At 37.5% G+C, this 55819-nt stretch overlaps 3 protein-coding genes across 7 annotated transcripts; 2 read left to right on the forward strand and 1 right to left on the reverse strand.

The window, feature by feature from the left end:
* Positions 1-6341: 6341 nt before the first annotated feature.
* On the reverse strand, positions 6342-8558 carry LOC132299086 (2-methylene-furan-3-one reductase-like). Its single transcript, XM_059795535.1, has 3 exons — positions 8156-8558; positions 7089-7575; positions 6342-6894 (listed from the first exon to the last, which is right to left on the reverse strand). The coding sequence occupies exons 1-3, from the start codon at positions 8327-8329 to the stop codon at positions 6521-6523; spliced, it is 1035 nt and encodes a 344-aa protein (XP_059651518.1). The 5' UTR covers positions 8330-8558; the 3' UTR covers positions 6342-6520.
* Positions 8559-24956: 16398 nt separating this feature from the next.
* LOC132299087 (uncharacterized) lies at positions 24957-50216 on the forward strand. 5 transcript variants are annotated; one of them, XM_059795538.1, is made up of 15 exons: positions 25425-25559; positions 25660-25895; positions 26227-26353; positions 26953-27044; positions 27150-27169; positions 28698-28929; positions 29037-29132; positions 29225-29340; positions 29451-29531; positions 46219-46342; positions 47008-47057; positions 47962-48052; positions 48642-48677; positions 48936-49033; positions 49830-50216. In XM_059795538.1, exons 3-15 carry the CDS (start codon positions 26319-26321, stop codon positions 49944-49946), a joined length of 1188 nt encoding a protein of 395 aa, XP_059651521.1. In that variant the 5' UTR covers positions 25425-25559; positions 25660-25895; positions 26227-26318; the 3' UTR covers positions 49947-50216. The 5 variants fall into 5 exon arrangements, 4 of the variants coding, with proteins under 4 accessions (XP_059651520.1, XP_059651519.1, XP_059651521.1 ...); XM_059795540.1 differs by lacking the exon at positions 25660-25895 and having other exon boundaries at positions 25458-25559; XM_059795537.1 differs by lacking the exons at positions 25660-25895; positions 26227-26353 and having other exon boundaries at positions 24964-25559; positions 28710-28929.
* Positions 50217-50323: 107 nt separating this feature from the next.
* On the forward strand, positions 50324-55376 carry LOC132299088 (serine/threonine-protein kinase Aurora-3-like). The gene is made up of 6 exons (XM_059795541.1): positions 50324-51396; positions 51508-51750; positions 52640-52735; positions 54316-54530; positions 54632-54704; positions 54812-55376. The coding sequence occupies exons 1-6, from the start codon at positions 51265-51267 to the stop codon at positions 54911-54913; spliced, it is 861 nt and encodes a 286-aa protein (XP_059651524.1). The 5' UTR covers positions 50324-51264; the 3' UTR covers positions 54914-55376.
* Positions 55377-55819: the final 443 nt, after the last annotated feature.

A 55819-nucleotide genomic window follows, 5' to 3' on the forward strand; every position in this document is an offset into this window, starting at 1 on the left:
GGCAGTGTCCTAAAGCAGGACAGGGACAGGGACAGAGACAGTATGTGCAGCAGGGACAGAGGGGGCCAGTGCCTTTACCAGCTCCACAGGTTCCACGGATTCAGGGACAGACACATCTGGCTTTACCGGCACCGCCACAAACTCAGGGACAGGCACCACAGCAGTTGCATTATGGCAGGGTGTATAACCCCAAGCCACAGGATGTTCAGGCACCTCAGACTATTGAGGGTAAGTTTCCTATTCATGGTTTACATGGACGTGTTTTATTTGATACGGGTGCTACACACTCATTTATAGCTAGGACTTTTGTTGCTTTATCTGGGATGAGGACGAGGGTATGCACTAGACCTCAGGGTATTTCTACACCATTGGGTGATACAACTATTATACATGAGAGTGATGGGCCTGTGACACTAGATATTGGCAGACTCAGATTTCTAGCCAATCTATTGGTCCTGGACATGCACACTTATGACGTGATACTTGGGATGGATTGGTTGTCTCACTACCATGCCCAAGTTGATTGTTTTGATAGATCTATTATTTTTACCATACCTGGTCAGGATATGTACGCAGTAGCTATGCCACGTTCTAAAGGAGGCGGTAGCACCTATTTGTTCCATGTGGAGGAGGAAAAGGATGAGGGGATTACTGTGTCATTGGATAACATACCAATTGTACAGGATTTCCCGGATGTATTTCAGGAGATTCCAGGGTTGCCACCTAGTCGCGAGATCGATTTTGTGATAGACTTAGCTCCAGGCACTGCGCCTATTGCTAAGGCACCCTATAGGATGGCACCGGTAGAGATAAGAGAGCTGAGGGATCAGATTCAGCAGTTACTCAGCCAGGGTTTTATTCGTAGGAGTACATCACCTTGGGGAGCACCGGTTCTATTTGTGAAGAAGAAGGATGGTTCGCTTCGTCTGTGTATAGATTACAGGGAGTTGAATAAGGTTACGATTCGTAACAAGTATCCTTTGCCCAGGATTGATGACTTGTTTGATCAGTTAAGGGGAGCCACATACTTCTCCAAGATTGATCTACGTTCTGGGTATCATCAGCTGAGGGTTAGGGAGCAGGATGTTCCTAAGACAGCGTTTCTCACGAGATATGGTTCTTATGAGTTTCGTGTTATGCCGTTTGGGACGACTAATGCACCTGCAGTGTTCATGGACTTAATGAATAGAGTCTTCCGGGCTTATTTGGATCAATTTGTTATTGTCTTTATTGATGACATCTTGATCTATTCTCGGTCGGAGGACGATCATGCTAGACATCTTCGCATAGTCTTGCAGACGCTTCGTGAACACCAGTTGTATGCCAAGTTCGAGAAGTGTGAATTTTGGCAGCGGGAGGTGAAATTTCTGGGTCACGTGGTGTCAGAAAAGGGGATCGCAGTGGATCCGGCCAAGATTTCGGCAGTGGTTGAGTGGGGACAGCCTACATCACCTACAGAGATTCGGAGTTTTCTCGGTCTGGCAGGATATTACAGGAGATTCATCCAGGGGTTCTCCAAGATAGCAGGACCACTCACTCATCTGACCAAGAAGGGTGTACAGTTCGTGTGGGATGAACACTGTCAGCGAGCTTTTGATGAGCTGAAAAGGAAGCTGACTTCTGCACCGGTTCTGGCTACTCCGCGGAGCGGGATAGAGTACCTTGTTTACACGGATGCATCGTTGCAGGGTCTTGGATGTGTATTGATGCAGGAGGAGCGACCGATTTCTTATGGATCTCGGAAACTTAAGCCTCATGAGCTTAATTATCCGACACATGATTTGGAATTGGCAGCAGTGGTCTTTGCCTTGCGTATTTGGAGGCATTATCTGTTGGGTGAGTCTTTCAGATTATTCAGTGATCACAAGAGTCTGCAGTACTTGTTCACTCAGCGGGAGCTGAATATGAGACAGCGCAGATGGTTGGAGTTTGTAAAAGACTATCATTTCTCTATACAATACCATCCAGGGAAAGCGAATGTAGTGGCGGATGCACTCAGTCGCCGACCTATTGGTGGTCTTTCTACCCTATTCACTACTGAGTGGAATGCTATGAAGAATGTAGATGAGTTGTCAGATGCTTTTATGGCTTGCATGGTGGTTACACCTTCCATCATTCGCAAGGTTTTACAGGCACAACTCACTGATCAGCAGTGTGTCGACAAGATCACAGAGATAGCTTCCGGAGAGGTTCCATTCTACTATGTTGGGGCTGATGGAGGTTTAAGGTACAAGGGACGGCTAGTGGTACCTTCTGCTGATAATTTGAGGAAGGATGTGATGATTGAGACTCATCACTCTGAGTTCTCTGTTCATCCGGGAGGCGATAAGATGTATCAAGATATGAAACGACAGTTTTGGTGGGCAGGTATGAAGAGGGATATTGCTCTTTTTGTTTCTCAGTGTAGTACTTGTCAGATGGTTAAGATTGATCATCAGAGGCCGCCAGGAGCTCTACAGTCACTACCAATTCCAGAGTGGAAATGGGAGAGTATATCTATGGATTTTGTGGAAGGGTTGCCAAATTCTTTCAAGGGGCATAATTCCATATGGGTCATTGTGGATAGGTTGACCAAGTCAGCTCATTTCTTGCCTATTTGCACTGACTACACTTCGGAGCAGTTGGCGAGGCTTTACATTTCAGAGATTGTGAAGCTACATGGCATTCCATTGTCTATTATATCGGATAGGGATTCGAGCTTTGTATCTGGATTTTGGAAGAGTTTTCAGCAGGCTTTAGGTACGGAGTTACACCTTAGTACTGCTTATCATCCTCAGACTGACGGACAGACTGAGAGGGTGAATCAGATTATGGAAGATATGCTTCGGTCGTGTGTTCTGGATTTCAAGGGCCACTGGGAGGAATATTTGCCACTTGTGGAGTTTGCTTATAACAATAGTTTCCAGAAGACTATTGGTAAGAGCGAATTCCGAGGACGGAATTCCTTTTGTTAGGGGGGAAGAATGTAATACCCCTAATTTTCAAAAGGATAGTCTCGGTATTTTGTTTAATCGTTTTCTGTTAATTAATTGTTTTCTGTTCATTATCTGTTCATTAATCGCTTTCTGTTAATTAATTGTTTTCTGTTCATTATCTGTTCATTACTTGTTTTTGAATTATGTTTAATTGACTTTTTAAGGATTTGACTTAATTGTGACTTGTTTGAATTATGGTGTTTTAATTTATTTAATTGATTAGTTAATTGTATTTTTGTATTTTAATTCTTTTAAATGCTTAATTGATTTACATTAGGGTTTAGTTAACGTTTACTTTAGGGTTTTGTTTTAGAAGTCAAGTCTTGGTAGCCGACGTAGATTTAATTAGGATTTTCTATGGGCCAGCTAGGTTCACTGTAGGGTTTGGATTGAATTTAGGTTTTATATAAACTTATAAATATACGTATTAAGTTCTGCCTAGGGTTTTTAGGAAACCCTATTCACGACAGTGGAGGCAGAGAAGGAACATAGGAGGATTACGGCCGTTTGCCGGAGAAATTTACGAAGACGACGTTGGGATTTTTAACCGAAATCTCAAAGGCAAGTTCTAATCCTAACTCTCTCCCTTAGGCTCGTGTTCTTTGCATCTCTAATACAATTCCAGGGATATATAAAGGTTTAAAATTAAACTGGGTTTGCATGTCTGAAATAGCTAAACCTAAATGTGTTGATAAGTTGGTTATTGTTTACTTTGAACTCTTTCTTGTGAAACCCATGTTTTACTCTATGTTTTAATTGATTTTAATTAAATAATTAAGGATTTAATCAACGCTGGAACACCTTGGGAAAATATTAAACTTAATCTGGTTCACATGGGTGATCACTTGAAACAGTATGGTCATGAGTGAGTAGTTGTTCCAGTTTAGGTCCTTCTTGCATAAGTTGTAGTCTAATTGATGTTGGTTGATGAATTAAGAGTTTAACTAATTCTGGAACACACTAGACCTAGTATTAGACACCTAGGAGCTTTAAGAATAGAGGGCAGACGAGCAAAATGTCAGAAAATAACCGGCGTCGGAGAAGACGGAGGCTGGGAGGAGTGGAGGCGGCTCCACCCTTCAATGGAGGCGGCTCCATTGAAGTGGAGCCGGCTCCATATGTTATTGGAGGCGGCTCCAATAGGGTGGAGGCGGCTCCACTTATTTTTGGAGCCGGCTCCAATGTGGTTTTTCCATTTTTTTAAAGTTTCAGCGAGAGTTTTGCTTAGGTACTTGGATTTTAACGGTTCCAGTTTAATTCAAAGCCTTAATGGAGGTTTTCATAGGTGTCTAAGAGCAAATTAAATCTCCCAAGAGCCTTGTTAATGCATAATTAATCACCTTGTATTATAGTTTGAACATTATAGAATTCTTGCACAAGTTAGTATACTGTTTAAATGTGAAGGTACAAAATTGTTCAACATGGTTTTAGCAATTTTGTCGAGAATGATTTTATAGATTTAAATCATGTTCCAGTGGGGAAATATAAGCATGTCAGATTACAGAATTATTATATGCTTATAGAGGATAAATTGATTTATACATGTATTATATATAATATCAATTCTTGGATAATTATGTAGCGGTATAAACTAAGCATGTCCAAATATATATTTTTATTATGATTAGCACGGATTAAAGGATGTCTATACTTATTCTCTATGCAATAAATTATGAGAGAATCATGCAACGGTGGTATAAGACAAGCATTTTAGTTTACAAAGTTATATTATGCCTTGTATGGAATTAATTAATGTAAACAGTTATTTAAATTTTGCCAGTTATTGTGGAACAATTGATGCCTATATGTAATATATTATTATCAATTGTGGAATTTATGGATTAGTTGGTATTTACATATATACTTGTATTGCCAACTACTGGATGGATGGATTGTATGCACCGGTATGGGACGGTGACATACTAGGGACGGATTAGTTTAAAAATACTACATCCTACCTACATGGAATAAAGGAATGGATTTCAAAATAAATCCTACTTATGCTCAAGTTAAAGAAGCTGCACAAGCTGAATGACTAACTAGATTACTTGTTATTTAAGTTAAGTCAAAGAAGCTGCACAAGCTGAATGACTAACTGGATTCTGGATGGATAGTTAGGATCGGACTTTATATATATTTTTATGGTATCGCGATATGAGCTTGAGTCTCTAAGTCGTCGGTTAGGGAGCGTATATGCAGTAGGATGCGTAGCTGGATATGGGAGGTTGTGGTGTACCCTGTTAGGTCTAGGTACTCATGCCCACCTATGGGTGCGTTTTCGCATGTTACCTTCTATTCAGGTTGAGACCTTCTCCATAGTCCAGTGAGAGTCCTGTAGTGTGATTATACATATGTATGGACTATTAGCTATTGTTGAATTGGTTAGAATGTACATGCGTATCGAGTCTCTGCTTGGATTGTAGTAGGATAGAACTTGTTCGTGGGCCTGACCCACTCCTATTTTTCAGGTGTACGTCAGTTCCAGGCTTGAGCTTGTTCGTGCTGTGCAGAGACGATCTTCCATTCTACCGACGATGTAGGATTTCTTTCCAGATCTTGGATTTGGGTTTTATCTTTCTTTTTACTTTCATTTAATGTGAGATTTTTATTAGGGGTCCACTAGAGATGGATTCCCGAGCTGTTCAAATTATGGATATTTGGTTTATCAACTTTAAGTATTTAATTATTTAAGGAGTATCTTTTAGTTTCTTTTCAGCTTTAAACTTTCATTTCGTAATTCATTTTGTATTCCATGTTCGCTATAACATATCAATTGTTTGATACTCCCTCGGGTTTGGGCCTGGGCCTGATCAACCCGTGTCTCGGATCCGAGGGGTATCACAGCCCCTCCCCAAACTGGCCCCATTGCCATCCCTAATCGCGACTGTGCTTACAATTCTTGTACTAAATGAGTAGTGCTAAAAAAAGGGGTACCACTTGAACCTGAAGAACCAATTTGGAGATCAAAAGAGAAACAAAACAAAGGTCATCAGTTCTGGTTTTCTCAAAGAGAACGGGTAAACCAAGTCTAAATGTCTCAAAAACATCTTTACAAAATGCAGGTGATGCATTTTTTTTTAAATATTTTAATTTTTTGCATAAATAATTCTAAAATGATACACAATGACTTAAAAATCAGTAACTAGAGTTTAAATTCCACAATATAATATGTTAAATTATGCTTAAATCACTATTTGTCTCAATCTACTACATAGAAATACAAAGAAACAAATTCAATATTTCTGATCCATGATTTTCCACCGCTATTGTTTATAAGATAACCACACAAGCAGACTCTTCTCTTTTGCACATTGATTCTCTTTTTCATACAATGTTTCATCCAAATATGTTCCACATTAGACTCTCTTAACCAAAATATGAACCTTGAATACCATAAACCTTTTGATAGATCATGTAGCTGTAATACAATATATTAGATAATTACAGTAACTTGTGTAATATATTTTACAAAAGGCTGAGTTCTAAGCTCATATTTTACACATTTTAACTACATTTACATAAAGGCTAGGTTCTAAACTCATATTTTACACATTTTCAGTACATAACTTGGTAAATGGACATTTCTGGGGAACCAAACTAGGTGTTACATCATTCTTGATATTGCAGGAAACAGGGCAAAGAGGCTGCTGTGAAGGGAAGTGAGAGATGACAACCTTTCCTCTGGCTCTTCCGGTTTCTAGATGTCGAAAAGCTTCAATGGCATCACAAAAATGGTATGGACCGGTAGGGTCAATCACTGCCTTGAGTTTTCCACTCTCCAAATATGGCCTAAGCTCCTCTAAGGTATCCCCGGAAACTGTCAAGCCTGAATAAACTGCTCTAGGGTTTGATGGAGGCCATGTTATGTCAATGATCCGCGCATCATCCTTAGCCACGACGTAGGAATTCATGGAATCACCTGAAGATGAAAATTCAATCTGATAAATAAATCTAAAAAAAATAGAAAATTATGCTCATCGGAGTAGTTGTAATGTGATTCTTTGTATGTTAGTGGCCTTTTTGTGACGAACAAATATTTTAACAGCAACTCACTTTACTATGAAGCATTTACCTAGGATGAAACTGATAAACATAGTCAGAGTAGAAGATTACCAATTGTATCATAGAGGAAATCATATTTCTCCTCTACTTCTACATATCTAGTCTTTGTGTAGTCAACAACTTTATCAGCACCCAAGCTCTTGACAAACTGCACCTTTGGGGTGCTAGTTGTTGCCACAACCTGAGAAGCTCCATAGAATTGCTTGGCCAGCTGAACAGCCAAAGTTCCAACACCACCGGCTCCACCAACAATGAAAACTGTCTGCCCCTCTTTGAAACTTGCAGTCTTGAAACCTTCCCTTGCTGTTTGAACTGCTAAAGGCAAGCTTGCAGCCTCCTCAAACGAAAGGTTTTTTGGCTTCGCTGCCACCAAATTCTCCTCCACTACGATGAACTCTGCTAGTGTCCCGAGCTGCTTTAATTTCCCATCCGCGTTGAAATTTTGGATGTTGCCATACACCTCATCACCTATGTCAAAATTTTCAGTGCCACTGCCTTTTGCTACCACAATTCCAGCCATATCACAGCCAGGGACCACCTGTAACAACATGTTGATGGTGTTGTTTATTACTATTGTGAAAAAAAGTATCCAAATATATCAGAAATTCAATAAATTGTATGCGAGTTCTTGATAGAACACTTGCAATTTTTTCACTCTGAAAAGAAAAACAATTAAACACTAGCTGCTGATGATTATCAATTACAACAGTTAGTGCTAATCAATTCAAGGAAGACAGTGTGACCTCTGACTCAAACTTAGTCCCTTGGCAGGCTTCCCTACCATATTCAGAACACAGTAATTTTTATTTATTTATTTATTTTTATTTATTTATTATTTTTTTTTTCTGATCTTTTAAATTCCAAATTAAATTGATTCACATAATAACAAGTGATCATTTGATTCAATCATATTCTTAATTTAATCCCCAAATTGTCAAATTCGTTGCACGCACCTTAATTCATCAATTATATCAGTCAATGAGTAAAAATAACCAAGTGATTGTAGCAAGTCAGTGCAAAATATGATAGAACGTCTTTGACATGCACAAGCACTCACTCACACACACACACACACACACACACACACTATTTCTGTTGTGTTCATAACCACAACTCACAGGTAAATCCAGACGAACATCGGGCTTCTGGCGCATCTTCGAATCAATAGGATTCAAAGCAGCAGCTCTAACTTGCACGAGTAGTTGGGTCGGTTGGGGAGTAGGAAACAAGTAGTCTCCTAACTTGAGGACTTCCTTAGGACCATACTTCTCATAAAACCAAGCCTTCTGCATCTTCTCTGTATTTTTTTTGCTCACACAAAGCTCACTCTCTCTTCTCTCTATATAAACTTCATAAAAACAATGAGTTTGTCTTTGTCAGTGAGTTGGAATTTGATATTTGAGGGGGTGGCCTTAAACAAGAAGAATTTTTTTTTTTTTTTTCAAGCTATCATAATAAATAAATAAATAAAACTTTAATATTCATTGATAATTTTATAAAGTATATTTACAATTGTCCTGAGTTTTCATATCTTGAAAACGTGGTATATAACAAAGTGTATCGTTTTCAACATATTTCATCAAACCATTATACTCATCCATAAGAAGTGGATGTGAGGCGTTGATGTTATCGTCTCCTTTTCAGAGGGTCATTTCATTTCTCTGAGAGGAGCAAGTGGGGTTGATATTGGCAATACTTTATACATGTTTGCATACAATAAATTGTTTTATGCACATATATTTGGTCCTTTCTGGCCATAGATTTTTTTTTTTTCCCCGATAAATAACTGGCCATAGATTGAAAATGGGATGATGAAGACTTTGGATAAAAGAAAAAGAACCACAACCAGCAATAGTTATGACTGTAACCATCATAATTAAGACTTTTGATACTAATTGGAACAAAAAAGTGGTTAAAGTGTCACAATTAAAACTAATGAATTGTGTTGGACTGGAGTGAAGGACATGATCAAAGCACATGACAATGGTCTCCACTCTCAACCAATGCCCAAAAAGTTTTGGTTAAATTATTCCAACTTCTTATCAGTGTGGGACAAACAATGAGCAGTGTCTTTTCTTGATTGAGAGCTTGTGCACCATTATCTTTGATAAATGCTAATCAACAATAATTATGACTGTAACCATCACCAACTTCGACAAAATAGACTCTGTTGTGACCCACACCATCTAACGAGTGATGGTTAAAAATGAACAATAAGATTGGATTAGATTATTGTTAGATAATAACAGCAACATAAATCCATGTCAAGAGTGAATTTCTTATTAGTTAGGTTATTTCTTATTGTAATACCCCCAATTTTAAAGAATATTTTTGGTATTTAATTTTTGATTTAATTATATTTTTATTTGATTAATTGTTAAATTATTTTATTGTGGTGATTAAATTGAATTAATTGCTTAATTGGATTTAATTACTTATTTGAATTATTGGTTTATTTGATTTATTGCATTGTATTTTTTATATTAAATTGACTTATTGGTTTTAATTGATTATTTAAATTAATTGGTTTTAATTGGTTATGTAAATTAAATTAAGTGCTAAATAATATGTAACGTGGATTAATTACCTGTCTAATTATTATATTTATTTAATTATTTTATTTAGTTAATAATGTAATGTTTATTTATTTTCTTTATGGCAACTTAGTGTTACAGTTATAACTTTGGTTTATAATTCACGTATAGGTGAGCCGCCGTAGGTTAGAACTGAGATAGTTTTATGGGCCGGTTAGAATTGGAATTAGGGCTTAGTCTCTAATTGTACATGGATTAGGGTTATTGTTAATTTACATCTATAAATATATACAATACGATGGTTTAGGGTTTAGAGAAAATAAACGTATGCTCTGTAAGGAAAAACAGAGACTGTGAGATATAGAGGGCAAACAGAGAGAGAACCGGAGTGGAATTTGGGTGGTTCACAAAACAGAATCAAGGATGGAAGTTTGGTGTGTGTTACTGGACTGTAATAGGAGCAGCAAAGGTGGTATAACACAACGAACGTGGCCGGAGAAAATAGAGGCAACAGTTAGAGATTTTTATTTCAAAGTCTCAAAGGCAAGTCTCTGATTCTTCTCTTTCCCGTTAATTCGTGTTCTGTGCATGCCTAGTTAGACTCCAGGGATTTAATAAAGACTAAAACGGATTTAAACAAACATTATAACAAGTCTTTTATACATATATGAATTTTATTTAATCTCGTGGAATTAACTGGTTTGCATGAATCTGTGATATTCTGTTATTTGTTCCTCTTGTTGTTCACGTTTAAGTTTTGTTTAATGGAGGTTAGTAATGCGAATGGATGCCTTGTAATTGATCTGGGTCTAAGATTAAATCCTAGAACAGGTATTTAAAACAGTATTTAAATTTCATGGAATAAATCTGTTTTGAGTTGCTTTAAACTACTAACTAAATTTCAGAAATCGTTGCTTTAAAACTTGTGTTCCATACATGTTTTAATTGGATATCAGTGGTCTAAAATTTATTTAGGACTAAGATTGAACCTAGAATAAGATTTAGAACACATTACAGAGGTTCTGTAAATCACTGGAGTTGAAGAAAACGAAGCTAGAATGGACGAGGCTGCTAAGAGGAGGGAGAGAAGGCTCCCAACCTTCTTAGAGCCGGCTCCCAAAGGGGAGAGCCGGCTCTTGGTGTCTTGGAGCTAGCTCTAAGAGCCTAGAGCCGGCTCTAGGTAGAAAAATGGAGCAGGCTCCCATTTTAAGAGCCTGCTCTCTTTTGAAAACACTGTAACGTGGTTTTTTAAGGACTGTTTGGTTTTCTAGGTTTATGCACTTGAGTTAAATTATTTTAAATAATGTGTGGGACTGTATAAGGCTGGAATTATGGTGGAAAAATATAAATTCATAACTGGATTAAAGATTAGAGCAAAAGAACCTAAAAGAAGACGGGTAATTTGCTTACTATTTTATTAGTTTTATTTACTGGAACCGAGTAAGGTTTTTTTTATATATAATTTAATTATATATAATCATATATTTATTCAGTGTTATAAGTATGGTGAATTGATTATATTTAACTATGCTTAGTTGGATTTAATTGATACTTAAATTGCTAAAATTGTATCGGTTTATCACTATTTTTGGAGGATTTGAATGCTATGGATTATTTTAGCATTTTAAATGATTAGAGCGTGATTTTTAGGTTCTGGAGGGAATACCTAATGCCATTATATTTGTATTAAACCATACAGATGCATGTTTAGAGAACTGATGATAATTTAATTAAATATTATTTTTTTCAATTATGTGGATTGGAGGACTGTATGCACCGGTATGGGACGGTGGCATACTAGGGATGGATTAGTTCAGATATTAAGTCCTACCTAAAATGGATTAAGGTGTGGAATAACCATAGAGGTTAAGTCCAATCCTTATTTGTGTCAGGTCAGTAAATAACTGAATGACATAAATTGGTTTACTGGGATGGTTCGTTATACATATATCAAGCCACTGCAACAGTTGGATGATATCTTGTATTAGGATTGTAATACCCCGAAATTTTAAAGAATGTATTTAAATTAATTTTGTGTTAGGTTAATTAATTTTATTTATTTGTGCATACTACATTATTATATTAGGTTCATTTAATTGTGCATGTAAATTAATTGTGTATGTTAAAATAGTAAATTTGTTCATGTAAATATGCATGTATTATTATTAATAATTTTATTTGTTGGTTATGCTTATATTAATCATTATTAGTTAAGTAAAGTATTATATTTGTGTTATATAGTATTATGATGATATAATGTATTATTTTGTAATAATAATAATTATATTAGTTTAATAATAATAATAATAATAATAATAATATTAATAATAATATAATTATAATAATTATAAAAGTTTTATTAATAATAATATTAGTAATAATAATATTAGTATTAAATCAAGGTAATGATGAAAAATTAAATACTAGGATAGAATTTCATTTACTATGGTAAGAATGGTGGATCAAATATCTTGATTAAAGATAGCATTGTCTTAAAGCCATATAGGTAGGAGTATGAGAAATGGGTGAGAAGTTATTATAAATAAGATATTTGTAATATTTATATTATATATTTTGTATATAAATTAACTAGCTTGCCTTAGAAGAAAATAAAGGGAGTTAGAAGCAAAGTATAAATTCTAGAGAGCTATTTTATAAGAGTGAAAGGAAAAGAGAAAGAGAAAGAAGCTTGGACCGGTGTAGGCAATTTTACCCGACTACGCGCAGACCGGCGGATTTATTTTAAATCCAAAAAGGCAAGTTATTATCTACTTTTCCCCTTTGAATTAATAAATTAATTGTTTAGCTTATTTTTATGCATCGAGCCAAGGTTAGGAGGTTAATAAATAATTAATTTTATTTTATTAAATTAATGGAATTTTAATTATATAGGATAGTATATATTTATTTAATGTCCTATGAAATTAATAATGGCTAAAAATAATTAAATAAGACTTTAGGGATTTTTCTAGAATTTTCTAGATTTTTCCGAGCATTTTCTGCAATTTCCGGCGACCTTCCGGCGAGTTTTCCGGTCGCCGGCAGTGGGGGAGACGACCGGAGTGATCCGGTGCGACGCGGCGCACCATAGGAGGGTGTACGCGCGCATCCTGGCCATTAGTGGAGTCTGATTGATCCGGTGCATCGCGGTCCATGATACCGCGGTACACCCGGATCCGTGGACGTTGGATGGAGGAGATGTAGGTGGATTGATCCGGTGTGGCGCGCACGTAGGAAATCTGATGCAACCGACCAACCAGCACACGCCGCGTCAGCAAGGCACCCCTAGTGCGCGCGTGGCAGCGCGTGGGACTCTCCAAACGCGCGTGGGAGCGCGTGCGGGCGCGTGGCTGATGCCAGACGCGCGTGGAGGCGCGTGGGAGAGTGGGGAAAGCTTGGCTGCGCGTGGGGAGGCTCTGGGAGGCGCGTGAGGGCGCGTGTGGGGTCCCTACAGCTGCTGGAAATTACCAGAATACCCCTAGGGCCTGTTTTGTAAATTCCAGAACCTTAAACTTGGATTTTTAGGTACTGTGTTGGTAATTACGGGTTTAACGGGCCACGAAATTATTATTTTAACACCCGTTACTTATTCTTATGGCCGATTAATCTTTTCTAAGCATTTATTGGCTCGTTCGCAGTACGGATACTAATGTGAATTATTTAAACGACATTGTTAAATATAAATAGTGTTATTATCGTATTTAATGGTATCAAACATTACTGTTAAATTAAATAAGGCCATGGTTTTAATCAGATAAATTATCCATGATATCTTATAGGATGTTTATACTGTTAATTGATATATAAACCATGAATATTATGCTGTGTGCATTTCAGGAAATAAATGGACTGTTTAATTATGTCGCATTTATATTATATGGATGTGTTGCCATATAGAACCATATGAGCTGGCTAATAAGTTTAGACTCATTTATACCTTATGCATTCGTTGCGATAGACAGATGTGTGGCTGTCGGGGTATGTGGTTTAATATTATTGGCATGTGTTGCCTAATTGACATACTCGGTATATTTATTAATATTGTTGGCATGTGTTGCCTAATTGATATGCTCAGTATATTCATCAGTACTTTGCGAGGTGTTATCACTGTGTAGTTCGTTGTAGTCTGTGTTGTCAGTACCGTGCACCATGTATAATAGCTGATTTCCCGGGTAGGGAAAGGCGACACTTGACCACCTAGTGTGAGTCTAAGTGATCACCGTCTATTCTGGTTGAGGTCATGTTATACATTGGATAGTTCCCATAGGATGTATACAGATATAGTACTCATCCGATTCATAATGATTAATTTATTTGATTCTCTGATTTGGGTCATAGTAGAGAGGACTTGCTCGTGGGGTTGACCCACCATTGTTGTTATTTCAGGATACGGTCAGTATCCGTTTCAAGGCTGAGGTTAGCCGTGTGGGACCATCATCCGAACTCATCTACTCCTACGATCCAGTGCAGGGTAGAAGTTTTATGTAGTATTTCAGTTTCAGTTTTTATTTACTTTTGACGTTGAACTCTCAGGGTTATATTTAGGGATCCCTGACGTAGGATTTCCAAGTTGTAATGAAGTACTGTATTAAATAAAGGATGGATGGATGTTGTATTATTTAATGTTTCTTTCCTGTCTAAATTCTTTTATTTCCATCATTTTATATTCCATGCTTGTATATTGCCAATTATTTTTGATATCCCTCGTTTTTCGTGTATAAGCCTGATCAACTTATGCGTGGGAAATGTGGGGGTGTTACAGTTGGTATCAGAGCATTCCAGGTTCGAGTGTCTTAGGGATCTGTGATTACTATACTTCCGCGTTGTGTATTCTGATAATTAGAGCCTAAGTATTAGGGTTCTTTGTATTCTTTTAGTCGGTCCATTATAATGTACTGACGTTAGATTTTTCTGAATTTAATAGAAGGATGTCTCGGCGTGGGACAAGGAATGCGAACCGTCATCGCAGTATTTCCCCAACTCAAAATGAGAATCAGGAATTTTCTCCTCAAGTTGCTGATATCATTGCACGAGCGGTGGCAGCAGGAGTAGCATCTGCTCTACGAAACCAGCAACCTCCTCCGATAGTACCTGTTCCTGAACCAGTGGCACAGCCAATGTCATGGGACAAAGTTCGTCACTCGTTCATCCGGGGAAATCCACCAACGTTTGCGGGGTCCACAGATGTCCTGTTAGCATATCAGTGGAAACAGGAGAGCGAGCGTCATCTTCGGATGGTAATCTGTACCGAAGTGCAGAAACAGATGCTGGCTACGTTTATGCTGATAGGCAATGCATTGCAGTGGTGGGAGTCTATTACTACTGTCGATGAGAGGACCAGATTGACGTATGCTGAATTTCAGACTCGCTTTGACGGCAAGTATTTTCCTATGTCAGTAAGATCAGCGATGAAGACCGAATTTCTGGATCTGCAACAGGAAGATATGACTGTGGCTGAGTATGAACAGAAGTTCATAAATTTGTCATTATTTGCACCAGAGGAGGTCAATACGGAAGAAAAGAAGAGAGACCGCTTTGTGAAGGGGTTAATATGGCCGATTAAAGTGGTGATCTTAGGTAGTCCGGCATATACTACTTATATCCAGGTGGTTAATGCCGCCTTACAACACTGCCAGATGAGGAGTGATTACCGGAAGTCCAAGGGAGATAAGCGGACTAACCGAGACTACCAGACAGTGGAGAAAGGAAGCAACAGTGGTGCCAAGTCCAATGATAGGGGCAGATTTCAAGGACATCAACCTTGGAAGAAAAACAAAGGAAACCCAGATGTGCAGAGGGATGGAGTCCCTAATCAGGGTAGACAAGGTGGGATACCTCAGACCGGACAGGAACAGTGGTCGGGAAATCAACAGAGAAGGCAGGCAGGTCCTTTTACGGGACGTTGTTATCACTGTAGAGAGATTGGGCATCCGGCCAAGATGTGTCCCAAAGCTAAGCAGGGACAGTATGGGCAGCCGAGACCTAATCAGCCGTTACCTCTACCGGCCCCACCGATGCCACGTGGGCAAGTTCAGAATTTTTCGGCACTTCCAGCACCACCATTTCCTCCGGGACAACCTCCACAGCAGTTGCATCATGGCAGAGTTTATAACTTCATGCCACATAATGCGCAGGCTCCTCAGGCTATTGAGGGTATGTTTTCTATACATGGTCGAACTGCTCGTATACTGTTTGACACTGGTGCATCACATTCTTTTGTGTCTAGATCTTTTGTTATCTTATCTGGTATGACGACTCAGTTATGTGACCAACCTCTTAATATTTATACACCATTGGGAGTTGGCGCAATTTTACGAGAGTATAGCGGTGATATCCTTATAGATATGGGCCGACTTCGATTTCTTGCAAATTTGTTAGTGTTAGATATGCATTCGTATGATGTTATACTTGGGATGGACTGGTTATCTCAGTACCATGCTCAGGTTAACTGTTACGAAAAGTCTATTGTATTTTCTATACCAGGACAGGAGATGTATCTTCTTGTTGTACCACAACCTGATAGAGGGCCTAGCACTTATTTATTCGTTCTTGAGGAGGACTCACAGGAAGCGACTGCGGTATCTCTTGACAGCATCCCGGTAGTACAGGAATTCCAGGATGTATTCCAGGAAATTCCAGGCTTGCCACCGAGTCGAGAGATAGATTTCGTTATTGATTTAGCTCCAGGCACTACGCCTATTGCTAAGGCGCCGTACAGAATGGCACCAGTGGAGATGCGAGAGTTGAAAGATCAAATTCAACAGTTGCTCAGCCAGGGATTTATTCGCAGGAGTACTTCACTATGGGGAGCACCAGTATTGTTTGTCAAGAAGAAGGATGGATCTCTTCGTCTTTGTATTGATTACAGAGAACTGAACAAGGTCACTATTCGCAACAAGTACCCGTTGCCCAGAATTGATGACCTGTTTGATCAGTTGAAGGGAGCTACTTACTTCTCAAAGATCGATTTGAGGTCTGGTTATCATCAGCTACGAGTCAGAGAACAAGATGTTCCAAAGACAGCATTTCTCACGAGGTACGGGTCTTATGAGTTTCGTGTTATGCCTTTCGGTTTAACGAACGCTCCAGCTGTCTTTATGAACTTGATGAATAGAGTATTCAGAGAATACTTAGATCAGTTTGTCATTGTTTTCATTGATGATATTCTGGTTTACTCTAAGTCGGAGAAGGACCATGCTAGACATTTACGCACAGTATTGCAGACACTTCGAGAACATCAGTTGTTTGCGAAGTTTGAGAAGTGTGAATTTTGGCAGAAAGAGGTCAAATTTCTGGGTCATGTAGTGTCAGAAGAAGAGTTAGCAGTAGATCCAGCCAAGGTTGCGGCCGTTATGGAGTGGGGACAGCCTACCTCACCGACAGAGATTCGCAGTTTTCTGGGATTGGCGGGGTATTATCGCAGGTTCATCCAGGGATTTTCCAAAATTGCGGGTCCACTTACTCATCTGACTAAGAAGAATGTACCATTTGTATGGGATGATTCTTGTCAGGCTGCTTTTGCTGAATTAAAGAGTAAGTTAACTTCTGCACCTGTCTTAGCCACACCTCAGAGTGGAATCGAGTATTTAGTATTTACCGACGCTTCTCTGAAGGGTTTGGGTTGTGTGTTGATGCAAGAAGAGCGACCAGTTTCTTATGGGTCTAGGAAGCTTAAGCCTCATGAGCTTAATTACCCGACTCACGACCTAGAGCTCGCCGAAGTGGTTTTTGCCTTGCGTATTTGGAGACATTATCTTTTGGGGTAGACTTTTCGATTGTTTAGCGATCATAAGAGTCTACAGTATTTGTTCACACAGAGGGAACTGAATATGAGACAGCGCAGATGGTTGGAGTTCGTGAAAGACTATCACTTCTCTATTCAGTATCATCCAGGGAAAGCGAATGTTGTAGCAGACGCACTCAGCCGCCGACCATATGTCAGCCTTTCAGCTTTGTTTACAACAGAGTGGGATGCTTTGAAGACGGTTGATGAGTTAGCAGACGCTTTTATGGCATGTGTGGTAGTAACTCCTTCTATCATTCATCAGGTTATTCAAGCGCAACTCTCAGATCAACAGTGTATTGACCGGGTTTCGGAGTTAGCCTCCGGAGATGTTCCTTTTTATTCTATGGGGACTGATAGAGGATTGAGGTACAAGGGACGTTTAATTGTGCCTTCAGCTGATAATTTGAGAAATGTTGTGATGAGAGAGACACACACTTCTCAGTTCTCTGTACATCCAGGGGGAGACAAGATGTATCAGGACATGAAACGCCAGTTTTGGTGGGCCGGCATGAAAAGAGATATAGCTATCTTTGTCTCTAAATGTAGCACCTGTCAGATGATTAAGATTGATCATCAGAGACCGCCAGGATCGTTACAGCCACTTCCCATACCAGAATGGAAATGGGAAAGTATTTCCATGGACTTTATAGAGGGATTACCTACTTCACAGCAAAATCACAACTCTATTTGGGTCATTGTTGATAGATTGACCAAGTCCGCTCACTTTCTGCCTGTTCGGTCAAACTTTACGTCAGAACAGTATGCTAAGCTGTATATTGCAGAAATGGTGAAACTTCATGGTGTACCATTGTCCATCGTATCAGATAGAGATCCGAAGTTTGTATCAGGATTTTGGAGGAGCTTTCAGCAGGCTTTGGGTACAGAACTATATCTTAGCACTGCTTATCATCCTCAAACAGATGGACAGACTGAGCGAGTTAATCAGATTCTAGAAGACATGTTGCGGGCATGTGTTCTTGATTTTAAGGGCAATTGGGAGGAATATTTGCCGCTTTCAGAGTTTGCTTATAACAATAGTTATCAGAAAACTATTGGTATAGCACCATTTGAGGCTTTGTACGGCAGACCGTGTAGGTCTCCTGTCTGTTGGCTTGGAGTTGGTGAGAACAGCTTTTTGGGTCCTGAATTTATTAAGGACACGTCAGAAAAGATCGCTATCATTAGGGATCGGATGTGTACAGCTCAAAGCAGACAGAAAAGTTATGCTGACCGTCGAACTCGTGCTTTGGAGTTTAAGGTTGGTGATCAGGTTTTGCTTAAGGTTTCTCCTATGAAGGGAGTAATGCGGTTTGGGTCAAAGGGTAAGTTATCGCCTCGTTTTGTGGGTCCTTTTATGATTACAGATCAGATTGGGGCAGTAGCTTATCGTCTGGCTCTACCAGATAATCTTCATAGAGTACATAATGTTTTTCATGTATCTATGCTGCGAAAATTTCTACGGGATGAAGATCGATACCAACACATTGATGTGGGTGAGATTGAGTTGCAACCCGATGCAACCTATTTGGAACAACCTTACTATATTCTCGATCGTAGGAATCAGATACTGCGCACGAAGACTATTCCATTAGTACGTGTACAGTGGAGCCATCATAGTGCTACAGAGTCTACTTGGGAACGGGAAGATATTATCCGTGCCAAGTATCCAGAACTTTTTAATACAGGTATGTAGTGAATTTCGGGGACGAAATTCCTTTATTAGGGGGGGAGAATGTAATACCCCGAAATTTTAAAGAATGTATTTAAATTAATTTTGTGTTAGGTTAATTAATTTTATTTATTTGTGCATACTACATTATTATATTAGGTTCATTTAATTGTGCATGTAAATTAATTGTGTATGTTAAAATAGTAAATTTGTTCATGTAAATATGCATGTATTATTATTAATAATTTTATTTGTTGGTTATGCTTATATTAATCATTATTAGTTAAGTAAAGTATTATATTTGTGTTATATAGTATTATGATGATATAATGTATTATTTTGTAATAATAATAATTATATTAGTTTAATAATAATAATAATAATAATAATATTAATAATAATATAATTATAATAATTATAAAAGTTTTATTAATAATAATATTAGTAATAATAATATTAGTATTAAATCAAGGTAATGATGAAAAATTAAATACTAGGATAGAATTTCATTTACTATGGTAAGAATGGTGGATCAAATATCTTGATTAAAGATAGCATTGTCTTAAAGCCATATAGGTAGGAGTATGAGAAATGGGTGAGAAGTTATTATAAATAAGATATTTGTAATATTTATATTATATATTTTGTATATAAATTAACTAGCTTGCCTTAGAAGAAAATAAAGGGAGTTAGAAGCAAAGTATAAATTCTAGAGAGCTATTTTATAAGAGTGAAAGGAAAAGAGAAAGAGAAAGAAGCTTGGACCGGTGTAGGCAATTTTACCCGACTACGCGCAGACCGGCGGATTTATTTTAAATCCAAAAAGGCAAGTTATTATCTACTTTTCCCCTTTGAATTAATAAATTAATTGTTTAGCTTATTTTTATGCATCGAGCCAAGGTTAGGAGGTTAATAAATAATTAATTTTATTTTATTAAATTAATAGAATTTTAATTATATAGGATAGTATATATTTATTTAATGTCCTATGAAATTAATAATGGCTAAAAATAATTAAATAAGACTTTAGGGATTTTTCTAGAATTTTCTAGATTTTTCCGAGCATTTTCTGCAATTTCCGGCGACCTTCCGGCGAGTTTTCCGGTCGCCGGCAGTGGGGGAGACGACCGGAGTGATCCGGTGCGACGCGGCGCACCATAGGAGGGTGTACGCGCGCATCCTGGCCATTAGTGGAGTCTGATTGATCCGGTGCATCGCGGTCCATGATACCGCGGTACACCCGGATCCGTGGACGTTGGATGGAGGAGATGTAGGTGGATTGATCCGGTGTGGCGCGCACGTAGGAAATCTGATGCAACCGACCAACCAGCACACGCCGCGTCAGCAAGGCACCCCTAGTGCGCGCGTGGCAGCGCGTGGGACTCTCCAAACGCGCGTGGGAGCGCGTGCGGGCGCGTGGCTGATGCCAGACGCGCGTGGAGGCGTGTGGGAGAGTGGGGAAAGCTTGGCTGCGCGTGGGGAGGCTCTGGGAGGCGCGTGAGGGCGCGTGTGGGGTCCCTACAGCTGCTGGAAATTACCAGAATACCCCTAGGGCCTGTTTTGTAAATTCCAGAACCTTAAACTTGGATTTTTAGGTGCTGTGTTGGTAATTACGGGTTTAACGGGCCACGAAATTATTATTTTAACACCCGTTACTTATTCTTATGGCCGATTAATCTTTTCTAAGCATTTATTGGCTCGTTCGCAGTACGGATACTAATGTGAATTATTTAAACGACATTGTTAAATATAAATAGTGTTATTATCGTATTTAATGGTATCAAACATTACTGTTAAATTAAATAAGGCCATGGTTTTAATCAGATAAATTATCCATGATATCTTATAGGATGTTTATACTGTTAATTGATATATAAACCATGAATATTATGCTGTGTGCATTTCAGGAAATAAATGGACTGTTTAATTATGTCGCATTTATATTATATGGATGTGTTGCCATATAGAACCATATGAGCTGGCTAATAAGTTTAGACTCATTTATTCCTTATGCATTCGTTGCGATAGACAGATGTGTGGCTGTCGGGGTATGTGGTTTAATATTATTGGCATGTGTTGCCTAATTGACATACTCGGTATATTTATTAATATTGTTGGCATGTGTTGCCTAATTGATATGCTCAGTATATTCATCAGTACTTTGCGAGGTGTTATCACTGTGTAGTTCGTTGTAGTCTGTGTTGTCAGTACCGTGCACCATGTATAATAGCTGATTTCCCGGGTAGGGAAAGGCGACACTTGACCACCTAGTGTGAGTCTAAGTGATCACCGTCTATTCTGGTTGAGGTCATGTTATACATTGGATAGTTCCCATAGGATGTATACAGATATAGTACTCATCCGATTCATAATGATTAATTTATTTGATTCTCTGATTTGGGTCATAGTAGAGAGGACTTGCTCGTGGGGTTGACCCACCATTGTTGTTATTTCAGGATACGGTCAGTATCCGTTTCAAGGCTGAGGTTAGCCGTGTGGGACCATCATCCGAACTCATCTACTCCTACGATCCAGTGCAGGGTAGAAGTTTTATGTAGTATTTCAGTTTCAGTTTTTATTTACTTTTGACGTTGAACTCTCAGGGTTATATTTAGGGATCCCTGACGTAGGATTTCCAAGTTGTAATGAAGTACTGTATTAAATAAAGGATGGATGGATGTTGTATTATTTAATGTTTCTTTCCTGTCTAAATTCTTTTATTTCCATCATTTTATATTCCATGCTTGTATATTGCCAATTATTTTTGATATCCCTCGTTTTTCGTGTATAAGCCTGATCAACTTATGCGTGGGAAATGTGGGGGTGTTACAAGGATGGACACGGACTTTATATACTTATTATAAGGTACCATGGTATGAGCTTAAGTCTCAGGACCATGGTTAGGGTGCATATATCGCCTAGGATGGATAGCTGGACAGAGGTGTTGTTCCCTGGTAGGTCTAGGTACACATGACCACGTAATGTACGATTTACATGGTATCTCTACTCAGGCTGAGACAGACCTATTAAACTAGTGAGCGTCCTATAGTGTGTAATATATACATATATGGACTACTCTAGCTATTGTTGAATCTATTTAGGATGTATCTGCGTATCGAATTCCTGTTTGAATCGTAGTAGATCAGGACTTGCATGTGGGCCTGACCCACTCTTTTATTTTTCAAGTGCTCATCAGTTTCAGGGTTAGAGCTTAGTCATGCAGAGCAGATACAGACTTCGATTCCACCGACTACGTAGGACTGCTTACTTTTTAGCTTTGGATCGTATTTCAGTTATTTCATTTGCAGTTAGGATTTTTATTAGGGGTCCACTAGATGGATTCCTGAGTTGCTAATTAATTGGAGGTTTTGGAATTTGGATTTAATTAATTATATTTTGAGGATTTTTCATTAGAATTCATTTAAGCTATTATTATTTATTTCTTATACTTTAAATTTTGTATTCTGTGTTCGCATTACATATTAATTGTTTGATATTTTCCTCGGATTTGGGCCTGGGCCTAATCAACCCATGTTTCGGATCCGATGGGTATCACACTTATTGCTTAGGTATTTCGATTAAAAAAAAAGGTCAAAAAGAAAGTTGGGTTGCGCCATATATATGAAAGAGTATACAATAATGATGTATTTGACGAATCAAATACCATGGTCTAATAATGAAGCATTCTAATTAGTTGATAATATTAGTATTTGTTGATAATTTTGAGCTTGAATACCACTTGTAAATAATCCAAGAAACATGACAGGTATGGGAAGTACTGAAGGTACTAAAAAAACAGGAATAACAATTACTAATTCATCAGCTAATATATTTCCGAAAAGTCGAAAACTAAGTAATAACGGTTTTGTGAAATCTTCTAAGATGTTAATGGGTAAAAAGATTGGAGTTGGTTGAATGTATTTTCCAAAATAACCTAATCCTTTTTTGGTAAAACTTGCATAGAAATATAATAGATTTTCAGGTACTTGGCATGTAATACTATCACAATAAAAAGTGCATTTATTCTCTTTTAACTTGGTAATTATTATTAAGGGACTGCTTGTTTTATGATGGAGAAATTCCTATATCTAATTAGATGGATAAGTTAGGTGTTGGGAGTAAAAAGCTTCACGTACATGTCTAGTTTATTGAATTAAATTATTATCAGAGTTATCCGTACAATAATGCGATTAATTGAGGTCATGCCAGGTCTGCACTCTAAAGATGTTTGATACCAATTCAATGATACATTTGCCAAAGTCATGCTTATAAAATGTCATAATTTTAAATAGAAATGAGGAGACAGAAAATGTCTCAAGATAGAGTATTCATAGAAAGAGAAATAATTAAATAAGAGTATTATAGATATTATATATAGAAATGAGGGAGTAGTCTTGGTATTAAAAAATATGAGAAGCCTTTATTTGGCGTCAGAAGTCCTTATTTGCTCATATTATAGGAGTAAAATTTGAACATGAGAAGTGTTATTTACACATTTTAAAAATTACAAATTTTTTTTTTTTTTTTTTACCCTTTTACCTTTATAAAATTTGTACACAAACAAGATAGTCTTGATATTATTATTTAGTAAATGATAGTTGTACTACTGCAACTTTGGCTAACTCATTGTCATCTTATGTTTTCAACACCTTTGAAATTGAAAACACACCCAAATGGGTAAGAATCGGAACCAGTCTTCTCTTGGTGGACTGGGCATTAAAGCCGAGCGTTCAAGAGTATTTGGTTTCACTGTCACTAGCTTTCAACGGTATTGATTTCACTGTGAGCATCCCTCTAAGGGCAAACTAACTTGTTTTATTAACTTAAATTCAATGTATGTGGATCTGTAAATTCGGCTGACAAGGTTGGGTCGTTTTGGCACAAGGAACCATATTCTCCCTATACACATTTGGTCATTTACTATTCCATCCAATTAAATCGAAAATGTAACAACATCAAAAAGACACAATAACAATAATATGGTGTTGGATTACTGATTTAATGGTATTATAACATTGTAACTCGATATAATATGTTGCATGAATGTTACAAAATGTAATACGTGACTTACTTCTAGTGTAATATGTTGCATTCTCGATTTAAAAGATATTGAATCTTTCATCATCACAGCGGTAAAGACCTATAAATCATGAAGATAAAATGTTACTTGTCTAAAAAGTGCTGTAACTTTTTTTTCTTTCTTCGAGCACGTGTATCGATCCCACAACACAAATACTATTTAAGTCAAGAATGTGGTTCAAAAGCGAGATTTGGATGATTAACTTCTCTTATCTTGATCAACGCTGCTATACTCCCGAGAACAAAAAGTGCCGAAACGTATTTGACCCTAAAACTGTGAAGCTAATTGCTCGGGGAATAAAAAGAAATAGATATAAAAAAGCATTCTCTCCAAAAAGTTTCCTCTGGAGACCGATATGGAGGAGGTCCAACTTCCAGTCCTAACTTTATAAATATACAAAGTTCTATTCTTTCATAAATGCAAAATTAATGAAATCTGATCGTCTCATTTTCAAATTCTTTTCAATTCTTTATCCAAATTTTGACAGCATAATTTTGTGACTCTTTATAATTTTGATTGTATTCACCAAATTTAAATGGAATTTAGGAAAAAATTAATTAATATCCAGACAAAAGTATTAATATATACATTAAAAAAAAAAAAAAAAAACATCTTCCTAATTCTAAGTCCAAGAATTTCAGTGAATATTTCAAACTTATAGTTATAACTGAATTTTAAAGGACAGTTGAGGATAATAAGGATGGTAGGTTTATCTCTTGGTTTATTATTTTTTTGCATGTTTAATAAAATGATAAAAAAGAAAATAGTTCAAAAACTATAATATAGAATATATTATTATATTATAAAAAATAAATTAAGAGCATTTCTTAAAAAAAAAAATGAATAAAATAAAAAAGGATATCAAAACTTTCCCAAAAAAGAAAATTTAAAATTTAAAAAGGATTAAATGAATATTTCTAAAATAAACAACACTGAAAAATAAATAAGCAAGGACAGAATCAGTATCACAATTCCTAGCTTTTTCAACTCTCTCTCTCTCTCTCTCTGCACTTTATTAATCGTTTTGTTACATAATTTGCTAGATAAATTGTTTCACAATTTATGTCAGACTTTAGGCAATTTTCTAAAGATTCTCTCTCTAACTTGACCAATATGTTGGTCAATAAATTCGAGCAGAGATGAGTTTCTTCAGAGGACTTGTCGACTCATTGGGCTCGGTGTTCTCCAATTCGTCTTCTTCCTACGATTCTCAGCAAAACCCTAATTCTTCCGGTAATCGAACAATGGATGACGTCGCTGGGAATTCAGTTTCTAACGAAAGGGTTGCATACAAGCTCAAAGGGTACTTCGATTTGGCCAAAGACGAGATCGCGAAGGCCGTTAGGGCTGAAGAATGGGTTTTGGTTGATGATGCGATTGTGCATTACCAGAACGCTCAACGCATATTGATCGAGGCCAGCTCCACCACTGTACCTTCATACATCAGCTCTAGGTACGGTTAATTTACATTATTGATCCTTATATTTGATTTAATAGGCCTTCTGGCCTTAGGCAATTTTTGTTGTTGTTGATCCTTATATTTGATATAATAGGCTTGGTAATCAGTTTTCAGTAAGGCTGGGAATCATAAATTGGGATGCATCCTCTATCAAACTTTGAATCAATAGATGTTTACTTGTTGATTTGGTGAAGATGATATTCAATCTCTTAGAGAAACGTGGAATTGAAGCTTGATTGCAAACTTTTTCGAGCTAATTTACATTATGTCTAAACATTTAGAGACAGAACTTTGCAGCAGCTGCTGCCACATTCTTGAACTTAGTGCAAGGTACTCCAAGTTAATTATTATTTGAAGTATTGGATTTTACAATTGAACTTCATAATTAATTGTCATCTAGCACCCAATGCAGTTGGACTAGAATACCAACTTTCAAATCCTAGTACCCTTTTCATTATACTCGAGTAACAAAGCCTTCTTAGTTATATGCAGAAGCTTACTCTCTCTTTATACCATTGTAATATTCCATTATGTTCATCATACAAGTATCTAAATCTTTCTTTAGCTCGAGAAGAAATTTTGCATCCGTTTTTTACAAGCTCACTAGTACAAAGTTACATAATGACTTGTTATAATAATTGCCCGGTTATCCATTATGAAGGTAATATAAATTCTAGGAGATCTGGGCATCCCCACAAAACAGCTCCGGTCATGTGAAGCCGTCACATTGTGGGGAAATTGATCCAATGACCAATGGTTAAACCCATGCCAGCTCTGCGTAATTTGGTGTAAGCCGTCTTAATCAATCTCCCTTTCTCACATTCTGCGATTGATCATATTGCCTAACAGAGTTGCTAATTGCGAGGGAAAGTTTTTGTTGGGAAGTGTTTATTTAATGGTTCATTTCTTTATTTATTTATTTTGACTAATTTTTCATTCTCTCTCACATCCACACTAGTCTGTAACTTAGCATTTTGGTATCATTTTTATTTTTTATTTTTTATTTTTTGGAAATTAGCATGGTGGCATCTTCAATGAAACTAAAATGCTAAAAAAAAATAACTAGGATTGATCTTTCTGCCAGTTTTGTTATAAGAAGCTTGAAAAGAGCCCCTGGTGATGAAATTGTTTTCCCGTTAAAAATTGTAATGATCAGCAATATGGAGTTGGGAAATCTTGGTTGAAATTTAGTTCTCTTTTACATATGATTAACCTTTCAAGCAATGATGCTGTCTTTTTTTTCCTACCAAATGGTGCATGAACATAGTCTTCTTGTAACCTTTCAAGCAATGATGCTGTCTTTTTTTTCCTACCAAATGGTGCATGAACATAGTCTTCTTGTAACTTCCTGCGGCAACTAAATGTTTTTTTTGCCCCTTTTTTTCAGTGAAAGAGAGAAGGTGAAATCTTATCGTCAAAAGATATCAAAATGGCAGGGCCAAGTTTCAGAGAGACTTGAAACTTTAAGTCGGCGAACAGGTTTATATCTGATCATCTTGCCACTTAATTTCCATAATTATTTTTCTGTGTGGGTTAGAGGAGACTGCTTATATATTCTTTGTTCCTTCTTTTTCCTCCCTCCAGGTGGCATGCCGATAAACAAGGTATGGAGACTAAGTAAGTGAGTGGAATATTATTTTCTTTTATAAAGACTATGCATCACTGATTAGCTGATGCAATCAGTTCTAATTTATCACAGTATATTTTTCCTTAACTCTAGAGATAGTAATAGACCTTATATAATTTGATGTAAAATAGTATATTGATTTATAGAGACATGACCCAGAAATTTTGGCATCCTTCGCTTCCATGATGGAAAGATAGTCATTTGATAATTAGCTGTGTTTATTATCATCAAGTATCCTCTATTTTTGACGTTTTTGGTGGACCTTTTTCATTTAACTTAAATTACATATTTCTTGCCACATAAGGAAGAGTTTATAAATTTTCAATGGGAAACCTTGAATGCTTATCCTTATGTTAATCTTAGTTGCTTAGAGGAGCATACTGGAGCTTAAGTCATTTTTGTTTCCTCAGCAAGTCCAATATTGTTATTGAAAACAAATGCTTTAATATGTTTTGCTGATGAAAGTGCAGATAAGTGTGACAAGACCAAATTTCTCATAAAACATGAAGATGACCTTAATATTGTGTATTTTATTGTGTGAACCTACCAGTTCCTGACATGCAAGTGTGCGTTTAATTTTTTTTAATATCTAATTTCTGATTAGCACTCATATAATATTCTTTTGTTAAGTGATAGTCATCTTTGGAGACTTCTTCAAACACTTGTTATGGATACCGGAACATATAAGTGTATCATGCTCGTTGAAGGAATCCGCACTGTGGAGCTATCTTCATGGACTGATATTTATGAGTTTTTTTAGGAATTGCTCACAGTATCTTGTTAAGTTAAATTAATCCGAATTTTAGATTCTACAGTCTGAAATGCATGGAATTAGCCACATTTTCCCTTGAATTGAAAATCATATATGATTTGACAGGCATTGTTGCATCAGATAAACTTACAGGGACTTTTCCTACCTTTTTCTCCCCTTGTAGTTTTTTTTTTTAAGCTAATAATGTGATGTAGGACCAAAATGCTCCTATTCTAAACTGATGAAGAACGTAATGAGACCAGAAAGAAAACAGGGGATGAGGAGATAGATGGTGATGATGCAGGGTTAGAAGAAGAGGCGAGAAGACAGACGAAGGGAGTGAGAAAAGAGAATAAATAAATAGGCTAACAGACACAGGCATTGAGGAAATCCAAGAACAAAGGTGATGAAGAATGGAAAAAGAAATCTGAAAATCACAATAATCAATATTCCCAAAATATATATATATATATATATATATATATATATATTATGTTATGTGCAGCTTTTTATAGGCAAACCATGAAAAGAAAATACCCAATAAATACTAAAATAACCCTAAGAAAATGTCCCTAAGCCTACGGCTGATGTAGGTGCGGAACTCCTCACGGTGTCCATCATAATCTTGTCTCGATATTGTTTGTTTGTTTGTTTTGTTATTTTTTCTTTTTTCTTTTAAGGGTTTCTTTAGTGTTTCTTCATATTCTTGGGCAGTATAGCATTGATTGATTCATGTAAACTGCATTCTTTGCAGAACACAACTCAGACTGCCGCAGTTCCATCAAATGTGTCTAACTCTAGAAAAGATGCATTACAGAAGGCTTCTAGTTCTCGTAGTTCTGGTTCAGTTGCAAGGAATCAGACTAACAAAGTCGTAAGCTCGAAACCTGTGCAAGAATCTGGTACTGGTTATGATGCAAAATTGGAGGAAATGATAAACTCTGTGATCGTGGACAGAAGTCCTTCTGTTAAATGGGAAGATATTGGTTAGAAACTACAAAAATGCTTTCTTTTGTATATTATTACAGTTCCTTTCATTTGCCATTTTTCACTTAAAAAAAGCTACAATTTACTGGTCATAATTTGTTTGCAGCTGGCCTTGAAAAAGCAAAACAAGCTTTACTGGAAATGGTAATCCTTCCAACTAAAAGAAAAGACCTGTTTACCGGCCTTCGAAAACCAGCTAGAGGTAATGTCCTGGAAAATGTTATTTTCGAAGAGCTTTGTTTTTATTGTATTAGACCTTTATTCGTGAAAAGACTCCTGGATTTTATGTTTCAGGTTTGCTTCTTTTTGGTCCACCTGGCACTGGGAAGACTATGCTTGCCAAAGCAGTCGCCTCAGAGTCAGAGGCTACATTTTTTAACGTTTCTGCTTCTTCCCTAACGTCAAAATGGGTACATCTCTGTCAAATGTCTTCCTTATCAAATTTATGCTGGTAAAGGTTTTCATTTTCTTATGTCCCTTGACAATTGCAATTCTTATCAGTTTCGCCTTTACTAAATAGGTGGGGGAGGGTGAGAAACTTGTCCGGACTCTCTTCACGATTGCTATATCAAGGCAGCCATCTGTAATTTTCATGGATGAAGTACGCTATTCTCTCTTCAAACATTATTGTGATGTTTTTTTCTTGAAGACCGTTCTTTTCCTGCCTGATGTGTTAGTGACTTAGTTCTGCCTTTCTGTATGCTACTGCTTGCATGTAAAAGTAGCTCGCCTTTTTGACAAAGAAAGAATGAGCACATGGTCTGAGAATTTTGATTTTGTGCCATTATTACCACAATTAAAATTTGAAGGCTTACACCGGTTCTTCATCTGTATTTGATTGTGTGGAGAACCTAGAAGTTAAAAATTCTGTAATAAAATATCTTGTCTGACAACTTTTTGAGGATGTATGATGTTTAATTGTTCTGATGTTATCATATCACATACTTCTCTCAGCTTAAGAAACGAGGAGTTTTATGATCCAAAATGGAATTTTATAGTATTTTGCTATTAGATATAATTTGATAGCAATTTCTCAAGCTTACTTCCATGAAGGGACTGGTTAACTAATGCTGAGAAATAGATAAGCTGTATAGTTAGAACCCTTTCAGAAGTAGAATTTTAATAGCAGGAGCTATGGTTAAAATTTAATGGGAAGGAATTGCTTGGTTGCACACTTGTGCTTATGGAACATTAAAATTTAATATTGTACAATTTTTATTAGGTTTATCACATTTTTTTAACAGGCAAAAAGGTGTCTAGATGTGGGTGTAAACATATTGAGTGCCAGAGACTGCCAGAGAGCAGTTTCAAAAGGAAACCTAGAGGCCCAACTCAACTTTGGAATATGTTCATTGGGAGAGAAGTTGGTCCTTTTTTTTTTTTTTTTTTTTTTCTGGCAAACTAGAGGGAGGGGGGACTTGAACACGGGCACACCCGCTCAGGGAGATGGGCACTCTACCGACTAGGCCACTGTGTAATGCCCGAGAAGTATGTCCTAAATCCATGTAGTTGTAATATCAAAATGAAACTGAAAAGGGTCTAAAAGATTCTATATTGCAAGTTGATTATTTTGAAGTCTATAGATACTTTCATAATATCATCTTACTTGAGTGTGTATAATTTTGTATTAAAATTATCAGTTGCAAATTTATGGTACATATATAGACACAGAGACATGGTTTAGGTCAGTTCCATACTTTACAGGGAAGTGCTCTTAAGATTGGATGTTTTCAACTCTAAGGGTCCGTTTGGCATGCGCTTTGTTATAGGCGTTTTGTTTTTGGCTAAAACAGAAACAATGTTTTTGTTGTAGGAGTGTTTTGTAAAAAAATCAAAAGCACGTTTGGGAACGATGTTTTGCTGTGAAAATGTTGAAAACAGAAACATGCAAAACCCGTTTAGTCAGTACAACTGTTGCCAAAAATAAAAATTAAAACTGAAAGTGAAAAAAAAAAAAAAAAAAAAGGTCAGCCTTATCCCCATCGCGATCTTCGTGTTCCTCGTCATCTGAGGTGAAATGATCGGCGGCGGCGGTGGAGGGAGGGGATTGGCGGCGGATTTTGATGAGGCGTTCGAGAGCTTGGTCGATGCTGCGCTTGTGGATGTAGAAGGCGGAGACCGCCATTACCAACGCTCTGAACAAGGCCGCCAACGCGAGATGGATAGACGATACTGGTTGAAAGGAAGAAGATGAAGACTCCATTGTTCTGGGTTTGGTTTGGTTTGTGCTGTGTTTGGGTTTTGTGGAGTTATTATACTGGTTTGGTTTTGTGTGATCTGGGTTTGGTTTGAACTGGTTGAAAGGAAGAAGATGAAGACGATACTGGTTTGGTTTTGTGTGATCTGTGTTGTATGTGTTTCAAGTTTGAATCCAACAAATCCAAGCTTCGATAGCTGTTGTATTTGATCAAATCCAGCAAATTGAGGGCTTAACTTGGATCAGTGGTGATGAATTTTCTGAAATCGCCCTTGAATCGCAAAGAGAGTATTGGGAGAAGAGAGAGAAAATTTGCCCAAAATGACCTAAAATGTTTGTATACCTGAAGCAAGTATGTTTTAAGTTAGGCCGGCTGTTTCCTTCGTTGCAGTGAATTTTATAGGCAAACAGTGCTGAAACAAGATAAAACACCATCTTGGTGTTTCAAGTTTTAGGCCATTTTATTGAAATGTTTTACAACTGTGCAAAACAAAACATAACCAACTGTTGGCACCAAAACTTGGCAGCCACCTCAGCAGCGACGTGGACCAATGGGAAGCCGATAAGGGTTGAGCATGTCCAAGAATGGATCGGCCAGTTTTGAAGATATTAGGAGCAAATATAGAAAGATATATTTCAGCCACCTAATGATATGGCAGTTGCTAAAATATAGCAACTCATATTTGACTTTTTTTTAAAATGGGATGTTAACAGAAAAGGAAAAGGTTAGAGTTTGGATGAAACTCAATAACTAAATTCCTATAAAATAGGAAGTTTAGTTTGATGAAAGAAGGAAAGCTTTGAAGACATGTATAGAAGATTGGCAGCATGAAGTGAACAAATCTAATTGTGACAAGTGGCCTTGACATGGCGCTAAAAGATGGGCCACTTGGGATAGAACACGGCTGCCAAGTTTATAAAAGGAAGTTGCTAGAACTTAGCAACTTTTCAGCAACTTTCTAGCAACGTTTTAGCAATATCTCGGCAACTTATATGTGACTAAATCAAGGAAGTTGGTTTCAGCAAGGATTTCCTACTAAGGCAAGCCATGAAGATAAGGAGAAATATATTGAGTTTTGACTTAGTTTGATTCACGAAGAGAAGAAAATCAAGGAATGAGAGATTTTCTAGCAAAAAGTTAGGAAAATAAGTTGAGAAAGAATTTTATAAATAGGAAAGTTGTAATCGTATTCCAATTCGTCCAGCACCACCACAAAACATGCATTTCAACTAAAAATGTTTTCAATTGACTCTACGTCATTTTTTCCTATCAATTTCTTTATTTCAATTTAATGGCAATTGATTAGATCATTGTCAACTATTTCAATTCAGCCATTTACTTTCTTTCAATTTCAATTTCAATTATGCCAATTTTAATTACGCAATTTTAGTTAGGCTTTCAATTCAATGGCAATTGATTAAATTCTTGCCATTGAATCGTAGTGACAATTGATTAAATTCTTGTCATTACTTGGCTGATGGCAATTGATTAAATTCTTGCTATCACGTTTCAGTGGCGATCGATTAAATTCTTGCCATTGTGTTTGGCTGATGGCGATTGATTAAGTTCTCGCCATCACGTTCGGCCGGCGATTGATTAAGTTCTTGCCGCCTGTCTTCACTCGGCCATTCCATCCATTCAAACATTCATCAGCCGTTGCATTTCTTTAGACACTCTAAAAAGTCCTTGCTACAAACAAGGCATAAAAGAACCTTGCTGGGAGTTCTTACTAGTCTCTCTCCCACACAATCGCCTGAGAGTCAGCCATCGGAAAAAGGGATAGGCTGGTGTTCAATTACATATTTTGGGTATTTTGTACAAATACTCTGGCACGCCCGCGAAGAGTCCATCGACCGGCGTAGGGAACAAAAACCGCGCGAACACGTTTTGGCACGCCCGGTGGGACTACTACTAGAGTGTTATAAAAGAGGCAAATATGCCGCGGCTCACAAAAAATTCTAAGGCCGTGGCTACTGATGAAGATTTGGAGGAAGGCGATCAGCCAGTACAGGCTGAGAACTCTGCAGCAGGTCCTACTGATGAGTTAGCCGTTCTTCAAGCACAGGTTAGCTCCTTGGTAGATGCAATGGGAAGGATGGGAGCACGCTACAACGACTTGCATGAAAATATGTACCAACTCTCAGCCTTTATTTTGAACAAGCCGACTCAAGCTAGCAGCTCCAACAATCAGGAATCGGCTTCTCAGCCGAATCTATCACAAGCTGCTCGGCCAGAGAGGGCCATTGAATCATCACAGCCATGGCCGCCAGTAGTGACACTCCAACCAGGTACAACATCAAGTCAGCCGGTTCATACGCTACTCACCTGGACAGAAAGCTATCATCAGCCTACGTTGGCAGGTTCTAATCAGCCACCAGTAGTAGGTTCGCAGCCACAGGTAATTCTACCAAACCCTGCTCGGATGCCTTTGAACTCGGGGGGCAATCAGATCAGGTGGAGGCCACCGAACCCACTGTATACTCATGTGCCGCCATAGGTAGGGCTCGGGGGGCAGAATATGGCTAATCAGCCACATGATTGGCCGAATTGCTATCAACCAGCGGCTAATCAGCCGCCAGTTTTTAATCAGGTACCACCAATATTAAATCAGCCACCTCAAGTCATGTTAGATAGAAGACAATTAGCTGATTTACTCACAGAAGAATATGGCCTGGAACTTAGAGGTGCCGGCCGACCAATTTATAGAACTCCTTATCCAGAAGTGGTAGATCAAGTTGAGTTCCCTAGAGGATATAAAGCCCCTGACTTTGTAACCTTTAGTGGAGAGGGAAATCAATCGACCGTGGAACACATTGGCCGATTCACGGTTCAATGTGGAGAGGCCAGTGTTAGCCCGTGGTTGAAATTGAGACTTTTTCCTAACTCTTTGACAGGGGCAGCTTTTTCATGGTATATTCGTCTACCTCCTAACTCTGTTTTTAATTGGCCACAGATGGAGGAATTATTCCACAATCAGTTCTACCGTACGGAGACAGAACCTACTCTGGCCGATTTATCCAGGCTAAGTCAATTGCCTAGTGAATCGGTCGAGACATTCATTGCAAGATTCAGGAGAGCAAGATTAAGATGTCGTGTACCTCTTCCAGAACAGGAGTACATTCGTTTGGCTTTGAACGGCCTTGATTTTGAACTTCGGAAGAGGTTTGAAGGAGTTCCATTTCGTGACATGTATGACCTGGCCGAGAAAGCTACCAGATATGAGTTGGTTCTCAAAGAGGAGAAAGAACGAAAAAATTCCTCTAAAGGTACGTACTATAGGGACCCCAACTATGAAGTTTATTCAACTGATGTGGTTGAAGAGGAAGATTTTGAAGCTAATTTAGCCGAAGTCATTCTAAAGAAACCTTATGTATGTGACGCTTTAACAAAACCAAATGTATCCACCAGTGGTACTCAGCCATCGACTTCATCGGCCAGGAAGGGTACGGCTGATACTGGTAAGGTTTATACGTTTGATCTGGCCAAAACAGAACAAATTTTTGATCATTTGTTGGCCGACAAACAAATCGTTTTGCCAAAAGGATACAATATACCATCGACCAATGATTTAAAAGGAAGAGAGTTCTGCAAATTTCATAATTCATGGAATCATACTACTAACAATTGTTATGTATTTAGAAATGTATTGCAGAAATCTATCGATGAAGGTGTATTGAAATTCCCTGAAAAGAAGCCAGATGTAATGGGGGTCGATGGCGATCCATTTCCTAATATTGTCAGTACCAATGTAATCAGCCTGGCAACTGAAAAAGCCGCTGATAATTGTAGACAGGAAAGATTACCAAAAGTTCTTGGTAGTTCATCGGCCAGTAATGATGAGCAGAAAGTTAAGGACTTGGAAATTCAGTTAAGAGAAGCTCAAATTGCCCTTATCAACCATGGTTGTTGTCCAAATTGCAAAGGCCGAAGGAATGACTCAGACAAGAGGGGCTATTTCCAATCAACCAGAAAACGCACTGTCCATGAAAGGTTAGGCCATCAGCCTAGACAGAATCACGAAGAAATCAATCGATCAATATTTAGAGAAAATGGGCCGAGGGCAGTGAGAATCATTCGGTCATCGGTGGCCGATAGAGTCCTGCCAGAACAACATTTTTATCCTAGTTTCAAAAGGAAACCAACAATTCAGTCAGAAATATGGGTTCAAAAAGGAGAAGAATCTAGCCGTGTAAGAACGGTTAGGCCTCCTTTGGTTGACCATGGCAGATGGACTCGAGTAAGTCACCCAAAGTTTCCTAAGCAGCCTCCTACACGTACCCAAAAAAGGAGGATGCAAAGGAAAAATGCAGAACTCAAAAGGAAAGAAGACAAGATCGACCATGATCAACTAGAAAGGAAAATTGAACCAGTGGTGGCTGAAGACATGGAGGTCGTTACATCCTTTGAGAATAAGGCATGCTTTTATGAAGAAAAAGATGATCAGCCCGACCAGGATCCAAAGCATGCGGCCAAGTACAGAATTTGTTTTGGTTCTCTCCCGGATAAGGTAAATTGTAACATGGTATTTGTTTTGCCTTCTGTGTTTGAAGCAAGGATAGAACCAACGATGAACAGGGATGTTGAGTCAGCCAAGCAGGAAGAAAAGGCTGAATCTTCAGAAATTAAGAACGATTCGACAAGTTCATCGGCCGGGATAGGATTGATCTCTCAGGATCAGCCATATGAGGCCGATAAAATTATTTTTGAAAAACCACCTTTGTCCATGACACAGCAGTTGAGGCCGTTGTATGTTAAAGTATGGGTTGAGGGTTAGCCAATCAATAGGGTTTTGGTTGACAATGGTTCGGTGGTGAATGTCATTCCATCAACTACTTTGAAGAAATTGGGTAAAACCATGGATGATGTAGTTCCAACCGACGTGGCCATCAGTGGTTTTAATGGAGGATCTAGTAACACCAAAGGTATTCTACCTTTGGAAATTACTATTGGCGGTAAGACATCCTTTACGGCTTTCTTTATCATTGATTCAACCGCGGCCTATAATCTCCTTTTAGGCCGAGATTGGATTCATCCTAACATGTGCATCCCATCAACCTTGCATCAAATGTTGATTTTTTGGGACGGAAATGAGGTAAAAATTGTTGAGGCCGATAACAAACCCTTTATAGCTAGGGTGTATTCGGCTGAGGCTGCACTTTATGATGAAACTGTTGTACCTATCAAATTTGTTGGCATTAACAGAATGGGACGACCAGCAGCGGCAACAATGAAGAAGAATTTAATTAATGCTGATATTAAAGAATTATTGTCAGAAGCAGCTCGGCCGAAAGTTGATATTTTCAGGTCGACCATCAAGGACATTGAAGATGTTACTGATGGATCACAAAACCAATGAAGAAAAGAAGTGGCAAGCTTTCAAGGCCGCTTGCATCAGACTGAAAGCATATCTGGCTGAGAAGAGACTGGCCAGAGAAGAACAACTATATGAAGAGGTATCGGCTAGCACGGCCGATATAATTGAAGAGGGTTTCGAAAAACTGGATGCAATCCAACTTGAAGATTTGGAGTTAGCCCCTTCCAGGATGGAAGATAATAAAGCAGAGGTGCAAGATCCTTTATTGGAAATAAATGTTGGTACTAAAAAAGATAATCGGCCATTATTTGTTAGTGCTTTGCTTGAGCCCAAATTCCAGGCCGATTTGATTAAATTATTAAATGAATATAAGGATTGCTTTGCTTAGAGTTATGAAGAGATGCCTGGCCTGTCTAGAAAATTGGTAGAACATAGATTACCGATCAAGAAAGATTTTCAGCCATATAAACAACCACCAAGAAGGATGTCTTTGGAAGTAATGCTCAAAATTAAAGAAGAAATTGAAAGACTTCTTAAGGCAGGATTTATTCGAACAGTTAGGTATGTTGAATGGTTGTCTAATGTTGTTCCTGTAATGAAGAAGAATGGCAAACTTAGAGTTTGTGTGGATTTTCGCAATTTAAATAATGCCACTCCAAAAGATGAATATCCAATGCCTGTGGCCGATCAACTTATTGATTCGGCCGCTAAGCATGAAATATTGTCTTTTATGGACGGCCATTCAGGTTATAATCAAATCTATTTAGCCGAGGAAGATGTTCATAAAACGGCTTTTAGATGTCCTGGGTCAATTGGTACTTTTGAGTGGATTGTGATGCCATTTGGCCTAAAAAATGCCGGGGCTACTTATCAAAGGGCAATGAATTCTATCTTTCATGATATGATTGGCCGATTCATGGAAATTTATATAGATGATGTAGTTGTGAAATCATCGGCCAAGAGACAGCATTTGGAACACTTGAAAAGGGCCTTTGAAAGGATGAGGATTCACAAATTGAAAATGAACCCATTGAAGTGCGCATTTAGAGTTTCAGCCGGGAATTTCTTGGGGTTCTTGGTACATAAACGAGGTATTGAAGTTGATCAGAACAAGGTCAAAGCTATTATAAATGCTAGGGCCCCAGCCAACAAAAAACAAGTGCAAAGGTTCCTCGGCCAGGTAGGTTTTCTTAGAAGATTTATTTCTAACCATGCTGGCCGAGTGCATGTCTTTTCGACTTTAGTGAAATTAAAGTCACATGAGAAATTTCATTGGGACGAGTCCCATCAGAAGGCCTTTGAAAAAATAAAAGAGTATTTGGCAAACCCCCCGGTTGTAATGCCTCCAAGAAAGAAGTGGCCTTTAAAGCTTTATTTATCGGCCGCAGAAGAATCAATAGGTAGTATGCTCGCACAAGATAATGAACATGGAAAGGAGCAGGCTGTCTATTACCTGAGTAGAATACTGACTGATGTAGAATGCAGATATTCCTCAATTGAGAAACTTTGTTTATCTTTGTACTATTCGGCCATGAAGTTGAGAGTATACATGCGGCCTGTTGATGTTTACATTCTTTGTCAGACTAACGTGATCAAGTATATGCTATCAAGGCCATTGATTACTGGCCGAATAGGTAAGTGGGCTTTGGCTTTGATGGAATTCAATTTTATCTACGTCTCACAAAAATCAGTAAAAGGAAGGGTTCTGGCTGATTTTTTGGCCGATCATCCTTCAACTGATATTGATCCATGGGTTTATGATGAATTGGAGTCATCAGCTATATTCTTGACTCCTTGGATCTTGATGTTTGATGGATTAAGCACGGCTGATGGAGCAGGAGCAGGTATTGTTATTATTTCGCCAGCTGGCAGAAAGGCTTCATTCTCTTTCTTTTTAGATTTTAAATGTTCAAATAACCAGGCCGAATATGAAGCACTTATAATCGACCTGGAAATTTTAATTGAAATGGCTGTTAGAGATGTAAAGATTTTGGGAGATTCAAACTTAGTCCTTAGCCAAATTTCTGAAGATTTTAAGTGCCTAAGTTGGCAATTAAGGCCGTTTCATTCTCTGGCCACTTCATTAATTAATCAATTTGATAATGTTCAACTTAAGTTCTGGCCGAGAGGGCAGAATAAGGAGGCCAACAGCATGGCTCAAGCAGCCTCTGGAATAAGAGTACCAGCCGGAATAGAAGATCAGTTGATAAAGATAACACGAAGATCTTTGCCATCGGCCGAATTGAGAAATACTATGTTTGATACTTGGACAATTGATGTAGAAGATTTGGCCGACGATGACTGGAGGATACCATTTATAATGTTCCTTCGAAATCCAAACATCAAGGCTGATAGAAGTATTAAAAGAAAAGCGATCAACTTTGTGCTTCTAGATGGGGATCTATACAGAAAAGGGTTAGAAGATGGGCTCTTACTACAATGCATAAGCAAGGAGGAATCACTTCAGGTTATGGCCGAGGTACATGAGGGCAGTTGTGGGGCTCACCAAGCTGGGATTAAAATGAGATGGCTGATTCGCAGGTATGGATATTATTGGCCGAGAATGAGGAAAGATTGCATAGATTACTCAAAAGGTTGTCAAGCTTGTCAAAGACACGGGCCGATTCAGAATGTACCAGCAAAAGAATTACAGCCAATAATCAAACTTTGGCCATTCAGAGGTTGGGGCCTTGACCTTATTGGTAAAATTAATCCACCATCAAGCGAAGGCCATCACTGGGTGATTGTTGCCACAGATTATTTTACTAAATGGGTTGAGGCCAAGGCTTGCAAAGCGGTTGATCAGCAAACAGTGATTAATTTCATGGAGCAAAACATCATCCACAGATTTGGGATTCCAGAAACACTTGTTTCAGACAATGCAACAGTATTTAGAGCAACTGAGGTACTACAATTCGGCCACAACATGAATATTCATATGTCAGCCTCTACGCCATACTATGCTCAGGCAATGGCCAGGCCGAATCTTCAAACAAATTCTAATTGAGATCATTGAAAAAATGATCAAAGATAAGCCAAGAAGGTGGCATGAGACTTTGTCTGAAGCTTTATGGGCCTATAGGAACTCAAAAAGAACAGGCACAGGAGTTACACCATACATGTTAACTTATGGTTATGATGCTGTTCTGCCTATGGAGATGAAGGTTAAATCAGCCAGAGTTGCTTTTCAAAATAATCTAACTCCAGCTGATTATACTCAAGCAATGTTGGTAGAATTGGAAGATTTGGATGAATTTAGAAGGGATGCCTTGGATCATATCATAGCTCACAAGAAGAAAGTAATGACGATCTACAACAAGAGGGTAAAACCTAAGTCTTTTGCTGAAGAAGATTTGGTTTGGAAAGTTGTTTTGCCAGTGGGTAAAATCGATAGGAAATATGGGAAGTGGTCCCAAAAATGGGAAGGGCCATACTTGGTCCATCAAGTCTTAAGTGGAGGAGCATATAGGCTGAAGTATTTCAGTGGTCGATTACATGACTATCCCATTAATGGCAAGTACCTTAATAGGTACGTACCGACAATCTTTGAAAGGGAAAATTAGTGTTAGCCAGTACTTATGGCTGACCATGTGTACCTTTATGTAATAAAAATCGGCCTATTTTTCTAGGCTGATTTGGCTATTTTAATAAATTTTTTCTCGCTAAAATGTTGATGCTTGTTTGGAGAAACAAAAGAGGCCATTTATTCATTGAAGTGTAAAAGATTACATCATTTAAAAATCATACACTAAGATGGCCACAAAAGGAAGCTAATATAAAAAATTCATATGTTTGCAAATTTTTCCTTGAAATCGGCCCAAATAACTAAAGACCGATTGAAGGCCACCATGGCCTGCCTCTTTGACTCTTCCAATTGGGGTAATTCTCCACGAAGATTCGCATGCTCGTGAGCAAGGTCTTGAGCTTCAAACTGCAATGTGGCAGCTTCAGCAGACAAGATGGCCTTATGAGCATGGATCTGGTCGATCTCTTTCTGAAGGACATGTTCTCTTTCCTCAAGGCCGATGAACTCTGTATTCACTCTTTCAAAGGAGGAAGCTTGAATTAACAATTGGTTAGCAAGGGTATCCTTCCTGTTTTTACTCTTGTTGAATTGGTTGATTGCTTCATTGGCTTGTAAAATATCATCGGTCAGAGTTGGTAGCTGGCCTTTAAAGGTAGCAATAGTGGCTTGAAGATTAACCGGAAAGTCTGGGTACTGGCTGAGTGTAGAAAGCACTGTTGTGAGTTCACTTTCAAAATTAGGAAGATCAGCAGCATCCCTTTTCAAGATCTCAAGTAAAGATTTTTTGGTCTCTTCTAAGGATTGTATAGGGATATTGGTTGAAGTGACTGGGGTGGCTCCAGAAGATTCACTTTCTTTCTCTTCGGTCACTGAAGCCACCACATCCTTAAAAAAATTGCTCAAAGCCAATAGGGATGAAGCAGGAACTTTTTGTGGAGGAAGTAAAGGAATAATTTGAGTTTTCTCATACACAACCTGACAAAATGAGGAAAGATTAGATCTTAAGTTTTTTTTTTTTTTGGGACATGAGATAGTCAATACCTTAGATGATTCGGCTATGTCTGTCACTAAGAGTGGCTGATGACTGGTTTCTGGAGGAGGAAATTCTGGCTGAACCGCTGTGCTATCTCCCTGGGATGAAGTTTTAGCAGGAGTGACTTGAACATTGAAGGGCACCTCAATGGGATCATGAAAATCCTTCAGAGGGTTGAAATTTCTAACTGGGCTATAGACCAAGTCAAGAAGAGGAGATTGCTGCAAAAGAGAAGAAATTAAGGACCATATTAATTGAAAAGTTTGGAAATTTCAAGTACAGTTATCTTTACCTCTTTTTCATCTGAGGAATGATCAGAAGGAGTGTCAGTCACATTAATTACGGGGTCATCGGCCACGTCTTCTGTAGGATGAAGGCTTTCTAGATTTTCTTCCACTTCCTGTTTCTTACGTTTGCTCAATCTTGTTCTTTTTAAAGTGCCATGAGCAGTTGATTTCTTTCTTTTCCCCTGGAGATGGAAGCTTTATTAAAGTTTGTTTCGGCCAATAATAGTTGTGGCCGAGAATTAGAAGTCAATATCGGCCAAGAATTTTAATAATTGGGCCGATATGATTGTTTTCATATGTTAATAGATAAAAACTTTTACCTTTGGAGGAACTGGAGGAACATTAGGGATGATGATTGATTCAGTTATTGTAGGCTGAGGAGGTTGGCTTGAGGAAATTTCATCATCTTGGGGCTCAACGTTTTCTAGATTAGGCGAGGCTGATAAAGTTCCACTGTCTGAATCTGCAAAAAAAAAAAAAAGGGGGGTAAGAGAAATTCAATTAAAAGTTTATATATATATATATATATATGCAAGTAAAGGAAGATTGTACCCTTGAGGAGGCTGACAGTGGCTTTGGCCTTGGCTTTTCTCTCTTTATTGGTCCTTGTTGGAGCATCTGTTGGCTGAGAGAAAGGGAGTTTCTTGGCCGTTTGTTTTTTATCTTTGGGAGGATCTTTTTGAGGCATCTTCTTTGGGGTAACGGCCCGGGAAATTACGAATGCCCCTTCAAAGGCCACAGATATGAACTTGAAAGATTCTAATATTTTAATAACAAGGGACTAGCTGTCAGCCGTCCTTGTAGAAGTAATGTAAGAAGACCACCATTGATCAAAACTAGAATCTGAGGCTGGGTTTTTGATGAAGGGTTGGAATTGGAACCCGGCTTGCAGATTTGAGAACCGGGAGGACATGTTCTTTACATAGGAGTCATCTGGAAATACCACACGCCTATGGAAGTTTTTGTTGAAAGAGAAATAAGGGGGCATGGGGATCATTTGAGTCAGACCAAATTGCCTAGCAAGTTGGTTTGGATTGTAGAACTCAACTCCAACTTTTGAGTTTACTGTGCCTAGAGGGCCAGTGTTGAAGTGAAGATCTTTTGGAAGTAAGAAACTAGCCCACATGGCCGAATGCTTATCAGCTGATTTTTTGGTAGACACTCCTTGAGGAGGAGTCAGCCATCGAGGAGCTTGTGAGCAATGAGAAAATGGAAGAAATTGGCTGATAGTCCTCTGTTCACAACCGGAGTAAAAGAAATTGAAGCAATCTCCAAACGAATGGGATTTAGGTACGGCTGATGCGTAACTTACAGAAAGTAATGGGTCATTGGCCGAAGGCCTTACCACAGGTCCGAGTTCTAACCAGATGGGACCACCATAGCGTCCGAAGTTGGAGGTAAGCAAGTCATAAATCCCTCTATATAAATGAGAAAGCACCAAGGGGGCAAGAGCAAGGTGTTTACCTCTTGAAAGAGCAACGGCCACATGAATGAAATCCTTTGTGACTTGAAAGGCCGGTACGCATAGAAGAAACTTGTTCAGCCACGCCAACAAGAAGGCAATATGCTCAGCATCATTCACAGGGACGCGAGGATCCATGGTGGAAGTTAAGTATTTGCCATAAGAGGATTCAGATGACTTGGTTCCAGTTTGCTTTGAAGGGAAGATGAAAGGAGAATCCTCTTCTACCAATAAGGTACTTACATCAATCCCAAATGGTTTGAGGCCGGTTAGATAGCACACGTCTTGAATGGTTGGAGCCATCATGCCACACTTTAAGTGTAAGGAGTTGGTGGTGGTCGACCAATTAAACATGGCTGCTATCATCAAGGCCCTGTCTTGGGCGATGTTAGTTTTACTTAGCTGAATGGCATCATATATGCCACAATCCTTCCATACTTCTCCCTTTACAGTTCCAACCCGGTCGACCCAATTGATCCAAGCATCATTTGGAATATGCCATGTTCTAAAATGAAAGTGTGGCAAACTGCCATTTTCATTAGGAGGGAAGGTTTGAAGGAATGGAAGAACGTCGGCCGAAGGATAGAAAGTTGAGATTGATGAAGGAGCTTCGTCAAGGAAAGCAGGACCTAAGCCTTTGAAGTCAGTACGAAGATCTATAAGGGTATTGAGACAGTATTTGTAAGGAGATAGGGTTTTTAGGGATTTTTCTATGATGTTGCCATGGGTTGAAGGATCGGAAGGTTGAGGGATAGAGGTGGAATCAGTTGATTTAGTTTTCTTAGGAGCCATAGAAGACGTCAGGAATAATTTTGCCGAGAAAGAAGCTTCAGAGATAGAAAGTTTAAGGGAAGAAGAATGATTTTAGGGATTAGAGGACATCAAGCTAAATACTTGTTGGATGTAATAGCGGATTAGTGTAGTCGCCGCTTTAATTGGGAAAGATAACCATTAAAGCAGGTGGTTGGGAAAAGGATTTATTACTAAATTTGAATTACAATTTTAGGCCGATTCAAATTTCAAACGCTTCGTATCATAAGTGATAAAAGCCCTTGAAATTCAGGGGGCATTTGTTGGCACCAAAACTTGGCAGCCACCTCAGCAGCGACGTGGACCAATGGGAAGCCGATAAGGGTTGAGCATGTCCAAGAATGGATCGGCCAGTTTTGAAGATATTAGGAGCAAATATAGAAAGATATATTTCAGCCACCTAATGATATGGCAGTTGCTGAAATATAGCAACTCATATTTGACTTTTTTTTAAAATGGGATGTTAACAGAAAAGGAAAAGGTTAGAGTTTGGATGAAACTCAATAACTAAATTCCTATAAAATAGGAAGTTTAGTTTGATGAAAGAAGGAAAGCTTTGAAGACATGTATAGAAGGTTGGCAGCATGAAGTGAACAAATCTAATTGTGACAAGTGGCCTTGACATGGCGCTAAAAGATGGGCCACTTGGGATAGAACACGGCTGCCAAGTTTATAAAAGGAAGTTGCTAGAACTTAGCAACTTTTCAGCAACTTTCTAGCAACGTTTTAGCAATATCTCGGCAACTTATATGTGACTAAATCAAGGAAGTTGGTTTCAGCAAGGATTTCCTACTAAGGCAAGCCATGAAGATAAGGAGAAATATATTGAGTTTTGACTTAGTTTGATTCACGAAGAGAAGAAAATCAAGGAATGAGAGATTTTCTAGCAAAAAGTTAGGAAAATAAGTTGAGAAAGAATTTTATAAATAGGAAAGTTGTAATCGTATTCCAATTCGTCCAGCACCACCACAAAACATGCATTTCAACTAAAAATGTTTTCAATTGACTCTACGTCATTTTTTCCTATCAATTTCTTTATTTCAATTTAATGGCAATTGATTAGATCATTGTCAACTATTTCAATTCAGCCATTTACTTTCTTTCAATTTCAATTTCAATTATGCCAATTTTAATTACGCAATTTTAGTTAGGCTTTCAATTCAATGGCAATTGATTAAATTCTTGCCATTGAATCGTAGTGACAATTGATTAAATTCTTGTCATTACTTGGCTGATGGCAATTGATTAAATTCTTGCTATCACGTTTCAGTGGCGATCGATTAAATTCTTGCCATTGTGTTTGGCTGATGGCGATTGATTAAGTTCTCGCCATCACGTTCGGCCGGCGATCGATTAAGTTCTTGCCGCCTGTCTTCATTCGGCCATTCCATCCATTCAAACATTCATCAGCCGTTGCATTTCTTTAGACACTCTAAAAAGTCCTTGCTACAAACAAGGCATAAAAGAACCTTGTTGGGAGTTCTTACTAGTCTCTCTCCCACACAATCGCCTGAGAGTCAGCCATCGGAAAAAGGGATAGGCTGGTGTTCAATTACATATTTTGGGTATTTTGTACAAATACTCTGGCACGCCCGCGAAGAGTCCATCGACCGGCGTAGGGAACAAAAACCGCGCGAACACCAACCAAACATGTTTTGGGCTTCATTTGGGCTACTGTAGCGGGCCTGAAACAAAAACAACAAAAACAAAGTGGATGCCAAACAGCCTCTAAGGATTTCATTATTTTAGGCCACAGTATGAGCTACAATTAAAGAAATTTTGATGAATTTTGATATATAATGAGCTTTTTATTTTCTTTTTACATTAATAACACGTATCTGAATTTTATTTATTTATTTATATATATTTTGTGTAAGCATGTTATCAGTTAGATTTTTTAGGAACCACAGTTGTTAATTGTAAGCAAGAATATTGATGTTTTCTTGTTCGAAGATAATTGTCTTTTATTCTAACTAGGTGACCAAGTGTGTCACACTATTTTTGTTATGTTTTTAATTTTTTTAAAGTCAGGATATTTTGCTTGCTAATCTTATTTAATTTGAAATTTCACGGCCCATTGCTTTTGTTTTATTGTTTCTTTTATATTAAGGTGATGATATTTTAAAGCACAACCAGAAACTTACGTTTTTTGTTTTGATAAGTAACCAGAAACTTACTTTCCTGTGGTGATATCCCCGCTTCTAGTGTTACCTGCTTCAGGCAATGATGTTTCTAAACAAAGAAATAGATCTTTTACAATAATTTATACGAGTGTTTCCTATAACTTGACATACTTTGAATTTATTGCTGTCCCCAATAATGTGGTGTGGTTTATTATCGAGGTTTTCATTTGTTTCCAAACCAATAACATTTTATATTTTTCTTTATTCTCAATGCCTTATTTTCTGCTTTTGTCAGCCTTTATATTTGTTGTTGAGTTTTGATTGTTTTTGCTAAACACCACTGCACTGATATGGCTGAAAGTAGTACTAGTTAAAAGGTGTACAGAAATATTGATATATATATTTATATTTTTGTTAAGTCAGAGATATTGATATTTGATTACATTTTTTCTTGTTATTGAAGCAAAACATGATCTGTTGTGTTTCTTTAGGGTCACATAATTCTAAAACAATCTTACCTCTTTGTTGTTGACAGATAGATAGTATCATGTCTACAAGAACAGCTAATGAGAATGATGCAAGCAGAAGATTAAAATCAGAATTTCTAGTTCAGTTTGATGGGGTGACTTCAAATTCTGATGATCTAGTAATTGTCATTGGTAAGTTTAATATTTCAAGTTAATAAGACCAGAACCCAATTTTTCGGGATTTATGACATGAATCCTTTTATGCTATTTTGCTCTAGGGCCTAATCTTCTATTTAGTTATAGGTGATGTTGTCATTTTTATCATAACTTGGTTCTCTTCATGCTTCTACCTTTCCTTTTAGCTCGTCAGATTTGATTCTTATCAATCCTTTTCCCACTGACCAATGTAATTGAATCAACTTATATAAAGTAATTATCAAATCGCTTAATGTTAATCAATTTATATAAGGTTATTTTTTTTTGGAACTTTGTAACCTGAAGTTTTAGAATGTTAGTGAAGGATGAAGGTACCTTTCTGCTTGGAGGACACGCTGTTTCTTGTTTAAAAGTTAAGGTATCATGGAAAATTTTACTGTAGTTTCAGTCTTTCAGACTTGATTTTTGCACACATGCATAGATAGATATAAACAAAAGTGCGAAGAAATAAATTTCTTTGATCATCTTCTTTTTGGCTTTAGTTGGTCCTCTTCTTTCATCGTCAATTACATTTTTCTCAGACTAGTATGCTGATCAATGTATTTGTTCTTAATTCTGAAAAATGTATTTTTTCTTTCATTTCAACAATACCTAGACCCATGAACATCATTGTATATTTTACTGTTGCTATTTTAATGCAGGTGCAACTAATAAGCCACAGGAATTGGACGATGCAGTTCTGAGGAGATTGGTTAGTAATAGTATGTTACATGGATTTTCTGTAGTTGTTTAAACACTTGAAGCGAAAGAGTTGCTTATTGATTTTAGTCTGGGAATGTATTTCTCATGAATTTGTTATTAATGAAATGTTGTTTTATGCGTTTTTAATATTTTATAGAAAATTGTGATAGTGATAGGTGAAGTGCTTGGTATGATTGAATATGGCCTTTATTTAACTGCAATATTATGCTGTGTTCTGTACCTATAGTTCATTTCTCCCCTTTTTGAAATATTTTTTCTTTCTCAAAGTACAAAGGCTGATTAGCTAATATTGCTAGATACCCAATTGGCCTGTTGTAGTATATTGATGATCATAAATAATGTGAAACTAGGAATTCATGCAAGAGTTGAAGGAGTTTCACATCATTTTCCCTTTAAATGATGCTAAGCCTAATACTTTCAGATGCCCTTTGCCCCTGATATTGTGGTGGAACTGGCACCCCTTGGTGATGACTACTAAACAACATGAACCTAGGAATTCATGTGAGAGCTGATGGAACCCCTAGCGGCCTAGCCTTATATCAACAAAAAAGGTGGCAAAAATTGGGTTCAAGGTGAATAGAGGGATGGCCTAATGTTTCATTCATCATTCAGTCTTGGGATTGAGGGTGATAGTGTACAGTATCAAAACCATTTGGCATGTTTGGATTTGGATTCTTTGATAATTTGATGAGTCGAACATCAATTGTTGCAACCATTTGCTAAGCAGACAGACACCTTGACTTGACAAAATGCCTGAGCACTGATGGATTGGTTCCTATTTACCTAGAATTATACATTATCTTGGGTTTTATGGTTGACATGTATTCAAAATTTTCTTTTATAAATTGATTTTCTATCCTCTGTGACATTCCTTAATTTGAAATCTGAACCAGGTAAAGAGAATATACATTCCTTTGCCAGATGCACAGGCTAGGAGAATTCTTTTAAAGCACAAACTCAAGGGCCAAGCTTTTTCCCTACCTGGTAAGACTCTTCAAATTTTATCTCACATGGATGCAAAACAATTTGATCTGAATGAACCCTTATTGTCACTCAGTAATTAATTTACATCATGAAGCAGATGGCCTGTAGTTGTTCACGTACGTCAGTTAGGTATAGCCTGTTCCTCATTTCTTTTTAAAAGCTTTTATAGTTCTAAAATAATTTTTAACTCAAGACATGTTAGAAGTTTCTGTAGAGTCTAGTTTACATTACACTGAAGAATTTTAAAGAAAAATAAAAGGAAAAAGTGCTTTTTAGAAAAAGAAGAAAGCTTTAAAGAGTTGTTACCTCCTTTTATGTGCCATGAGTTGCAATGATTAGTTATTGTGCTTTAATTTCTCTGAAAATAAAAAGCTTCTCTGTCAGTATTAATTCCCTTGGTAAAAGTTTAAACAAGTGCAATGTTCAATTTCCTAGAAATTCAGGTCAAAATTTTTAAGGGAGTAGAAAAATCCTCCATGGCAATAACACTGCACTACTCTTAACACACTAATTTGTGCATGTCTTTGACTGCATTGAATATCAGGACAAATTTTAATGGAGTAACAATTATTTTTATCCCCTGCAACAGGTGGAGATCTAGAAAGACTTGTGGAAGAGACAGAAGGTAAGGTTATTCTCAATAGCGAGGCTTTAGAATAGAGTGCTAATCAGATGGGCAATGTTTGTTTGAGTCCACTCAGTTGGCAAATCATCTTTGTCACATGGGGTCAGATCTTTTTTCTTTTTCATGCATGTAATGGCAGCTTGTACCTGTGTACCAGCGACTGTAGTTAGGCCTCTTGGGGACTCGGTCAATACTTTCGAAAAGTATTCTGTTCTTGTCAAACTAGAAATTTATTGTATGGTTACTCTCAATGCATAGGGTATTCTGGAAGTGATCTACAAGCCTTGTGTGAAGAAGCTGCAATGATGCCAATCAGGGAGCTTGGTGCAAACATTCTCACCGTTAGGGCAAATCAGGTAACACCAGCTAGCAAGTGATTGTTATTCTTTTTATGAATCCAATACTGATCGTCTAGTTTTAGATTCCAGGATGTAGTCCAAGTATGTGTCAGGTAGATAAGAAAGTAGATTGGCTAAAGTTTCCAAGTCAGCTTTTATTTTGTATATGAGGTTTTCTTTCATGCATGTTTCCTTGAGATGATGGGCAATGGAAACCTCAGTCTACTATAATGGTAGTCGAGTTGCTGAGTTTTTCTTGTTCCTCCCATTGTATTAGTTTCAAGGCAAAAAATCACTGGAAAGGTTGAATTTGGTTGGTTAGTGTTACGACAACCAAAAAATAAATCACGAATCACGGCAGATATTTTGACACGCCACACACAAAAAACACAAAGATTTACTTGGTTCGGCAAAGCCTATATCCACGGTGAAAATCCGGCGAAAGATTTCATCAGGATATTACAAGTTTGAGCCCCCAAACCCTAGCACTCTCTATCTCTCTCTCCTCCTTGAGGTTTTCATTGTTATCTCGTTACCCACTCCAAACCATAAACGCCCTTATATATTTGGTTACAAGAGAGTCCTAAAATGGGTTCAAAACCCGTGAGAAAAGAACAGATCGCAACGCAACCTGGGCCTAAACAAAATTCGGGCCACATCACAGGTAGGAAGTGATTTCAGATTTGCGAAGTCTCCCTCCAGCGACAGGGTCACTGTTACCTGCCTTGGTTCATTTGTGTTGTCAATGTGGTCTGTTTCAAGTTTTTCCTTTCGACGAGTGAAAACTCATGGTTGTTCAATATATGTGTTCCAGGTAAGGCCGTTAAGATATGGAGATTTTCAGCAGGCAAAGACTGTTATTAGACCCAGTTTGCAGAGAAGCAAGTGGGAAGAGCTTGAACAGTGGAACCGGGAGTTTGGCGCTAATTAATTGCCTGTAAGGTTGTCGCATGTACAAAGTCTTCGACCTAAAATTATTTGGCCGTGGACAGCAAGAACAACAAAATACAATGCAAATGGTGAAAAAGGAAAAGGAGAATGGGGGGATCAGCTTCAACATGTTAACGTCACGCCTTGCAACCTTTAATCTTAAACTGAAGTTGAATTCTCTGTATTCTTTTTCACATTCGAGATTTTGTGGAATAATTTGATTGTAAATATGCTCAAGCTCAATTAATACAAGTGTATGAGCTGTTATATATGATTGTGTTGATAGGTAGGAGTTGCATGTATGATTATGCTTGTGCTCCTTTTAAGACAGCAATCTCACGTGCAAGTAGATATTGGGTGAGCCGGACATACCACATGCCCGCATAATCAACATCAACCAGTTTAATTTTCTCATATGCATGACCGAAAACCGGCTAATTGTTTTTTCCTTCCCTTCCGTGGACGAGGAAATTGACAAACAGAATTCTTGCATTCACTGCTTTTTGACTTACCATTTGGTTACCATTGTTGGATCCATTTCTCTAGTAACCCTCGTGATGTTCCAGCATACATCAATGTCTTATGTGCGCACGAAATGGATTTTCCAACGTCTTCATTTCATATGGGTATGTTTTTGTTTCACATTTGCTCACTCTTAAAACCCCAAGGAAATCAGATCACATCAGAATAAAATAGTAACCGTGACCACTGATATTTAATCTTCATTTCCCCAAAAATTATCACTGGCACATTGTGCTATCTTCTGCTACTAAGAACTCTGGGCATTTTTCTTCTTTTAAAATTTTTTTTAATTTAATTTTTATTTTTTAATTTTTTAATTTTTTTTGTCAGGCACTAAAATACCATGTTCCTACCTTCCACGTTAACATGGGTATGTGGTTGAATTGGGAGTTAAAAAAATTATTTTCTAATGTTTTTTTTACTTTATAGCATTAAAATGCCTATTTTTACACAAAAAAAAAAAAAAAAAAAAAAAAAAAAAAAAAAAAAAAGAAGAAAAAAAAAAACTTTTACACAAATTATACATCTCATACAGAATACATTCTCCATCCAAATATTTAATATTTAAAAACTTTTTTATTTAATATTTAAAAAACTTTCATTATGAAGCTACTAGTGGTATTTTCTATTTAATCCAGTTACTTTATCATAAAACTGTCCCTGCAGAACCGGTAACAAGTTAAAAACCCACCAAATTTGAAAACCCTCAACGTCCCTCCTACTTGATTCGAGAAGCAAACCCAAATTTGTTCCCTTTCCCTCTTCCTCTTCCTTTTCCATTTCCAAAACCACACCAAATGACTTCCAAATTTCAACGGAAAAAACCACAACAACAACAGAAAAAACAATGGTCATTACAAGACTTCGAGATCGGAAAACCCCTCGGCAAGGGCAAATTCGGTCGCGTCTATCTCGCCCGTGAATCAAAGGTATATATATATATGTATAGAGAGAATTAGGTTGCTAGAGAGAGAGGAATGTGAGGTTTTCTTTTGATTTGATGATTTTGATTTGTTTCTTTGGAATGGAATTTGAGACAGAGCAAGTACATAGTGGCGTTGAAGATGATATTCAAAGAGCAGATCGAGAAGTACAGATTGCATAACCAGTTGAGGAGAGAGATGGAAATTCAGACCAGTCTCCGTCACCCGAACGTTCTGCGACTCTACGGTTGGTTTCATGACGATGATCGAATCTACCTCATCTTGGAGTATGCTCACGGTGGTGAGCTTTATAGACTTCTCAGAAAAACTGGTCATCTTACTGAGAAACATGCCGCCACTGTAATCACCTCTCACTCTCTCTCTCTCAAATTCTCCCTCTATTTCTGTATATATATATATATACACATATATACATAATTTGTGCTTTATTAGAATTTTTACTCTTTCTCTGCTTCAGATCTCTCTCTACATACATGTATATATACACATACAGTATGTTGGAACTTTTATTTGTACAATGTATTATGTTATGATTTTATGTTTTGCTTATTGTCAAATTTGATTTAAATGTAGACAAACTAGTGGTTCTATGTGATAAAAAATAGTAATAATAATAAAAAGTTTTTTAAAAAATACCAATTAGGCTAAAAGGAATATTTTAAAGACGGTCATTAGGCCGGCCATATTATATGGGGCAGAGTGTTGGCCTTTTTTTTAAAAAAAAAACAGTACATTCACATAACTGAAGATATTGAGGTGGATGATAGGAGAGAAAGTTAAGAGTTACTAATCAAAATGTAAAAAGAGACTCTAGGAATAGCGTCTATTAGTGAGAAAAAGTGGTATGGACACATAGAACGTAGACCTGTTGATGCCCCCGTTAAAAGAGAAGAGTAGTTTGCAAAGACAGTAAGAGAAAGTGAGGATGGCCAAAACTAACATGGAATGCTGTAATTAAAAATTATTTTAAAACATTAAATCTTAAAGGAGAGACATGGGGTAAAATATAATAGAATGGAGAAAGAGAATTAATGTTGCCGACCCCATTTATTTGGAAAAAAGTTGAGGAGGATGATGATGATGATTATTGTTAAATTTGATTATGCCTCTCGCTCTTTATTGTAATTATTGTTCTTGCTCATTTGTGGATTTTATGGCTTGTTTTGGTTTGTTGTTGTCATTACTATATGGTTTTTAGTTGTTTGTGTTTGTTCTTTGTGAAAACTAGTACATTGCGAGCATTGCACAGGCTTTGGTATATTGTCATGAGAAGGATGTGATCCACAGGGATATTAAGCCAGAAAACTTGTTACTTGATCATGAGGTATGCAATAGAAACTTGAGACAATCCTCAAATTGATTTTGTTTTCTCTGAACCAGCATTTATTGGGTTTATTTGTTTGTTGTATGCAACTTGAGACAATCCTCTAGTTGATATATTTCTGGCCCATTTCCAGAAAACTTTCATTTTCTATCTTTTATTAATTTGTTGGCCTTCTTCCCAAGATTATTATGCTTTAACATTCAACCTACTTTTTCTAGAATTAAATGTCAGTATGGTCTAATGTTTTAAGATCTTCCTCAAATTAGAAGAAAGATAAGAACTGGAAATTGAATTCTATTTTATTTTTGCCTTAAATTTAGTTCACGCAGACTTTGTGGATTCATTTTAGACCAGAAACTGTCAAATGGCAGAGAAGAAGATGGCCTTGTCACTGTAATTTGCATGAACCAAATCGGTTGTGTTTTGCTCCTTAGGTACAGGAATGCTACCAATTTTGTAGGACATGTTTGCATATAACAACTAGCTTTTTTGTTACATTTTAATTTGGGTTTTGAGACCACGAGAAATATTCCATGTATGTTCTACCATATGATGTCTGTCTAATTAGGTTTCAACCAAGACTTTTGTGCAATCCGCTTAGCATTAACTTGGTAGAAAAAAGTTTTGACAATTTGCATGCAAAGTAGTATTTTCTGAAGTCCTTTTTTCCATCTGAATTTTTCAAGCAAGCATTCCGTAATTTGGTTGAAATAATTAAAGCCTAATTGGAGTCTAATATAATTATTGGGTTTGGTTTAGTTGTATGAAACTTGAGGCAATCCTTAAATTGATATTGTTTTCTTTGAACCAGCATTTATTGGGTTTAGTTTGTTTGTTGTATGAAACTTGAGACAATCCTCTAATTGATATATTTCTGGACCATTTCCAGCAAACATTCATTTTCTATCTTTTATTAATTTGCTGGCCTTCTTACCAAAATAATTATGTGCTTTAATATCCATCCTACTTTTTTCTAGAATTAAATGTCAATATGGTCTAATGTTCTAAGATCTTCCTCAAATTCAAAGAACAGTAAGAACTGCAAACTGAAATTTTTTTTATTTCTGCCTTAAATTTAGTTCACACACACTTTGTGGATACATTTTAGACCGGAAACTGTCAAATGGCTTAGAAGGAGATGGCTTTGTCACTATTATTTGAATGAACAAGACCAGTTGTGTTATGCTCACTATGTATAGGAATGCTACCAATTTCGTTTGACATGTTTGTATATAACAACTAGCATTTTTGTTACTACATTTTAATTCATGTTCTAACAAATGATGTCTGTCTAATTAGGTTTCAACCAAGATTTTTGTTCCATCTGCTAAGCATTAACTTAGCAGAAAATAATTTGACAATTTGCTCGCAAAGTAGTATTTTCTGAAGTCCTTTCTTCCATCTAAATTTTGCATGCAAGCACTCAGTAATTTGGTTGAAAGAAGTAAAAGTCTAATGGTCATACTTTCACTTGTCCAAACATGCTAGTAGTCTAAAAGTTCAGTGACATATCAAAAAATTAATTACCATATATTTTTTTTAATTTCCAAATGAACTTAACTGCATTTGTACAATTGTAGGGTCGACTAAAGATAGCAGATTTTGGATGGTCAGTACAGTCAAGAAGCAAGAGGCACACCATGTGTGGAACTTTGGATTATCTAGCACCGGAAATGGTTGAAAACAAAGCTCATGACTATGCAGTCGATAATTGGACTTTGGGTGTCCTCTGTTATGAGTTTTTGTATGGTGTCCCTCCTTTTGAGGCTGAAAGTCAGAAGGATACATTCAGAAGGTAAGGAACGGATATCATTTTGCTTTGCTTGGTGACATAAATCACATTATCAATTGCTACAGTAGAGATCGATAATGAAGTAAATATTGAATTGTTTACAGGATTATGAAGGTTGACCTCAGCTTCCCCTCCACCCCTTGTATTTCTACAGAGGCTAAAAATCTCATTAGCCGGGTGAGTTTGTTAATGAGTATCTCCTAATTATCATGTGATTCAGAAGAAATGGGACAAATAGAACGATTTAATTGCCATTCTGAGAATGTATCCTGAAATTTGTGCAGCTTCTAGTGAAGGACTCTTCAAAAAGGCTCTCCCTTCATAAAATCATGGAGCACCCTTGGATAATTAAGAATGCTAATCCCACTGGTACCTGCTCTGAATAGCAATTTTAATTTCTGGCCCAACTCTTTCATAAGAGTCAGCATAGTTGAATGTATATGTCCAATATCGTAGTGGTAAGTTCGGATCCTCTACAGTAACAGATGCCACACGTGTGACCGTGTGAGTGATCATGTCCATCCACTGCAGTACAGCACGGTGCTGTTACCACAGAGGATCTTCTCACTGTAGTACCAATAATTTGCCAAGTTAAGCATAATCTTGTAGCCTTCAATCTCTTGTCATGATTTTTACTCTGCACAAAGATCATGTCGAACATTGACATGATTCTGATTCAACCAAGAATGTTTTGTATCATAGAGTATTAATTATTTGCACATGCAACCTTGATAGTTTGCTCCAAGCTGTTCATGGTTGGCTGAGAATTATAGATTTGCATTTATAGAACCAAAATATATTTGCAGATTTTATGGGGCTACACAGACATGGAGAAACATTAAGTACTGTATTGTCTAAAATACAGTGATGAGTCTATGAGATGTTGGTTTGAGTTGTATTATCCAAAGATTTTGCATATTTTTAAGTAGGGACGCTTAAAATGTGGAGCCATGTTAGCATGGACACTTCTTAGACTATATATGTCCAAGCTTCTAAAATGTCTATCGACATTTGTAAGTGGCCAAAACGAGCAATTCTCTTTAGATTCAAAAGCTTAAGCTATTGAGTGGTACTCCATAAACGCCTATTAACTTTTTTGGATCAACTCATTTGCATAGTCCAAGTGAACATCTTGTCTTCTGACGCTGGCCTTTAACCCATAAAAAGTATTGTACCTGCATAGGGCTACTATTTGTTGGGGTATATAACCTAATGCTACAAGTCATTTATGAAGTAGATGCTGTTTAAGCGACCTTTGAGACAAACATTTACACAATTGAATTAGGGTTGGG

Source organism: Cornus florida, unplaced genomic scaffold (genome assembly GCF_030987335.1).
Source record: "Cornus florida cultivar Cherokee Brave unplaced genomic scaffold, ASM3098733v1 CherokeeBrave_3.0.0_Hap2_Chr03, whole genome shotgun sequence".
Taxonomy (NCBI): Eukaryota; Viridiplantae; Streptophyta; class Magnoliopsida; order Cornales; family Cornaceae; genus Cornus; species Cornus florida.

What these genes read in the sequence shown, in the direction of transcription:
- LOC132299086 (XM_059795535.1), bottom strand. Translation starts at nt 8,329, where the DNA reads ATGCAGAAGGCTTGGTTTTATGAGAAGTATGGTCCTAAGGAAGTCCTC. An exon ending in ATGTTCGTCTGGATTTACCT is followed by an intron (nt 7,576 to 8,155) that starts GTGAGTTGTGGT and finishes ATGTTGTTACAG; the next exon opens with GTGGTCCCTGGCTGTGATAT. An exon ending in TTTCCTCTATGATACAATTG is followed by an intron (nt 6,895 to 7,088) that starts GTAATCTTCTAC and finishes TTTCATCTTCAG; the next exon opens with GTGATTCCATGAATTCCTAC.
- LOC132299087 (XM_059795536.1), top strand. Translation starts at nt 25,246, where the DNA reads ATGAGTTTCTTCAGAGGACTTGTCGACTCATTGGGCTCGGTGTTCTCC. An exon ending in GTGGCATGCCGATAAACAAG is followed by an intron (nt 27,170 to 28,697) that starts GTATGGAGACTA and finishes CATTCTTTGCAG; the next exon opens with AACACAACTCAGACTGCCGC. An exon ending in CCTTCGAAAACCAGCTAGAG is followed by an intron (nt 29,133 to 29,224) that starts GTAATGTCCTGG and finishes TTTATGTTTCAG; the next exon opens with GTTTGCTTCTTTTTGGTCCA.
- LOC132299088 (XM_059795541.1), top strand. Translation starts at nt 51,265, where the DNA reads ATGACTTCCAAATTTCAACGGAAAAAACCACAACAACAACAGAAAAAA. An exon ending in ACTTGTTACTTGATCATGAG is followed by an intron (nt 52,736 to 54,315) that starts GTATGCAATAGA and finishes GTACAATTGTAG; the next exon opens with GGTCGACTAAAGATAGCAGA. An exon ending in CTAAAAATCTCATTAGCCGG is followed by an intron (nt 54,705 to 54,811) that starts GTGAGTTTGTTA and finishes AAATTTGTGCAG; the next exon opens with CTTCTAGTGAAGGACTCTTC.